This window comes from Pelecanus crispus, chromosome 11 (genome assembly GCF_030463565.1).
Source record: "Pelecanus crispus isolate bPelCri1 chromosome 11, bPelCri1.pri, whole genome shotgun sequence".
In the NCBI taxonomy this organism is placed as follows: Eukaryota; Metazoa; Chordata; class Aves; order Pelecaniformes; family Pelecanidae; genus Pelecanus; species Pelecanus crispus.
In genome coordinates, this window is record NC_134653.1 from 12,236,353 (window position 1) to 12,297,300 (window position 60,948).

Here is a 60,948-nt window from a genome sequence, read left to right on the forward strand (position 1 = left end):
GAAAAACACACCTACCAAACTGTAGACTTAAGTCCTGGCGCAAGCTCAGACTGACAGGTGTAAATAGGAAGCATTTTTAACTGCTACTCAATTACAGGGACAATGATTGCTTAGTAACATTCTTCATAATAAACTACAAAGAGAGTAAAACCATCAAGGAACAAAAACAGCAAAGGAGAAACACTGCCCCATATGATGAAGCAACACTTCCAACTGTACTGCTGTAGCTGTGTTTCAATAACGTTTGTAAGCCACTTTGATTTGGAGGCATCATACACATAGGAACAGAGTCGAACAAATGACAACATTTAGAGGACACAAAACTAAAGAAAGATCAAGTTAAATGAAATCAAAATTCAGGTCACCAGTACAAAATGGAGGCAGCAGCAAATGTCATCAATAGCCACAAAATTGTCAGGCAAACAATGAAACCGAGAAAGGACAACCTTAAACAAACTGTCAAAGAAATTTCATATTACCAAATTGTAAAGATGAAAGGGTTTTTTCCTCCAGTTCACTTGAACTCAGATAGATGAAAGAGAATGACTGGAACTCAAAAAAAAAGGGACAGAGAGTTCAGAGTCAAAGTTATTCAAGTTGCCACAGACTCAGCTGGATACCAATGTTGCTGGAACAAGAAACATACATTCCAAATGATTGGAAAATTAGATTTAGAAGCAAGAGCACTGCAAGAAGCAGGATAAGAAAGCAGTATAAGGAAGAGAGACATTTTCATGATGCTTTCTCCAAAACTAGGTTCTTTTATTATTTTGAAAAATGAAAACTTGAACAAAACATCAGTTGGATCCTTCTAGTAAAGCTGTCCAGAAATAATCAGTGTTTCTCAGTGACCAACTAGAAATATCTAAAAGAGCCCTGATATTCATGAAGTCTTCAGTACCCTAAGTAAACACCTAATTTTTATATTTTGTTGATATTCAGGCACTCTATAGTCTCCACAAGTGATGTTTGTTTTTCCAGACCAAAATCCAGCTGTAAAATAATTCTACACCTATAAATAAAAGAGAAGAAGAAATACAACTTCGCTGTGCTTTTTTGAAGCATGGGTGAACTTAACAGTGTTGTTATGTGAAAATAATTTGGCAGAGATATCATGCAATTTATAATATCCCCCATCTTCAAAATAAAGTTTAAGTCCTCCCAAATACACATATAATCAGGGGCTGATGTATTACAGCAGAGTCTGAGATGTTACACTGTCACTTCTCAACTGACACTGTGGATACTCTCAGCATTGCCGTAGAAGAGCAGCCACATAGCTACAAAACCCTATTGTCTGTGTTGTAAGTGCCTGTGATTGTTGCATTTCCCGTACTGTTTCAGCTGTAGTTCAAGACAATGGAATATTTCTACATGTCATGAGAGCAGACAGAACCTTCCAACACATTAAAGAAAAATTCATACAACCCTTTAAAGTCTTCAGATGATCAATATGTCTAAAACTTATTTTACAAAGGAAATATTTAGAGAGTAGGGAAGAAAGAAACCTAAAAGAAATCTCATATTGTGATCTCACATTGCAGGGCATGGGATATGAATTTCTTCCATTTTTGAACATCCACAGAAAAAGAACTCTTGAGACCAAGTGACAGAAGATTAAAAAGTCATCCTGAAAAAAGACTTTAGCACTGATCTCAAACTAAAGAAAAAAAATGCAGTTTCTTAACATGCTCTCTGGTTTAATATTTCACTTCTGTAATGTTCTGCTTCAATGCTGCTGAATGATGGAAAGGAAATAACAAAAAGACTCTTTGGCGTCCATGTCCTGGGTTTTTTCTGTGTATCATAAGAAGAAATGACAGAACTGATCATTAAAAGTGTTATAATTAACTCCTGCAGTCACCAGATGTGCAGCTGAAAAGAGAAGTGGGATCAATTCTGAAAATTACATCATGGGTAAAGAGAAAGAAAAACTAGTGAATAAGCAGAGGAAACCATTAAAAAAAAAATGTAGCCTCTTCTGCCAGACTTGGAGGGTGAGGGAAGGGAGGAAAAGAAGCAGCATCATGTTGTTTGAATAATCTAATTTCCTGTTATGCCCTTTTCTATGAACACATAATTGCAGGTTTAATGCAGGTTGTGATTTAACTCATTGCAAAGAATCAATTTTCTATTTCCCCCCCTCCTGATTAAAAAACTTAATAGTTGGAAATGTGTAGAATCAAAATAATTGATCCTGGTTGGTGACACTCAGAAGTTTGACAACCACCACCTTATGCAAGCAACCATGGGATGTGCTTGCTGCTCAGTGATAGATAAAATCTCCCAATAAAACCGTGAGATGAGTGGAGACATCAAGTATGTAATGGTTTGGATTTTTGTTGGTTTTGTTACTGAGCAATAAATAAAATCTCCACTACCCTCCATTAGGTGGTTATCACAGTTATTCAAGTGGCTGCTAATGCATGTACAAGTAGAGAGGATCAGCCTCTCCCTTCTCATGTGTAAAAGTGAATGAGACCTTCCTCAGCCTACCACCCCTCTCCTCTTGTTTATTTTGTCTTTTCATGTATGTTGAATTTTGGGTTATTGTTTTGGGGTTATTGTTTTGAATTCTGGACCCTTAAAAACACACTCAGCAAAAAAGCCCAGATTAATTTTTTTTTTTTTTTGCTTTCAGCCTTAAAGCAGCATATATGAACTTTCTATACCATCCTTTGGGCTGTTCTGCTATATTTTAAAGTCATAAATTATGAACAATTCCTCTGCAATAAGAGCTACCTTTCCTATAATGTGTATCCATCTGTACCAAATTGCAATCTGCGTTTGTTATGAGCCTGTTCTCAAAGCGTCAGGACCACAGAAATTCCTCTGTTTTCTTACTGTGGTTGGCAACTTTGTTGTTTTCCATATGTCAAAAATTGACTTTTTTATTGTCAGGATGCTTCTCTTTTACTGATGGTCCCATTATGAGACTATAAGCAAGAGCTGCTGTGCTCTACTGATGTATTCTTGACTGGCTGAAGATAAGCTTTCTTTGCCAGCTGGAAAAACCCTCCCAGTCACCACAGGGAACAAATATCTTAAATAAACCTCCTGTCAGGACCGCAAAACCTACTTCTCATGAGTTGCACCAGGATTCAAGGTTGAGAATTTGAAGTCTACCAAAAACATTACTGAGGAAAGAGGTAGAAACAGACAGCTTCCACCACCTGAAAGGACAGAACGATTTTAGAATAAGAGCAACTTCAGAATAAGGTACGAAGAAAAAGAAGCTGACTGACTTACAACATGTATTCTTCACAGTCAGAAGGGAATCCACATGAAAGACGCCTGGAAAGATTTTCATAACTTTTTTTTTTCCTCCTGACAGCATCATTTCAAATGCACATAAAGACATCAATAATTCAAAGGAGAATTTGTTTGAATATGACTAGAGAACAGGACTTCAGCATGAGGCCAACAGATATAAAAGTGCAATTCAAATTTGGTCATGAAAATCCCTCAGGCTCAAGGAAATGAGAGAAGAAGCATCGCTCTGTTACAAGCACATGAAATTCTACCGTAGCTGCTCAGCTCTGGCCTGTGTGCCTACTCACAATGCTTCACTAGCAGTTGTAAAGCACTACTGTGTCGAGCCTCTCTCCAATTATGCTCTCACCTAGCTGTCATTATAGCTCTCTACTTCTTCTCCCTTACCCTTAATAGCACAGACTATTGTAACCAGACCATTCCACCTGCTACTCTCACAGTTGCTCGCCAACTTAAATGGATTCTCTGCATACTCCAAGAGATAACCAGTTACATAAATTAAGAAAAATGAATTCTCCTCTGCTACCACATGGTAATGATATACATTTGTAATGACAAACCTTTAACAGCCACAGGTTTGAGATAGAGTTTTTTGTGGAGAAACAAGGGCTTTTACCATGACAATTTAGAAACAGAAACTGTGGTAAGGATACAAAGTAAAATCCAAATCCTCAGTGATTCATTTCTGTAAAAGTTTGGAATTTTGAATAAAAAAAGACATCAAAATTAAATAAAAGCATTTGAATGTTTGAAACATTAAAAAAATCTGCATGGTCTAATCATCACTATTTACTATACCATCCTCTCACATTATGCAAATACTCACTAATTCCCTTGGCAGTATATATTTGGGGATACGATATAAAAGACTGATTCATCAAAAGGCGTATCACAGATCAGAAGCAGGGTTACCCGTACTAAGACACTGTGAATTGCCTACAGCAGAAGAGGAAGTGCTTTCATCCAGAGAGCGAGCTCCAAAGCATTCTCCATATGACACCACTGCCTCCCGCAAGTCTTTCGGTTAATCATACTTGCTGCTGAAAACCAGGGAGGAGCTCCAAAGGGTAGGAACACTCCATGCAGATCTGAAAAGCCATGAAAGCATTCCACATTGACTAGAGTGGGACAAAGGATCAGGTCAGAGCAGGCCTAATTGATACACACCATATTTTGGAACTTTAAATAACAGCTAAACGGTAGAGCAGAGGGAAATACAACACAGAACCATTGAAGGATGGGGAACTAAATGGCACCCATTTTTCCAGTAATAAAGTGTCATCAGGAAGATGTTATTCTGACTAAAGGTAGATCTTTCAAAGTTACTAAGAGAGATTATAAGCAAAACAGGCTCAGTCTGGTTTGTTTTTCTTTTGTTTGGGGTTTTTGGTTTGTTTTGTTGGTTTGGGTTTTTTTTAAGGAAGGTAAAGAAAAGGCTCCAATCCAGCAGTCACATTTTCTTTAGCAAAAAACTTCATTTGCCATTTATCTTACTCTGAACTCACTGAAGAAGTGTAGAGGCTGCTGTGAACTACAGCCAACCAGATCAGAGTCAGAAAAGAGCAAAGGAAAAACTGTTAGCTGTCTAACAGATGGAGCGATTAACTACACTAGGGGAATCCACTAAAAGCAAGTGAGAATAACTAGCAGGGAGCATGGCTTTCAAGGGCATTTAACAGCAAACCTGGCTTCTTTGGCCTTTTCGGTATTTCTAAATTGGTATTTTATTGTAGTTCTTTTCTCTTGCTTGTTACCTCTTATGTTATTTCAAATTCTTGCCTTACTGTTACAAACCTGGAAAAAGTGCCTATTTCTGGGCTACAAGAAAATGGAAAATCCCCTAGGTTTCTGGGCAAGAGTTCAAAGTGATATTAAATATTTTAATAATAAGGCCTAAAAATTGAACTGGGTCCCGTGTTGCTGTCAGTCAAGACCTTGATTTGTCTGACCATCTGCTTATTTTCCTGGTCTTACTGTCATACATCTATCAAACAAAAAATATGATCTTTTGAGGCACTGTCTATCTGCAGCTCCTGCTAATTTCAGCATAGATTTATGGAGATTAAATCTTTTGGACATCAGATAAAAATGTGTCCTAAAATTGATTACTAAGCAAACACAAAGATACACAAATACAATATTTCATACACGTTCTGGTGATGGAGAGGCATGGGTTTAGGGTTATTAAAATTATAAAATTGTACTTATTATTTATAAAATAATTATAGAATTAGTATATAAACAATTGCCTAGAGTACAACTCATAACATATCTTAATGTTTCCCAGCCAAGCAGAAAAATATTCAAAGCTGTAAAGACATCCCAAATACAAACAGTTGGGTTTCTGCAAAGGAAACTGCACAGAGAGAAGGTGGCTCCCTGGAGGATTTCCTCATTTTTACAAAAAGCTAATATCTTTCTTTTAGGATAACATGAACAACACAAAAAGTTTGTTTGAAAGAAATTTTGAAATTACGTTGACATGACTGTCTGGGATCTTGATGTCTTATCCACTGTGCATAACATATCAAGGAAGTTCAATTAGCATAAAATGCCAGTCAAGCATTAACATTATGAAGGTGCTGAAGCATCTCAGTATGTAGTAAATGTGTTGCAAAACAATAAAACTAACAATGGCTGCCTGAGCAGCTAAGTTAAGACTGACAGGTTATGTGGATAATTGTTCCTTTAACAGGCTTCTATAAGGAGATAGAACTTGGCATCAGGTGAAGCAGGTGCTCCCATTATCTAGCTCAGATTGATTTAATCAGGAACAGTTTGGGACAATTAGTTGGCTAAAGCTGAAAGAATTTCAAGTGCCTCCAACTTCCCTGTAGAGGGAGGAGAAGAGCACAAACACTAAGCAGGAAAAAGGAACAAAACTGACAAAGAGGCTTAACAGAACATCATAGGAGAAAAAGACTTGGTGCTTTGAAGGAACAGTAAAGAAGGAAAAAGCAGGAAGATCAGAGAAGTGCAGACCAGACACACTGAAAAGCAGCTCATCTGGAGCAGTCTGAGCAGTGTCCATGTGAGAACTATAATTCCAACAACTGCATTATTTGAAGCCTTCTCTTCCATTATGTATGTCATCACTCCGGTTCTATTAATGTATCCCCATTCCAATGTTCAAAATACATTGAAAGCATTCTTAAAATAAGTCAGTTAATAGGCAGGTTACAAAAAAATGTTAGCTTATCCTAAAATAAGTTGTCAAGGATAAATACAGAATATAGATTCTAGAAGATGCTATAAACCATTGGGGTAATGGATTACTTTGCAACAAGTAAAATTTCCTAGGTGAACTATATAAAAAGTGTAATAACTGATACATAACACACACATATACATGCCTTAGAATACATACACTAAGAATAAATATAACCAGCAAAGAAAACAACAGGTGATGTTAAATCTTGTTTTATTTTTTGCTGATAACATCTAGATGGTGATAGTCTACGAGATGGACTTCTCTTAGCAAATGTAACAGAATGAATAGGCCCAAACAGATGAAAAAGGAAAAGGTAAACACTCTGTATGGTGCTTTTTAAGGAATGCTTTCTATCATTTACTTACAGAGCAATTTTCCACATGTGCCTGTGGTAATCTTCCCTAAATAGTTAATGATGCAACTCTATAGGTAAGTAACTTTGAGACACTTAAGAGAAAGAATTATTTGAGCCACCTTATATAAATGGAGTGGAAGAATGCTTAGTAATAGTTTTATTCAGTAAGGTCCCAGCCTAAAACAACAGGAAATGGTACCTACGTTGTAACAATAAAAAACTTGAGTACTTGACAATAGCTTATTTGATTAAACGACAGAGGACACTTTTCCTGATATATTCTCCTGCCTTTCCCTCATATTTAATAAGCCAAACAACATTAGCACATTGCAGCAATGCAAGATTTGTTGGGGGGGTAGGGGCGGGTGTTTTTTTGTTGTGGTTGGGGGTTTTTTTGTAACTTTGTGGCTTTTTTTTTCCCAAACCTGTTACAAATATAAGTATTTTATGGATTTCCAAATGATCTGCATGCTAACATTACCAGAACACTGAAGACAAAAGGAATTTTCAAACCAAACCACATTACAGTTAATCCCAAAGTACAAACACTTTCATGTATATTTCAGTTCTCAAGCAAATTCATCTTTTGGTCTAAACATTTTTTTTTTTTTTTTTAATACAGCTTCTACACTACAATGTTTCATACAAAAAGGTATTCTAATGCAGAAGGGCTGAAAACCCTGTTTATTAGTTTACCTGTTCCATCAGCTTCTGTTCTGATAATGTGCAGAGACAAAAGTGAGAGGTTCTAAATCATAGTAAGGAATGGATAAGTTTAGAAACAACCAATTACACACTCCTATGAAGAGAGGAACCTAAAACTAGTCAAGATATTCAGTAGATGGACTTCCAAAACCAAAGGGTACCTGGATACGAAACTCAGCTGAATAACATTCACTCAGCTGAAACATAGGAGACTAAAACAAAACTAACTCTGCTAACTGAACATTTGAAGACAAAGAACACTAAAGCAAATTTAGGAGACCTAGTGTAATGATAACAGGAATTGAATATAGAACCTACGCTTGAATGAGCTCAAGGGTTTGCATTATCAGTTGCTGTTCCAAGTGTCTTCCACATTATTCTTTGATGACTGAACCATCAATAATTAAAACACACAAATAACCAAAAAAATCAGATTGTTGTTCTTTCCTGTTTACACATTAAGAATCTATTGCTATTCATCAAGCACACATACCATTGCCACTGCAGAAGCCAATTTTACAGAACTCCAGTCAAACTGTGTTAACTTGCGGCAGTACTCCAGCACTGTAAGAGAGGTATAATGATGCAGAAGTTAGAACATGTCACAAAAGAGATTTAGCTTTAGCATTCATGAATGCCTCCGATTTTCTCCTTCCCCACCCCCTAACTGCTTACCATGAAAAAACATTAATAGCAACCATAATTGCAGTTTCTCTATACATATCAAGAAAATGCTCTTTCTAGCACAAATATATAATGTATTTTTATCCTATAAAACCTTACAGCTCAAGGTGCTCCTTTATGAAGTTTCATCATATTTAAAGAACTGATGATAAAGTCACAGCAAAATGTGTGTCATGGAATCACAAAAAAAAAAAAAATAGAATATTATTTGGGATATGATGTAATAAGGCACATTGCCCATGCTTAAGTGTAGCTGCAAACATCTTTACTAACAGTATTTGTAAAGTAGGCAAAACCAGAACTTCTAGAGCCATCATTAAAAAAAAAAAAAAAAAGAAGAAAAAACCCAAAACAAAAAACCTTCCCAACTTCAGAAAGGAAGAAACAATTAATTATTCTATTTTCTGAAATACTGAAAATATCAAACCAGTCTAGTAGCTGGTGATTTTAATTGTTCATGTCAGGATTTAGAACCACGCAGAAAAGTATCTGGTGTTTGTTGACTTTGAATAATTGAGATTTCTTTCTTCTGGAATCTGCGAAACAATCTCTATTCATGCACTTTGTTCCTGATCCCCATTTTTGGCTGGCTCAATTTAAACAGTGCATCTCTCACTGACAAGTTCCTTCGTGCTGTCGAGGAAGAAAGTTGCAGTTTTCCTTTTTATTTTTCAGTTCTCCTTATCCTTATTTAATGAAGCATAAATATGGATGGCACCTTCCTCCTTACATCAGTTGAAAACATACAAAAATACATTCAGCTGCAAAAGCACCTCTTTTTTAACCAATCTTTAAATAGTTCCCTTGGTTTTCATCATGATAAGCTTCCTTCACACATGTGAGCCACTCAATCTCCAAAACAATCTGTCCACGTAAACTCATCACACTGATTTCAGAAAAAGTTTAAGTACAAACATATGCAGCACTCAGAACAAGAAAATCCTTTAGTGTAGTGAAGGCATAGAGATTCATAGTTATTCTTTTACTTCATTTTCACTTCTTATTAGATGAGCGCTCAATACTATTTTTTACATGTTGTTCTTTCCTCTTTAACTATAATTAACTCTACAAAGAGTCTGTCACCTAGTCCTGAATGGGATCAGCCATACCTAACAGATAACTCTACCTAAACCCTTCCTGACAGATTTCTAGTCCTATTGCCAGAGGACATGGAAAGAGTTCATTGTCTTCTTCACAGAAATATTATGCACAGTTTTAGCAGTAGACAGGGTTTTAGCAAAGGACATTCCTGTTTACCAATTAAAGTATCACTAGATGCTGCAAACTGGCTTGTAACATCCCCCTGTTCCTATTCCATCTCCTACTTGGCATGTCATCCTCCTTCTTTGAGCTCACTCTTGCCTTTTGCCTTCTCTGTTGCTTTCTTAGCGTTGGGATTTTTTGTCCTTTTTAGGCTCATTTACCCAAGTGTTTTGGCGGTGGAGAGAAAGTGGTGTACAGCTGGAGTAACCAAGAAAAGATGTCTGCCAGCAACAGGCAAACACTGACATGCGGGTCCACACACACTACCTGGCTATAGAAGTTATTTAGTTCAGTTTGCATAACACGACAAATTTCACTAATATTGAACAGCCAAACCTATTCCTATGCTGACATCCAGAACAACTTTTTTATTTTGTACAGCCTTACTTGTTTGTGATCTCTAAAAGCACTACTTATCAGCTATTTACTGTCTGCTCTTCTTGCAGATTCCATCATAAAAGTATTAAATACTCTCAAATCTCTGTATACATTCAGATCCAGGAAAAAAATTTCCACATTAATGGTATCCTTACATACCTACAGACACAGACTGCCAGGCACCAGCTCTACCGGTGCTCCAAATCACTCAGTCCAAGTCCCCTTCAAACCAAAAACCGTATCACAACCTTAACGTGATCCTGAGCCTGAACAAATACACTGTCAGGGAGCAGCAAGAGCAGACCCGTTCCACACAGAGGTAGGGCAGAAGAGTGACCCCAGCAGCCTCACCACCAAGGGCACAGTCCCCCAGCATCCAGGCAGGGTAGGGCTGGCCAGAGCTTCACCAGAGCTCCCAGGTCAGGAAGCAGAGGGGGTGGGTGGAGGCCCCAGGTGAGGCTGATCAGGGCAATTAATTGTCAGCAGGGCTACCATTGTCAGCAGGCTCCTGACCTATACCTGCTTTTTTGGCTACAGTAGACTTGTGTCTGGCCAACTCAGAGTGTAGATGCATAACTATACACCAGTTTATGGTAAGTATCCATTTTATTAAATAGAGGAGGTATGCATCATATTACCTGAACATGTTTTGCATTTGGACTTAGGAAACATTCAGATTAATTTTAAAAATGTTTCTTTGTAGCACACTGTGATGTCTCTCTGCTCTTTAAAAGGATCATAAATATAGTTATTAACAAAGTGACTGAACTGTAGATGTTATAGGTTTTTAAGGAAAAATATGCTGGAATGTCAACTTAAATTTACTCATTGCAGGACCTTATACATCGGAGACTATGCTTTATCACTTACCATTACAGCCTAAGAAGAGTTTGGTATCTAAGCTTGTAAAACTGACATAATGATTCTTAGACAGGAAAAAAACAGATTCTACAAGCTAGAATCTGATCATCTTAGAATGATTTACCCTCAGCAGAAAACTTCTGCTTTCACAGAAGTGAGGAAGTAATCTTAAGAAACACATGCATACTTTTATTTGAGCATATATGCAAGCGTTAATATGTATATATGTACATATGTAACATTTCAGCTTGTTTACATGTGCAGATATATTGCCAAAGACCTTTATCTGTTAGTAAGCTAGGTGATGGCAATTGTGGAAATCAGTATGTGCATCTTATTTTACATGTTCTTGGAATACATCTTTCACAAGTTTATACACCATCGCAAAATTCAGCATTATGTCATGCAACGAGCACTATACTATATTCATGCAATATGGAACTAGATCCTTAGTATAAACCGTTTGGTTTTCAGTTCACACACTGATCCAGCAAAAGGCTCCTATAAAAATGGTGTTATCATATCCAATTAAAGAATTCAGCAACTTTAATTGTGTTTTTTAGATTGCAGCTGAAATACAACATCGACTATTGCATCTGTCTGAGAAAAACATCAGGAAGAACACAAGCGTGTCACCACCATTTAAAAGAGAAGGAGAAAATTAATTAAGCGCATACTTACTGTTTCTATGTGGAAGGACAGGAACATAGAGAAATTTAAAATATTTATACATATTGTATATACAAGCATACAAATAGGTATTTTAGATTCATACCTTTCAGATTCATATTTTTGTTTTGTCAACTTTTTTCCTTTGGCAGGAATAGAAAAGGGAGAAAAGGCAAACTATAAAACTTTAAACTCATTTTTATCTGTTCAATTTATACCAGAATAAAGGAACTTACTACTAAACCTTCTTTTTCATTCTTAACACAGGCTCTTTTGTACCTAGTTCTTAAAACTGTTTTATTTGGAGCACTACATGCTTTTTCTAGAGTTTACCAGAGACCAAACTTTTACGTATGGCAGAATAAAAACTGCTGCTATAATTATACTTTCTCATATCACCAACAGCTTAAATAAATGTTTGTTTAAAGAGTCCCACCATTTTCAGAAATATAGGCTGTACCACTGCTCACACAAACAGAAAAGAAGTATTTAACTGGAAAAGCAAGTTCTGTGCTTTAAAAAAAAAAAAAACCCAAAAAACACCAAAAACAACAAAACCCAACCAAATACCACACATCTACATTTAGAGTGAGGTCAATTTCATAAAAAATATGAAACTACATTCATCTCATGTGACTCTTAAGCCATAACCTATGTCTGAAGGCATATCCGTATTTCAGCAAGCTTTTGCTATACTAAGTAGAAACATGAAGCTTCCAGTTTCAAGACTTAGTAGTGAAATATTTTATATTTAATAGTGAAATAGGTAGTTCATCTCTTTTGCAAAGCTCATAAAGAGAAGTTATTAGGAGATGCTGCTAAGCCACTGGCACAAATATCATCTGCAAAAGACAATCTTTTGATAGGTTACTTCTATTTTTCAGTATTCTGGCTTTGTTGATGTCCTTTGGAGATTCATCTAGTTCATGGATATGCCTGCAGAAGAAAGGGAGCTCCTCCACAGCTGCAGGAAGAGAAGCATCTGTAGTTGACGTTGGTTCTGTATCCAGAACTTGAGTATAACCAAAGTCTGTCACTAATGAACGGAAAGGGGAGTTTCTTCAGCCTATTTATTCTTCTTTGTTCCTGGCTCAGAAGTCATTATTACTCCAAGTAAATGGCTATTATAACTGGCTTAGATTGTTCAAAGCAACTGCCCCAAATTTTTTCTGTGGAGAGATGCATAGTTATAGCTGTACAAACAGCAAAGTAATCTTGACTGTGGAAAAAATATATGTTGAAAGGCCAAATCCAAAATCTTAACAACTTGGTTTTGCTTAATTCCTTCTGTGTACTAAACCACCACCACTTTTCAGGGTGCCACCTTTCTTTAATGGACAATATTCCGACCTCCCAAATTACTGTTTAAATTACTCTCTTATTTTCCTCTCCTCATGAAAGCATTTTCATCCATATGTGCAAAGAGCTCAGGATTTCATTTTTCCTAATAAACTCATCAGTGAACAGGGCTCTGCTCTTCTTCTCTGTTCTCATTAGCAGGTTGAAAAACAATTATCCCAGCAAGGCTGTGAACTGAGAAGACAAGGACAATCTCCTTACACTAATTCTTCCGTTCCCTCCTGTTCATGAGCTAAGCCTAAACTTCCTAAGGATGGCAGTTTATGTCTGCTTGCTGGTAATGTAAACAATTAATTAATCAAACATGATGGGTTGGGAAAATGCCAAAAAAAAAAAAAAACAAACCCAAAAACAACAAAAACCCACCAACCAACCACCGAAATATTTTATTGTTCTACCCAGTACAGCAGAGGAAAACATGATGACTAACCACAGAAGAATCAGCACAGCACATCCACACACTTGCACATTCAAAGAAGGCTCGTTTTTCCTGCTTAGATAAATTGCTAAATGCCCCCTTCACAGACAGTATCTTCAAGCACTCTCTTCAACTCATACAATATCCTTCTCTTTTCAGTGATGAACTCTCCTTTGTGACTATTAACTTCAAAATACTTTATTTTAAACCCCTGCACACAGAGTGTACAGGTTTAACATCCTTTCTGGATTAAAAACTACCATGTTGTACATGTTGTAGTCTGCACTTATTTCTCCATTTTCCTTTTTGCATTTGTAGAATTTTCAGCCATGATTCACCATACACTTACAGTTGTCAAGGAACTGGAATACTCTGAAGAAGCATGGGGTTCTGTCTTTTTTTTTTTCTTTCCTTCTGCAAAATTGTTAACTATAATAACGTAGTTTTCTAAATAGTAATTCAAAATTATTTGCATGTTTTATTTTTGCCTCCTGACCTTTGCTCCAGAATGATTATTTACTTTTACTGGTGATGAATACTGCTGAAGCAATTAAAGACTATTATTTAAATCAATTGGTGTTTAATATTCATATATAGTGTATTAGACTAAATTGCTCTTTAAATTAAAATAGATTAAAAAAAAAAAAACAAAACCAAAAACCAGGTGACTGTGCTACTGATAAGAAGAGCTAGCTTCAGAAGGATCTCAAAGTCTCAGACCTGATGGGTGAAAGGTTCGTTTCAAGTGTTTCAGACATAGCTCTTTGTTCAGATAAGCATTTGCTATCAGCCATTTTTCTGAACTGTTTTAAGGAACAATATTCAAAATAATGCAGTATTGAGCACATGCACAGTGGGCGTAGCTTTGAGCTGTATGTTAGACTAGATGACTTCCTATGGTCCCTTCCCACCTGAAACATTCTGTAAGTCTATGGATTTGGTTATAAAACTCACATTGACTTCTACGGGAGTAGGGTTAAACCAATACTAAGTATATATTACCTGATTGTTAGAACTGTTAAGCATCTTCTAGCTCTCAAATGACATTAGTAAGAGCAACTGGTCACTCAGCACTTTTGAAAAGTGGACCACCTACCAATTCTCTCAAAATATGAGTTATTTTGAAGTATTTGTTATTTAAAATATTGATGTCCATATAAGTTCTTATCAAAATATACCTGGAAGTGCCTGGATTTTGTGCATGTGCTATTTTCTATTTCTGGATTGAAATAATGTTTCTTGTCAGAAATATCTTGTCAGGTGTTTCCTGTGTCATTGCCATGGCTCAAAAAAATGAGGGCAGACCTAAAAGTCAGAATAGAGTTTATCAAAATATACTGCTGAATTGTCTACAGGAGTGCCTGTGCATTTCTCTTTTTTTTTTTTTTTTTCCTCCCTCCCCCTTACTTTTCTAGACCTGTATCTCTTGTTTGGTAAAAATGTATCTGAGTAAAGTACTTCTTATCTTCCATTTTCCTCATATTCTCCCTCCTGTTCTATACCACATGATTATCATTTTTCTATATGCAGGGAGATTTTTCAACTGGATCTCTGAGGCTGAGCTTTTGCCTTGCTACAAAAAGAAAGATAAAATACAGAAAGGAAGGAGAGAAGATAAAGATCCAATTAATTCATGTTGAGTGAACAGGCAAACAGGTACTGCTGAGCAGGAATCGGCCCTCAAAAAACTCATAGAATCATAGAATGGTTTGGATTGGAAGGGACCTTAAAGATCACCTATTCCAGCCCCCCTGCCATGGGCAGGGACACCTTCCACTAGACCAGGTTGCTCAAAGCCCCATCCAACCTGGCCTTGAACACTTCCAGGGAGGGGACATCCACAGCTTCTCTGGGCAACCTGTTCCAGTGCCTCACCACCCTCAGAGTGAAGAATTTCTTCCTTAGATCTAATCTAGATTTACCCTCTTTCAGTTTAAAGCCATTACCCCCTGTCCTATCACTACCTGCCCTTGTAAAAAGTCCCTCTCCAGCTGTCTTGTAGGCCCCCTTCAGGTACTGGAAGGCTGCTGTAAGGTCTCCCCACAGCCTTCTCTTCTCCAGGCTGAACAACCCCAACTCCCTCAGCCTGTCTTCACAGCAGAGGTGCTCCAGCCCTCGGATCATCTTCGTGGTCCTCCTCTGGACTCGCTCCAACAGGTCCATGTCCTTCTTATGTTGAGGGCCCCAGAGCTGAACACAGTACTGCAGGTGGGGTCTCATATATTCTTTTGATGACAATTAATTATACTTTTCAAAATATCTAAGTTCTAGTACTCTAAACAACAGGCATTTCATTTCAAAGAAAGGAGAACATAGCAACATTCACTGTATAAGAGAATACTATAGATGAGAAATCACATCTATGAATCGTAGTAGAAAGCTAACTAACCCTACAGCAGATTCTTCCAGCCAACCAGCTATATAAGGACAGAGTTTGAAGGATTTTTGCATTTACTCAAGCTAAAACATTCATGAGCCTGCAATATTAACACAACACCACACTGATTCCCAGAGACAGAGCCCTGGTGCTCAGCCAGGACATTCCATTCCAAGCTGACACATTTCATTACAGCTTCATTGTATTTACAGATCATTTTGGGGCACATCAAGGGCTCAACTACAAAGTTGATCAAGTATCCGCTGTACAGTAATATATATTTTACATCTGTGCTTTGTGGAAGAAGACAGATTTCGTACACTACATGGCTTCTAATGTGTTCCTATAAAGTGTGAAACAGTAAATTCTAGAAAACAGAGGAATGTGTTGTAGGACAGAGCTATCTTCTAAGCCTCAGCCAGCAGAAAATGAACTCTGAGTTCACAGTGGTAAACATACAAGAAAAAATAGAAAAGAGCGATCCTAATAAGTCTTTTCATCCATTAGTCTGCAAATTCCACCATTCCTGTGGGGTCAATATAAGTGAAAAATTAGTCCTGAGACAAAAATCCTCCCATTGAAGGACAACAGAAAAATTAGGGCCTCTAGCATGCAAGTAACAATTAAAATTGTGCCATTTTATTCTTTCGCTATTCTTCCTTCTGCCTCTAGTATTTAACCCAATCCAGAAATTCTTATTACAACTAGTGTTAAGAATAGTTATCCAACCTCAGTGCCCACTGGGCAGGTTGTTATAAATCAAGTATATTGTTTCTCCAAATAAAAAAAAAAATATATTGAATAAAATAAGCAGATGCATACCTCAGGTGAAAGCTCCCTAAAAGTTCTGGAAGAAGTGACTTACAAAATCACTGACTCTCTTTGTGTCACAGCGTTTAGTCTAAAGTGATGCTACTTTTGGAGTAAAAGAGTTGGAGACATCTCTGTCTTCATACAAAGAGTGTATTACATGATGACCACAGGCATCCCTGGGGAGCCTGCAAAGAGCACAGTAGGCGTTACTCAATTACATTTTTATTGCAAGTAGAGCCTGGCTGCACAAAAAAAGTTGCTCTACAACATATCAGACTTGTCTTAAATTGACCAGGAGTACATTTCATCTTGGCTTGGATATAGAGCTATTACAGATTATCTACATTCAGAATAAGAGTTCTTTGCCTCTGCTCATTTCTATAGTATTTCAGGAATAACCGATATGTGAAAAGGTTGAAATAGGCCAGGGAAACTGAAATATAACCCCACATAAGCACATACAGTCAGATCCCAAAAGCATGGGAATTCTACACCTGAGTCTCAAAATGAAATGAACTTCCTATTTCATTTACAAGTGAATAAGCAAGCTGCTTCACTCCAGTTAAATAAACTATTATGTTCCAATACACCATCTTCAAGCGCTTTGTCGCCTTTTAATTATACAGCCTGATAACTGCCAGGATACCTGCAAAGCACCTACATTTATATTTTCCTTAGCCAGGTTATCATTTTGACATTTCCTACCCATGAACTTTGAGTTCATCATATCAAAAATGCAAATTCAGCTTCAGCTGAGCCCATGGATACTAATATGTTTGGGTGCCATAGTGCAAGGCAACCTAGTGCATCTGTTTTGGTTGTCTGTTTACTGGATACATAATTACAAGCAATAAGTACATGCATCTTTCCATCCTTCTCAGAAAACCACCTTTCACACTTTATTATCACTTATTAAAGCCTACTGCTGGCTTGATTGAAGTATGTAGGCTGCACTATACTTACCTGCAAATAAAGCACCTTCATTTGGTTCTTAAGTTACTTCAGAAGCTCTCCCTGTTATTACGTGCCTCCTTTTCATATTATGAATTTCACAGACTTTACTGCTTTTTTGTTTCACTTAAAATCTTGTTTATTGGTGGCACAAAAGTAAAGCTTGACTAGTAATGCCTGCCTTTTTCTTTTTATGCTTTCCCTCATGGGATGCAATTCAACTCACATTATTGATGTGAATTATTCATTTCTGAAAATCTTTCAAGTATGTCTGAACCAAGCAGGTTCTTACATTTTCTACCCTTGGAAGGAGGGGAAGAATCATATTACAGAGTTTTCATCCTTTCATATATATGGTTTAATGACAGAATATATATAATCATAACTTTCTCAACAGATACTGTTGAAGTTAAAATCTGTATCTAGATGGACTACTGTGCCTAGCCAAAGTCTGGTTTTCACCACAGGATCACAGAAGCATTTCTTATAATTTGTTCAAATGTAAGGCAGTTCTTACAAACTAAAGGCTGTTACACCTCAAAAGTCTCAAGAAAAACATGTAAAAAAGTAAAGTAGGTAAACCAAAATATCTATATTGTTAATTTTCTTTAATATAAATTAAAAATGCATGGATTTGGGACATGTTTTATTATTACTTACATTGTGCCTACAATATTTTAATTTCTTTGAAAAATAAGTCATTCACTTTACCTGCTTTCAGAAATGTGTAATTAGAGATGAGACAACTCTAGGAAGTTGTCTAATATCTAACTCTGTAACAGAGTTCTTATCCACAGACTGCAACCTCAGTAACTACATGATCTCTCTTGTCCATGTAATGTTCATAAAAGCAATATTTTTCTTTAGTCCTATTTTAAAAATGAGATGGGTCAGTTCACTACAACAAAAAGCATATTAGAGCTTAAGATTATGTGAAAACATAGTTGTCATCTGCTATCAGCTATTTCCTTCAGCTTTCCTCTTTTAATAAAATATTTGCCACAGGAAAGAAAGTAGGTGGACAATCAACACTGGTGGAATTAGGGATTTTTTGTTTTTTTTCCAAAATTGGCTTGTGTTAGGTAAACAAACTGCAAGACTGCTAGACAATACAGTTTTTATCCTCAGGTTCTCCAGTAGTGAACATTGTTTATATATCAGTTTATATATATCCATACGCACACAAACCCAAAATTATGAGGATTCTCAACATTGTGACTTACAACACTGTAAGTTGTGCACATCAACTTAGTCATGTGAATTTCTGTAAGTTTCAGTTAAAGGCAGGTTACTGAATTCTGATTGCTTATTTTGAAAAATAGTGCTAGTTTTGCAAGGAAATAAATTACACAAATGCACTGCCAGCCTGTCATTTCTCATCCCCTCCCTCATAATTTTTGAATGGATTGGCTAATTTTGATCAAATTTGACAAAAGGACCTGGTCTCAAAGATACGAAGTTCCAACAAGTTTCCAGGAGAACTGACAGTTGAGTAGGAGATAAAGACTGACATGAGTCTTCCCAGTGAGGAAAATATTGCTGTGTAAGCTCAGCAATTATCTATTATGCTTGACATACCTGCAAGTCGATCATTGTGTATCTATCAGCCACACAATCCACTTGCGTGTAATCTGGAAGCAATCACAGGTCTTCTGTTTCTCACCCAGCCACAAGCTAGAGAACAGAGGAGTGGTTGGCAGTATATTTTGGAGTCAGTGGAGAAGCTAGGTTTTAGCAATGAAAAGTGAATGAAGGGAGCTGTAGTTTGATTGGACATCATCTCATTTGAAACCAAGCTTCATCATACACACTGTAACCAGATGAATTTGTTAAAGTTTACAAGGCGTTTGTAATCATTAATCCACTATAATCCAAAACAATAAAAAACAAGAAAAGATCAGAAAATGTCAGGCTTACTGTGATTTAACAATTACACAGTTGGCACTTGGGTTGGTAGGGGCATATCCCAGGTTCTTAAGACTGCAGTAACCTGAATCTTTTAAGATTCTTGGTATGTTATGGAAGAAATCTTTTACCTTTCCAGGCCTTTTTCTGGATGATCCTTGACCCACAGTTAACTGAGAGAATCCAAGTGTTGCCTGCTCTTTGCTTCTGTTCAGTTCTCCTGATGCCATCCCCTGGCTCTGAAAGTTTTGAATGTTCTGTGTTTCCTTCCAGTCTCCTCAGCCAGTCTCACCAATGCCACATAAGGAGGAAAAACAAGCCCCACTCCCCCTCCCCACCCCTTACTCCTGTTTACTTTCCCTGCTTACTCTGGAAAAGGATTACATTACCTTTTTATGCAAAGGCATCACACCAGGAGCTCATGTTCTGTTATTTTTCTACTACAAGTCCTTGATCTTTTCCAGTCATTGCTTTCAAAGACAGTATTCCATTCTGTTGATGAAGTACTTTACTTACATCTGCTCAGACCTAATAAACACTCCAGAAGTGGAGGTCCATCAATGTTACTGAAAATACTTGCTTGAATTATCATTTAAGCAATCGTATCCCTCCCTCGTCCAGATGTTACAAGAGCATAAATGATAAGAAATCATTCCAAAGAAATCTGCATTGCAGTCATCATCAAAGTGAGTAAATAAAGAAAAGCTGATAGGACACCACACACTAGGCAAATCACTGTGATCTTCATAGAGAAAGGTAATGGATTTCTTTTTCTTCTTTTTTTAAAGACAGTTTTTCTTCTAGATTCAGAGGCCTTCATGTTAAATTCAGTATCTTTAGCACCCACACGACCATCTAGAATTAAATTGCAGCAGCTCCTTAGCATCTGAGTAAGAAAGCAATGATAGATCACTGTGATTCTCCTGCCCTTGTACAGTAATCAAAGAATCATTTACTAATAGACTGAATTGCTTCCAAAAGCAGAAATCACACAGCTCCATCTTGTGGAAGATACGATTCCTTGTGTAATGTCACAACTCAGTTCAAGTCCTACAGTTGACTTCTGCCTTTGTTAATTATTTAGCTTTAGATGTTTTTACCTACTGCAGATATTTACTTTAATGTGTAATTTACACAACATCATCAAGAGCAGGAACAATCTGCCTAGCGTTTTTATTTATATTCTTCTGTTTCATTTTATTTTCCCATAACATTCTCCCAAACAGCTCCTTACTTCAACAGTTCATGTTTGTACCAGGTGGTGCAGAATCAGCTACTTAATTTTCTTTCTGTCCTCTTCCTTTGTCCTGTAAAATGTTGAACACCTTACAGGAGTGTCCTTGGTGAACATGCCATAGATTAGTACTAAAAACATTTGATTTTCAGCCTAGTGGTACTTCTTAGCAGGAAGCATTTGCAATCCAGTTTAGGTGGCACAAAAGTGCAGGGCAGCAGAGTTTGTCTCATTCCATGTAAATCAATACAGAATTCTAATCTGTAATGTTTCCATAATCTAATGCCATTAAAGTAAACCAAATCATAACAACTTTTACCTCAGATGAACCAGGTAACTTTCCACAACTTTACAAAAAATGTCTTCCTGGATTCTGGAGACACGTGTGGGATTGATACTTATTCCTTTGTTGCAGTCTCGTTGTCCCACTGAGAGCTTTAGAAGCGACTGTGCATCAGAAATAAACACGTCACCATATGCACTCCACAGATGCTGATACTATTACTGCTGTGTTGCAAAGTGTAGTCTGTATCTTCCTACTTCCTCCACCCTTCTGTGGTAAGATTAGTGTTGCAGGGAGAGCGAGCTTTGAAGTCCTCAGCAAACACAAGTTTATAATTATTTTTTGCGTCTCTCCAGCAACTTCTCAGATAATTACGGCACCATTTACCATAAAAGGTAAATTCCAAATTTAAGATGATGTCAGGAATGCAAACTAAGACTTTTAGAGTGACAAAAAACACTAGGAATTGAAAAATTTCTGAACAATAAGGGCCTCTTTTTACAATGGCACTTACTAATCCTCTTGTGTCATAATATTTATCCATCAACTCTTTGATCATTAAGCAAGAATTTTATGGGAACTAAGAGAAAAGAAACCTTCAAAAAAACCCCACTATGCTCAAATAAATATTTAGTCTGTCACCACATACTCATTATTTCCTCCATCAACCACATTAGTGGCACTTATTCACCAGGTTTTGCACTTTCTTTTCATTCACCATTCACTACATACAGTGACCAAGTCACCACCATCACGTTCTCAATGAACAACAGAAAAGTAATTTTAACAAAAGATCCAAATGTTATGAAACTCTGTATTTAATATGAACAAGTCTCAAAGATAAGACCCAAAGATTAACTACAAATTTAATGCTAATAAAAATTACTAAGGAGGGGTTAATCAAATTGGAAAAGAAAAATCATAAATTGTTCAACTATACAGTATTTATACATAAACTTCTATGTCATGCTATGAAGAAAACTTTAATATTTATAATTTTGGTTATACATTTTACTTAGGGAAAGTGTATTAAAACATGTCTATCAACAGAGGTCTACAAACTGAAATCCATCAAGAAAAACTTTCCTTGGTCTTTAGTATGTAACTCATTGTAAAGACTTCACAACTTCTTTTGATGTTTGGAAAAATACTTTGTGTTTGGAGAAGGTATTTTTCATAAGCTGCAGTCTAATGTAGTATTTTTTATGAGATTATCCCAGCCCACATTCACTGAAGTTTTCTGAAAAAGCAGCGAGTAACACGACTCATGGGACTATTCACGGGTGACTCTGGGAACTTATTTCCCATTAATTTACAATTGAAATGCATGAGTGGTCACAAATGACCACAAACATTCCCTCAAGTCTTCTAATTTAATTAAAGGGATAAATGATCCTAGAGTATTTTCATCTTTTTTAATTAGTTTTAAATTAATTTTCAGTGTGAGAGCTAGAAGTCTTAAGAGAAAAAGTAAGGAATTGTGCACAGGAGCTTCTGCTGATCTTCAGATATACCAGATCTGCATGATGAATGTCAACACAATAACCAAGATCAGCTGCTTGTTAAAATACTGGTTTGCACTACAACAGTCAGAGGCTGTCTGAATTAGCACATATAGGCAAAAAAATGCAGTAGAGACAAATGTCCTAAAAATCATCCAAAATCTGTATTTTTAGCTAACATGCCAAGACTTAAGGGGGAAAAAAAAAACAGAATGCCATCTTGATCATTTCCCTACAAAGCATATTCCACGTCCCTATTGAGACAATTCATCACCACTTCACCCCCTGAATTCACATTCCATACTGAGAAACATTCCAGCATTCCTCTCTTTTGGTAGAAGTCAAAACAGCAGCTCTCTAGGTATGGCTGACAAGAAAAACACCTCCTCTCTTCCGCTAAGATTTTTTTATTGCATGACATTTCAGGAAGAGTATCAACTTGATTTCTTTTTATTAAGTCTTGAAGTGATTTTTTGTTTCTCTGAGAAGTATTAGTATTACTCTGAAATGCTGGAAACCAAAATCTACAGAAAGGATGAAGAAAAAGAACCAAAGGAAAAGACTTTCCAAGGTTTATACCCCACCGATAGCTGTCAATCCTGACAAGAAACAGCTACCTCTGAACGTAGGTGGATGCAACAGTTCATCCTCTTTATCCAATCAGTCTTTGGACTATATTCCAGAATCTGCCAACAATGCTGCCAATTAGTGCCAATCATGGCAGGTTTTTCTGTGATATGGCCACCTATTCAAGAGAAATTGGGCTGATACTATCAATCTACTTTGCATCTATATCTAAAGAGCCTTTGTATGACTTTGTAACCTTCAGTTACTACCAAGATTAGCCAGGTTGAAATATTAATCTATAGATATGAAAAACATATTCCTCCATCATAAAACAAACTACATTGTGCAATTTATAGCTGGAAGTACTCTTAGGCTTTTCAAGAAAGTGCCAAGAGACTACTGCTAGTAAGATAAAGTAATTTGTTCAACAGGGCTACAATTATTTCATTCCCCAAAAGTAGGGGATTAAAAATTATGTTAATTAGGATGAATATTAAGAAAGCATTAAAGCATTATTACAAAACAAACCAAACAACAAAAGAGTTGCTGAATATTATAACTACTACAAATAATACTTTATGGTGATACTCGGTGTTGTGTATGGTGCTTAGAAGATATATAATTACATACTTGCTGCCAGCAGTAGTCTGGTGCATTTAATCATCCTTAACCCTATGTATTTTCATTACTTCGGTGCATACGATTAAAACTCAAATGTTATCAAAACATGGCATTAGAAATAATTTAATGTTTCCTATTTTAGATTGAAAAATACATGACTAAATATTAACTATGAGGCAGGTCATTCTAGTTAAAAACAGGACAAAGTACAGTACAAACATACCTGAATCTGCTGTGTTTCCCAGTCATCCATTTATCTATTCCTTTTCCAATACATGTGTTATTTTGAATAAGGCATTGAAAGTGTAATCCTGAATTCCCTGGTAATCTAAATGGGAGATCTGACTGCAGGAGGAATCAAACATCAGACTTAGGGCAGAGAGAATTAGAAAGTAAAATGCTTAGAAGACTTTGCAGGTAACCAGTTTTGATATAAAGGCTCTTGTTTTATTATGCACGAATATGAGTATGATTCTTTGGATTCTAAAGTACTTTAATCAATGTTCAAGGGGTTTTAAGAACTTCATTATATATCTCTTTTACAGGATTATGAACATTTGCAAATGGGGTCATGTAGTAATGCTTCAAAGGCTAAAAAGTTAGATCAAGACATATTTTCCAAAACTCTTTAAAATATTTCAAAATCAGAAGCCCTGTCCAATATACATTGCCACATTCAAATTGTTCGCATTCTCTGTTAATTTTAGCAACATCTTTTTTTCATACAGATATATTACTGTTCTCTCTCCCCCACTGTTTTCCTATGATGATAACTACGTCCGCACAACTTCATCCAAATGTAAGTAGTAAGAGTCTTATTTAAATAAAATTAAAATAAAGCTACAAAAATTAAAGCTACGTATACTAAAGACTGAATTGATTAGTTTAACTTAATTTACTAAGCCACAGTGTGCAAGGATTAAAAAATCCCTTAGATTATGGTTGAGCACCTCCATGGCAGTTTTGTAACTATACCTTCTGAGTTTTCCTGTCATTAGAGGAACACAAAAATCAAAGCTGAATCAATAGGGATTTTACAAATTTGTAAAAGTATCTTACAGTTACAACTTCAGTTTTCTAAATTTGTGTATGGTGGTTCACTGAATACTTTTCACAGGTAAGTTTATTTAGTGTTTAGATATATATACTTGGAGCCTAAATGATAATCTGAGCTCTCAAATGAAGAAGTAAGTTGATACTGCATTTACTGAAGACAATGCTAGTGATACTGAGTTTTATATAAGATAAATAAATTCAGAAATTCATAATACATGAATGCAACTCCCAAATCCAGAAATAAAATGTGCACTTGGTTTAAACTGAAAGCTTCACATTGAGCTAGGAATATTTATGCAACCTATTAAATACTGAAAAAAAGGCAAAAAGTTTTTTAAAAAATAGAATTATGAAGACTGGACTGTCACTTCTATGTTCTAGAATTCATTATCTGTGTGAGAGACTGAAAGAAGTTGGATATCTTAACATTATTCCAGATAATCTTCAAAATAATCTATATTTCCGATAACCTTTGATTGTTCAGCAATATCATAAATGATTAAAAAGTAAAGACGTAAAAGGTTAATAAATCGCAATAATTTTAAAGATACAATTTTCAGTATCATCTAAGAGAAAGGCTAGGAGTAGCTGGCAATACAAAATTGCAGGAATGATCTAGATCTGGTTCTCTAAATATTGATATGAGCATTCTATTAAGAGCTCCGTATAAAGAAAATAGTTTCCAATTTTATTTTTTCAGTCCCTTAACTGCACATATTCCAGTAGAAAAACTCCCTTTCAATAATGTTCATCACTTCCCAATAAGAAAATACACAGAGATTTAGGTACGACTGAGGAGTTCCATATTCTTTCTTTAAGCTCTGTGACTGCAATGCTATAAAGGAAAAACTGCTCATTGCTGATGAGAAAAAAACAGTGGTCCAGAACCGCTTGATGGATAATAATCCCAGAAAAGAAAGATTTTTTTGTCAGGATCCATTAAAAGGCAAGAGAATAACAACTGAATGAAGGAAGCCTCATTTCCTTTTCAATTCCATAACAACTAAGGACAAATTGTTAGAACACAGTTATGTTCCGAATCTGGGAGGCTAATAAAGTATTCCCATCAGTGTCAAATAACACATGAAAAAAGAATTGCCTCAGATCTATGTGAAGTGATGGGGTGCAGTAATCAGAATTGGCTCAATATGGCAGCACAACTGAGTTTTGGACAAGCCAAAGGAAAAAACAGGAATGTTTTAAATTGTCTCTCTTAAGGGAAACAGTCCTTTATCATGTGTGTCAGCCTGTAGGCTGACAGAGCAGAGAATCTTTTGTAAGGTGGTAGATGAAGCTTAGGCTCAAATATAACTTTTTTTTTTATGTTTTGTACTGACAGAGAAAGGATTGTCAAGTTTATACACAGACAAGGTATGCAAAAAGCTTTCTAGTCAATATACATGTGTTCACAGAGGTGTGTAAACAGTGGCAGTCAGGAACATAAGAGCAGCCAACCCAGATCAGAGCAAAGGTCTGTATCTGACAGTAACCTTTTGTGGATGCCTAGGGAAGAGTGAAAGCATAGGCAGCATATAGTGAGACTTCCTGAATAGGAGCTCTTCCTTCCAGAGCTTAGGTCCTGGTATTTCAGAGCTTTGGGTGTTTTATGACACCATTACTTTTTTAAAACCCATGTAAACTTCTTACATCCACTGTCTTCAAGATGAATAGGAGGCTAGGAAGTTGAAGGAAGCAAGGCAAGAGGTTTGGAGCAGCAAAAAGGAGAGATTACAAAGGGAGAGAATAAATGGGATAGGACTGCAAAGAATGGAATTTGAGCAGCAACGCTGCTTGAAGCAAAGGATGTAAAGGGACTCGGGGCAGAGATTTTTTCCATCTGCAGCTCTCCATCCATAAGTGACAGTACTGGGGGCTCTCTAGGAAGGTAAGATCCAGCATTAAGCACACATGCTGACAGCACAGAAGGGGAGCACTGTAACCTATTGCTGCCTAAAAAAGCATTAAGGAAGGGGTACAGTGAAATCCAGAAAGAAAATTAGTTCAAACTTCACTGGAGATGAATGTACAGAGGTATGCATCTGTATGGTATGTCAGACAATCCACCAATTAATGTATCACCTCTTACCTCTCTCAGCCATGCAACCCTAGATATGTATTGTCCTTTGTCTCTCACCCCATATGTATCATATTCTGAGAGGAGCCCCTTCCAGTAGTTGTTTTCAGAAGTAAAATGGTTTTTTTTCAGGGTGGAGGGGATTGAGAATTTCTGTGAAAAAACTCCAGAGGGGAGACAGTTGTTGACAACAGCACAAAGCAAGATGGGAGGGCAGATTTGGTGCATTAGGAGTGCGTCGAAGGCATAGCAGAAGAAATAATACTCACCCATAAGGAGCTATTAATGGTACTGAAATCGTGACATTCATTTGTTAAAATGAATATGCTTGACTGTAGATTTTCTTGTCAGTCTATATATTTTGATTATATGCACTACACAGCTCAGCAGTAAATTACTGCAATTAACTTTGATTCTTTAGGATCCACAGGAGTAGCATATGCACATCTTGTGGCAGAATCTAGAATTCAACTCTAAATTCTTGTCTAAAATGTTTGTTCAAAGCGAGTGGTTACATTCAAAAGTGCCGACAAACTTCAGCAAGAATTCTACAGAGATCTAAGGCGATACTGGTTTCTTAAATTTCTCATAAGAAGAAAACTTTTAAAAAATCCAAAGAAAATTTACTATATCTGTCACAGTAAAGTTTGAAAAAGAAGTACAGCTTGAGTTCATTTCTTAACAAACACCTTAAGCATTCAGTCACCATTTTTGTATACCAAATACTGACATTTCAATGAGAATCTTAGCTTACAGATAAAATGGTTTTCGTGCTGTTCCTTTTTAGCTTTAGTAGCACATCCACTGTGAAACTAGCACCGTTCCATCTGTGAAACTATATAGTCAGACATTTTATCTCATAACAAATCTGCGTAGCTCGCTATTTTTTGGCTGTATGAGTACAAAAGAACTTGACACAAAACAAACTGCAAATAATCAGATGTAAGACGTAACTGTCTAGAAGAAAGTTATACCTCTACTTTCATTAGGAGAAACTGCAAATCAAGTGTCAATAGAGGCTTGGCAAGGGAAGAGGGGACAAAATATAAGATCTAGGGGAACTAAGAAAGATTCCACAGTAGATCTGTGCTCTAACTCTCTACTCTGCTCTGGTGAGACCTCACCTGCAGTACTGCGTCCAGCTCTGGAGCCCTCAGCACAAGGGCATGGACCTGTTGGAGCGGGTCCAGAAGAGGGCCACCAAAATGATCTGAGGGCTGGAGCACCTCTCCTATGAGGACAGGCTGATAGAGTCGGGGTTGTTCAGCCTGGAGAAGAGAAGGCTGCGAGGAGACCTTATTGCGACCTTCCAGTACTTAAAGACGGCCTACAGGAAGGATGGGGAGAACCTTTTTAGCAAGGCCTGTTGTGACAGAACAAGGAATAATGGATTTAAACTAAAGAAGAATAGATTTAGACTAGACATAAGAAAGAAATTTTTTACAATCAGAGTGGTGGAGCACTGGAAGGGGTTGCCCAGAGAGGTAGTGGAGGCCCCATCCCTAGAAACATTCCAGGTCAGGTTGGATGGGGCTCTGAGCACCCTGATCTAGTGAAAGCTGTCCCTGCTCACTGCAGGGGGGTTGGGCTACATGACCTCTAAAGGTCCCTTCCAACCCAAAGCATTCTATGATTCTATGATCTGCCAGGAAATAGCAAGTAATACAACAACTAATCCACTGAATTAAATTTGACAAAGTGTGAGAAGAGTCAAGACAGACATTTATTTCTGATAAAGAACTCGTATGATACATGCTCTTCTGTTCTTGTTTTCATAACTTCCCAGTGAACTACTGGGCACTTCCCAATGCTGAATTAATTTAACTTACAAATTAAGTGTGCTTTTCTTCTTTGTAAAAGTTACCGTGCAGAACAATTAATTGTTGCTATATCACTACAGTATAATTTAGAAAATTATACATATATAGTAGGCATAATGGAGAATTTTGTCATAACTCAGAAATCCTGTCAATAGATCATTCAAGGGCAAAAGGCAGCACAGAACTGGACCAAATCTGCTTATCAGTACTTGCTTTTTATATCACAGTAGAGTTTGAAGATCCCAAACAGCACTTAATACTCTTCCATTAGTCAGTGCACAAACACAAAATAAAGGATTTTACAGATGTCACCTGACAAGCTATGACACTACTCATTCCATTTGACTCCTCTCTGAAGAACAGCCAGCAAAATTAAGCATGTCCACACATCTCAACCACTCTTAGCTTAAACTACGATCTATCTGCATGAAGACAATGTCCTGTGAACTGAAACGGCTCTTGGCATGCATACGTGTTCCACTGAGCTACAAATGTGGGGAGATAATAACGGTATTTTCTTTTTAAAGTGCCAAATTATTCACTATGGTTTTGGCAAACACAGTAAATCCATGATTAAGATAGCCACTCCCTTCCCCCCAAAAAAACAACAAATCCTCCTTCATAAAGTTATAACTTACACCATTCATCTGGTAAATAAAAATCCTTGGAAAAATGGAAACAATGAGAAAGCAGTTCCATGCGTAATCAAATAGTTGTAATTGCTATGAAAATCATCTCTAGTAATTCAATCTTTGCCTGAAAGCATCAGAGGCAAATCATGATACAATGACAGCAAAAGAAACTGTAATACTGCCTAAGACTTTGAAGTTCAAAATTCAAGAGAAAATTAAACCACCATGTAGGAAAAGCCTTCACGTTCTCCCATCGTCCAGGTTCTTTCTGGAGCATATTTATGTGCATGAGCTCTTTGGTATTGTTTTCTGCCTGGGCTTCCCAAATAGTTGCTTAAATAGCACTGGGGGCTGGCAGAATCGCTACATTTATTGCAAAAAAAGGACACCATTTCCTTCGTTTATTCTTCAAGTAACCATCATTTTAACCACCCTCCCTTATTAGAAATTTTGGGAAACCTGAAAACGTGTGACCCTCTTCACTCTTTTTCAAGCTCCAAGAAGACTGATAATAGGGTCAAAGAGGGTAACAGGGTCAAGGATTCAGAGATCACCTGTTTTGCACATTACAATCAGTCAAAAGTCCAGTGAGAGGTGAGCAAATAACCATATTTTGTCAAGCAAAGCATAGGATGCAAATTTTATGCTAGCATTATTCTGATAATCAGAAGGCAAACAATAACTATTCTCACATAACATCATTTGGTTTAGTATTAATCCACCAACATTTTTTTCATTAATGTGACCTGGCAGGATATGAACCTTACAGATAATTGTGTCATATGATCACAGCCTTTTTTTTATAGCTATTGCCAGAGGTAAAGCTAGATTTATCATACTGCCAAACCACACCCTGGGTTTTCAGGATAAAATGTGAACAAAATATACAGCAAATTACACACACAATTAAACACACTTGCGTAGAAGCCAAAATAATGTTTAGTTCTTAAAATTATTTCAGGGAAAAAAATTGTTTATAAAACATAAAAAATTGTAACACCAACATAGCAAGGATATTGATTGCGCTTCTCTAAAATCCTTCACGGGGATATCATCGTCAGAGTTAGCAACTAATGTATTAAAAAATGGTATTGGTCAAAATGTCTAAAAGGAAATAAACATGTAGTGTTTATTCTTTATAGACTAACAGAATAAAAAACCAAAAACTTTTTACTCTGGCACAGACTGTTCACTGTGATTACTAAAAATAACTTTTTCTTCCAAATAAATTAATACATTTAAGTAAGCCTCATAAGTAAGAAAAAAAAAAAAATATCAGACTGAAGCAATCATAGGAAATGCACAGGAAAGGCAGACTGGGATTACAGCATGAAGTTCTGGGATGACAGAGGAGAATACCCAAGAAACTGGGAGTTGAAGAGGGAAAGGCAGCAATGGAGAATCTGAAAGCATGAGTCAATATATCATGAGATTTCTAGAAGCACGTATCTTTTTGCACAGATTTCTATTCAAACCCAAGTTTCAAGAAATCACCACTAGAGCTTTCTATATTGCAGCACCCAAAAACCTAAAAGAAAAAATTACAAGATGTGTGCACTCCCATCAAAGAAAAAAAATGTAGTTATTAACTGGAGCTTGCACCAGCATTAGGGTTAGATTCCTACTTTATCTGATACATTGTCCATACATCTGGATCTGAAAATTTGGGGTTTTCCTTCTCAGGGACATGCCCCAGCCCTCTCCAGGCTGCTTTAACAAAACCCTGTGCAGCTTTAGTTCTGTCTGTGCTTTATTTTACTTATGCTGCAGGTCTAAAGTGCAGTTTTATAAAGAATCATTTAATCCATACCTCTTTAATATCTAGATTTTTTTCTTTACTTACGTGGTCTTGCATGTTTGGAATTCTGTTCATTTTCCTGGCTGGAAAGTGGTTTAAGACTTTTTTCAAAGACCCTCACATATAATGAGATTGGTTTATTTGTATAATTCCTCATTGACATACAAAGATTATATCTCTAAAACAATGTACTTGTTTTCTTCGCATGAAAAGAATTAAATGATTGGGACTTCTGTAGGCCTCACACTTTCATGGATCTAAGAAAATGTTCAACAGTCAGATAAGATTTTTGAGTGTTATATTTGTAAAACATTTTATCTGACTAACCTACAAACTCCCCAGAAACATAGACTCCAGGATAAAATGGGGCATGCAAAGTTTAAAAGTGATTCAAAGAACTCTTGGAGCTCAGTAAAGACAATTTACTATTCAGGTCTAAAATAAGAAGCCAGCTTCAGTCTTTAACTATGAAATGATTATTGCTGCTTCGTAATTAGAGGTTTCCTACAGGCTCTGAAGAATGTAAGCCAACAGTTTTCTCTCTACTTTAAATTGAATTTAAAACATCATTAAAAATAGAACAGATCACACATTCATAATACTATCTCACTAAGACAGAAATCTGAGAGGTGTGATAATTTGGTACATATCTTAAGTTTTCAGATACAGTTACTGAAAGTAAGCAGTAGAAAAGATGTATTGATTTGAAATGCAAGTAAAGATGTAGATTCCAATTTTGATTTCTGTATAGTGTGATAAATCCCAGGAAATTCATTCAAGCTTATAAACACTCCAAAGATGTTCAAGATACTATTTACTAAAGAGGAGGTTAGTTTTCTTAATACGTTTCTGAGAAATGTGATGCATTCAAACGAGGATGTAAAAGCCAACAATTACTGACATAAAGAGAAGAGAAAGTATTACAATCCCTGAACTATTTCCTTTGGAATAATAGAACACTGACAGGAGGTAGCATTATTTCCCACTTTGAACTGCCCAAAATGAAAACATTCTAAGAAAATAGTGACATTGTACTGTAGAGCTTCTATACATCATATTTTCAGTCAGACACTTAGTTTTTCTTTCCTATAAGCAGGTAACCATCCTCTTACCTCACTGGAATACGTCAGCTAGGCAGACGGCCATTGTATTTACTTACAAGTCCTGTTTTACCTGGCGTAGTAGAAGCAGGGATGAGCCTTTTTCTTTGTTCAGAAATCTAAGTCTCTCTTCCTAGAAAAGAGTTATCTAAAGTAAGATGCCATTTTCCTGGCTTCCTGGAACAGTCACACTTACACAGTGCATTGTAGGAGAGTTGACATCACTAGGCAAGGCACGAATTGATGGTGCAAATTTCAGAAGATCAAGCTTGAAATTTGAGTCCCGATTTCCTCTGCTTGGTTGCTGGCCATGTCTGGATAGCACTGAATCCTAGTAATTGTGGATTTGGTCAACTCAGTTTTTAACCCTCCAATTCTTCTGACTATATCTACTGATTCAGGAAGTGCATAAACAGAACAGTGTACAACAGTGTAAAAGTGCTGCAGTTGTTGTCTTTGCTGTATGTATTCTATAACCAAACGCTTAGAGGAATGGAAGGTTCCATATATCAGGAAAGTATGCTTCATGTTAACTTTACGTCCTCTTTAAAAGTCAAGGAGAAGTTATAGAGGTATGAATCTGCCCCATAGAGAAAATCAGAATATTCCTTCAGTGAAGAAACCGCAGTTGCCTTCAGTTATTAAAGTGTTAAGTAAATTATTGCAAATGTGATCCTACATTAGCAGCAATATCCTGTTTCAATAATAGACTACAACACCCTAATTAGAAATGTCTATCATGTAAAACAATATTAATACCACATTTACAATTTTCAAATTAATATGAAAAGGTTTTTAATTGTCATGTCAGTACATTTACTTGCTAAACTACTTTTGTATTGGAGAAACAGTAAATTTGATAATATGCCTCAGGAAAAATGTCTGTATAAAACTGGTATTTCCTACTAATTGTAAGGTAACAATATTTTACGAGTGAAATTTAGGAACAATCACTATTTTGTCTCATTTGTTTTACCCACAGGACACTACTACAGCAATGTTGTTGCTCTATACAAAGTTATCTTGTTCGCTTACGCAGCTAACTCTGGTTTTGGAATACAGCTTTAAAAACAATGACTAAATCTGGTTTACCCACAAAAGCAAATATGCTTTGGAAAGAAAAGTACATCACTCCTTTCTCGACATGGACTGATGAGAATAACAGGCTGAGGTGCAAATTAACTCCTTAATTGTCTATCTGCTTTCCTGATGCCTAAAAAGCATGCTCTTCAGAATGCTGCATTGATCTTATTTTACCCATTTTCCTCTATGAGATCTTCTGCAAGCTCTTTAGCAAAGTAACAAATTGACAGAATATTTGGTTTGTGAGTGAGAGTAATTTATATTTTCGTAAAGCTCCAGTTCTAATCCCCAAATTTTATAACTATTCTGTTGGAATCAGACGATTAAATAAACAGTCATTGAACTACATGTTCCAACAACTTATGTTACATATCTGCAGTTCAGATGAACGATTTTTAAGTATTAATATTGCAAGATAACTTCTTTTCACAAAAAACCACTTCCAGTAGCGCTCAGAACATAAAGATTTTCATCAACATTTTTTCACTTAGGGTCAGGAAACACAAAATCTTCAACTAAAATTGCAAAACCAGATTTGCATTCCTACTACTATACAGCAAATCTACACTGGTCACAACAGTGTGAATGCTTATGCATATGTAATAATGTCTATCTACATCTGTATTGAAATATTCCCCATCGCATCATCAACTGCTGCTTCTTTTGTTAAAAACAAAGTAGTTAATTTGTAAAAGTGCTTCTATTAAATGAACAGCTAAACATCTCCAAGTGAATATGACCATGTCCCTTAGAAATGTATGATAGACTTGAACATAAGTAACATACTAAAACACTTCATCTATCTGTCGTTTTTATATATTGCTACAGTAAAGAAACCTCATTGTATTTCATGACTTTTACACCAAGAAACTATTAAAGTGGAATATGCTACACGGTCACCAAGTATATTATTTATCTAAGATGCACAAGTAGAGGGAAAAAAAAATTAAAATTAAGGTTGTTCAGAGTACTTAAGTATGAACTGTGCGTATCTTTAAAAGTTTTTATCCTAGCTTTGTACTTGTGGAGCAAAAATACTGTCGAAAACATTAACAGCTGCTTAAGTTTAATTCTGAGTTTACTTAAGTACATTGAACACACTTGCTGTTACTTGTCTGGCAACTATACCTAAGGGGGAACCGAAGGTGAAGGAGTTTGGAATTGCAGGCTCTCATGGTCTGTGCAGAGCCACTGTAGGCCAAGAACTTACCTTTCCCTTACTAATGTTCCCTATCCATCAGACCCTAGCCCAAATCAGTTCTTTAATTGGAGTTCATTTTTAACCCAGCAAAACATTGTCATGTTTAATTTTTACGATAGCTTCCTTGAAAAAGAATAATTAGGTTTTCCTTTAACGGGGAAATATTTTTTAACCTGTAAAGAATGTTCTGTACGTAGACTGCTGGAGAAAAATCTATTTCAGCTAATTACAAATTACAGAAAGTGCCCACCTCAGAACTAAATATTCTAAGAACATGAATAGATGTGGCTAAAAGATGGCTTATAATAAATTTCCAAATTATGGAACGTGTTTTCTCAATTTCCAATGTATCTTTATACCCACATATAAAGATCAGTATTTCTATTTTTGCCCTTTTTCTTAGAAAGGAAGTTTGTTTTTATTTAAAAAAAAACCCAAATATTGTTCCTTGGGAACCTGGATAACAAAACTATGCATTAATTCAGACAACTTTGCTTCAGTAGTCTTATCTTTTAACTGTATGTTCCAACAGGTCTTTGTCTTTACTAAAGGTGTGAAAAAGAATAAATATGTAGTCTATGATATAATGATGCAAGATAACTCTGATAACAGGACTACGGATGTTAATCTCAAGATTCATTAGCTAATGAGTTTAGAAACTAGTATGCTGATAAATCTAATCAGAGATAATGAATCAAAATCTATATAGGATTTGAGGTAAATATAGCAGATTTTATGTATTATAAAATTGGCTCTGTGGGAAATTGCAAAATGTGAGAATTTTTAGGACATTTCAAAGAAATTGGCCCTAGTCGTCTTAGTTGGCTAACACAACTGATGTTTAAAACATCCCCTAAATCAGTTAGAGATTTTTCTTTGTAGATAATGGGGTTGATCAGGCTAAAATCCAAACAACAAACCAGGACAAAGACACAATAAAAAAATCCACAGAGTAGGGAATCTCACCACATTTTCGCAGCCGAAAATATTGAGTTTTACTTAAATACAAAAATAGGATGGAAGACAAAATATGGACTGGATGATCTTAAAGGTCTTTTCCAACCTAAACGACTCTATGATTCTATGAAAGTGTTGATATTTTAGAAAGAATATGAAATAAGCTTTATATAAGTTATCTAAATACTCATTCTCTTCTCACAGAGAGTCCTCCTCAGCTCTTTACATTATCAATAACAAAAGCTTATTAATATGATGCACAAGAACTGTTACTAGTTTTCAGAAAAGACTGTTGTGATTACACGGATGGGCAGATTAATGACTTTGTCATGGTTTCTTGCATTTTTCTCTTCCCTAGTAATGATTAATAACTTGTCAAAATTACAACCTGAAAAAAAATTAGTTATCAAAAGAATATCTTAAAGAGAAGATTAATGTTAATATTGGTGATCCCAAATAATAATCCCACCTCCAGTGACTTGTTCTATTGCATGACCATACAATTAACCCGCCTTTCACATAGTGTTAATGTGACGAAGTAAATAAGTCTGTTAATGCCTTTTTAAAACAGGCAAGTAAATGTCTTTATTGGGAGGTTGATAAGGGGCTGTACTGACCATCTCATATAATCTATCAGCTTAGAAGTAGCCTATAATTTGTGTTTGTTTATAATTTTATATGAACTGAAACTCCTAAAGTTATTCAAAATGACTGTTACATACATATATATAACACAAGTTTTAATATGTTTAAAATTAAAAGCAAGCTTTCATTGTTGAATACAGAAATCTATTAGCATGTACTCCCCTGAATATCATTCTCCTAGCCCATTATTCACAACTTTAAAATTACAGACCATATCTAATTCTTAGACAAATTTCATTTATCCTGTTCCTATACAAGTTTTTTTCTGGTGTTTTTAATTTTTTTTTTTAATATTACTCTAATGTTTTGCAAATAAAAACTACACAAAAATGAATTGCAAGATTTAGGCCTAAGTTCTGCTCTTCTAAGGTAACAAATGACAGCCCTCTACTGGTTAATAAATATATAAGCACAAGAAGTACATTTCAGAACAATTTTACATTAATACTATATTTAGCCAAAGTAAAAAAAATATAAATATATATATAGTACAAAATAAAATCAGACTACAGAGATGCCTGAAATATTTTATTTGGGCCATTAGAAAATGTATTATTTCTAATTCATGTCAGAAACAGTAGGCCAATAAAATGGCTGGTTCCTAAATTATATGGACAATTCTATAGAATACCATAATTCTTCAAAGAAGTAGCCTTATCGGACTAAAGTTTTTCATACAGTATTCAAAAATAGTAATAAATATTAATGATAATCATCATGTTATTGTGTAAGACCTTGTTTTGATCAGTAAAATGACCTGCAGGCCACAAAAATGAAATGTTGTCCAAGTAAAAATATTGGTTTGCTGACAATTTTATGGTCTAAAATATGTTTTAAATGCAAACATTAAAGAGCTTAGTAGCAGGCAGCTAAAAATGAGAACCAAAGCATGGTATTTGGTACAACAGTTAGCAATATGATCCAATTTGCAAAGAAAAAATTGTTCAGGTATCAGCATAAAATTTCAGAAATATGACACACGTACAAGAAAAATCAAGAATAGTTCCCATATTTTATTGATTTTTGCCAGTTTTAAAAGACTTTTTTTCTACTTTGCCCTGAGTCTCTGTACTGCGTTTTAAAATACAAATATATATGTTATAAAATAATTTGCAAATTTCCTATATTAATTCAAAAGATTCTACAGCATAAGCCTGACCGTGTGGCAAATTCAGAAACAATGCATTGTAAAGTGCATCTTCATTAATAGCGTCAACTAGAGTAAGCGTGCTGTAAAAGAACATGTTAGCAGCTGTCCACTTTATTTTCCCTTACTTAGAAAAAAACAAAAATCAAAGAAAACCCCTGCACCTGCCAACATGCGACAATGCGAAACAACGAACTGAAAGTATTTATTTGAATGCATTAGACAGTTGACTCGATGCCCCGATAACGGCATTTTTTACCAAAAGATGATATTGGGGGAAATCATGGGAATTAATACCTAGTGTAAATAAAAGAGATTTGGAACATCTTCCACACATCCACATTATGGAAGAAGCTGGCTGTACGCTGCCCCTCTGCCCAACAACCCTGCAAAAAAAAAAAAAGCTGGCAGCCTTCCCCCTCGCTTTCTCAGAGGGAGACTTCGACCCAGTTGAAGTGGCACCCAACTCCCCTGCCGCAGGCCCCCCAAAATTGCTTACTTTAAGGGTGGCTGGAGACAAGTTCACCTGCCCTTCACCAGGCTGAATTTGTGAGGTAACTCGGAGGAGCCTCCTTCATTTTCAGCTGCTTCTGACAGCAGGTGTGAAGAGCGCCTCACCCCTGCGGGAACAAACAGCCTTTTCTGCGCTGCCTGAGGCAGGGACACTAAAAAATGAGGTACCAGGAAAACACTGAGGTCCTGACGCCTTGTGTGAGGAATGCAGGCCTAGGTTCAGCCAAGTGTGGTTCTGTTGTTTCACAAATGCAAGTAATTAGCGAGAAAACAATTTATAATAAACAAGGAAAAGACCCCCTATCTCATACTTACACTCGGCACACACACACCCCCCCGCACACGCGAGGAGGAGAGGGGGGGTCAGCTCGCCCGGGCAGGAGCACCTGAGGGGAGCCCGCCGGGCAGATGGGCCCCCGCCCCCCGCCGGAGCTCCGCCTGAGGCACCTCGCGCTCGGGGCGGGAAAACGCCCCGCCCTCGCCGCTGGAGGACCGCACCGCCTGGGTCCGGCAGGGGGCGGCGCCCACCTCAGCAGCGGCAGGGCGCGCGTGCGCCGCTCCGCTCCGCTCCGCGCCGCTCTGTTCCGCTCCGCTCCGCCGGCCGCCATGGCGGTGCTGCTGGAGCACGAGAGCCAGATCTTCCTGGACCTCTTCCACCAGGACGGGCTGGTGATCTGCGCCCGCGGGCTCGGCATCGACCGCCTGCTGCTGCGCTTCCTCCGCCTCTACTGCGAGCCTGCCAGCCTGGTGCTGGTGCTGAACACCAGCCCCGCCGAGGAGGTGAGGGGAGCCCCTGCCCCGCCCCTTCCCCCTCGCCGGCGTCTCCCCTCGGTTTCGGCGGGCGCGTCCCGCGGGGCGGCCCTGTCAGGGGCCGGGCCCGGGCCCGGGCCTGCGCCGAGGAGGTTGGTGGGCGCCGGCTCCGAGCGGAGCGATGTGGGCGGCCGGGCGGGCCGCGGGCCGTGGGTGCCGGGCTTCGCGGGCAGGGGCAGGGGCAGGGGGCTGCGCGGGGCCGCGCCTGCGTCCTCTGCCCCGGCCTTGGCGCTTGCTGGGGAGAAGCTGTCAGAGCAGACGCCCTCAGGATCAAGTCACGGTCCGAATTGCCACTCATGCAGCACGATGGAGTCCTGATAATAACAGCGAGCTAAAATAAGCTTGTATACGTGGCTTGTAAATGGCAGAAATCTGCGAGTAGCCGGTGAGCCCAAAGGGGTGAAACTTGTTGACAGATTTGCCCCTACTTGTACAAAACCCACTGCTCTGTTTTCCCTGGAACCAGGGAGGTTTCCCCCCATCAGGGAGGTGATGTTCTGGGGATGTTTTTGTAGTGACCGCAGGTGAGTAAATATCACAGCTGTAGTTTATAAGATTAAGCTTGATGTATATGACCTGCCTGCTGTAGTTGTCTTTGGTAGCAGGTGATGGACTAAAACACAATCTCTTCTCAATTCTCTATTAAGTCAGTATTAAAGTTGCCCGTGTTCTCTGAAAAAGACCTATTAAAATAGAAGACGATGTAAGCTCCTTTGAGTGTCAGTTGCTCATATTTGCTTAAGTATTGTCTAAGTACTACTGAAAATACACAGATTTTTAAATCACCTGGATGAGTTTGAAACGGAACAAAGTATACCGAAGAAGAAAAAAATCATGATAATTCTGACTTCCTTAGGTAGTATGTTATACTGTCATCTTCTAATTTGTTTTGGACAGCTCCTCAAAATGTGTAATTCCGGGGTTATTTTGCATTCCTTTCATCAGTTACCACAATGATGTCTTGTGTTTTTATTGTATTTGGTTTAGGAGTATTTTATTGATCAGCTGAGGTCAGATGGAGTTGTTCATATTCCTCGGCGTGTTACCAATGAAATTGCAAATAACACTCGATACGAATTTTACACACAAGGAGGAGTCATCTTTGCAACAAGTCGAATCCTTGTGGTAGATTTCCTTACTGACAGAATTCCTGCAAACCTCATTACTGGTAAGAGTTTAATGAAATAAAGGTAAGAATGTTCTGTTTGAAAATACATAAAGCTTAATTCTGTATGAAGAGTTCTACTAACCAGTATTGAGGATGAAGAATTATTCCTTTTTTTCCACGAAGACTGAGGTAAAATGAGCAAATACGTAGTTTGTTCTCTATTTTTTTAATGGTTTTCTGTGTTCCAAAGTTGTTTGCCTTAATCATACAATTTGAGAACGTCCACATTATTTTTAGATACTGGATCGTGCATTTGTGTGGCTTTCTGATATCAGTAAGTGCTGGAAAACAAATCAGCAGTTAAACAAACTATGCCATTGACATAAGAAACATAAAATTCAGACTGGCTTTCAAAGAAGAATAATTGATTGCATTTGGTGAAATAGTGTCCTACGGTCTATAGGTCACTGGCTTATGCTTAAATGGCCTATGATTAAAACTGATTTTAGTTATCATGTTTTACCAACCATGCACACTACTTATTTTTTGCATTAACAAATTACTCCTGATGACTTTTCCCATCAAAAAATAGCAATACCTTACTAATCTTTGTCTTGACACACCTTGGACACTATCTAAATAGCAGCGTTGTGAAGTAATGCTGTTACGATCATTGTAAAGATTTTGGGAATAGCTTGACCTTTTTTCTTGTTAGACAGAAGTTATACATGAAAGATCTTACAGTTACCTCTTTCCTCTCATGTTCTGTTCCCCTTCTCACCCCACCACCTTTGTTTTTATGTTCTTGTCTAAGCTGGAAACCTTGTTACAGCCTGGAGAGCTAGTAAAATAGATATCTAAGAGCCAGGAATATAAGAATATTTTACTGTTATCTAAATGTTAACATCTTAATGGCTAAACATAACTGAATATTGAATGCTTTGAAGAATATAAGTTTCTGCTTCAGAAGCTGTATCCCCTTCCTTTTAGTCATTGCAAGACAAATTCTAATCTGTAAAACATTTTGAACAGTTTTATGCTAGAGCCAAAGGACGCCAGATCTGTCAACTCTTATATTTCTAGGTTAAAAAAAAAAAGTTAATGCCTTTTTTGGGCAACCTACTTTAATTTCTCTTCTTCCTCTTGACTCCTTCCTCTCTACCTTTCTGCCCTACCAAAGAAGAAGAAGAAGAAAAAAAAAAAGAAAGAAAACACACCTTTGGACTTTGTCAGTATGAAAAGATGAAATATGCTAAAGATTTAAAAAAAACGTGCTGTCCTATAATGACACAGAGTTGTTACCGTTTTTGCATTGCCACTAGAGGTCAGTGTGACAGCAGCTTTGGTAGACTTGCCGCTTCATTTAAAACATAGGTAACACGTGGTTCTCTTGGAAACGTGTATTATCTGCGTGTGAAATTGTATGACAAAAACTTGTAATAGTGTTTCTTGAGGAGTTAACATAGCAAAAATATCAGTGAAGTGTTTCTAGGTGTTATAAATGTTTCTAAAATCAGTGTAGATTCACATGTGAATTAACATCTGATTAACTCATAAATTCAACTAAATTAAGATAAAAAATTATCAGTGCAGTAAAGAAAAATTATTCCTGGTGATTTTGGCCAAATAGAAATTATGTACTTAATAGCTTAGTAAAACTGATACAAGTTGTGTAGTAAACAGCGGCAAGTTGTTTCTACCAAGGCTTACACAGCAGTATGAAGTCAATTCATAAGCAGAGAAATATTGACCAAAAGGAGGAAGTTATTATAATAAACACATACAAATTCTCTGTCTCCTGTAATGTCCTTTCAGAGTCACATCTTGACATACTGGAAGATGTTCAGAAATGAGTACAGTCGTTATTATGTCTGAGAAATTTGCTTCATAGGAGAGATGTAATAATATCTAGATAGAAAAATACCTTTTAGTGGATTGTTGCATGACTTGATGATGAATGGCTAGCAGTTATATGGCAGTCTTTTTCTTACAGATGCTTTTTCATTTACAAAGCAAAGGCATATTAAAATCAATGGCTGGGTGCTGAGTTGAAACTTGTTATAGAAATTAAATGTGTTGTAAGTTTGTTATGCAGGGTGCAAGGTAAAACCTGTGATGTTTGATGTCGTTTGCTTCCATTTTAAAAAGGCATTTATTATTCCACTGGAAGCTGTGAACAGATAAAAGTACCACATAGACTTCACTTCACTAGGGGGAGAGTGAAAAAAATGTAACGTGCTATTTAACAAAACTAAGCTTGAGAAAAAAGTAAGCCTTGGTTTTAACAGGTCTTGGCTGAGTGAAATGTAAATCCCAGAAGTATTCACCTCAAACGCTTAATGTAGTTGAACTATTGTTTCACTTCTCTGTACTAAAATGTGCATGATACTTTTTTCCTCCCCCCCCCCCCCCCCCCCCCCCCCCCCCCAATACACCCATAGCCATGAAGAAAATTGGTGGTGTACTGATACAGTTGGTGGTACTTTCTGTCCTCAAGTATGAATATGAATACCTGAAGGGGGGGGAAGCAAAGTAAAAGTTTTCAGAAGTTCTTTGATTATGTAAACATTTGAACGGTTACCAATGAAACACACTTGACAAGTCTGTAATTCCAGAACATGTATAATAAAATAATTCAAATATCACAATCTTCAACATACCGAACTTGCTTTGTTGTAATAGTGCATTATGTCTTGTATTCACTTTTACTACTTTTAAATGGCTCAAGTTCAAGTTTGCCTTGGGAGTAAAGGATTTGCTAAGCTATTAAGTCCTGCCACTCAAGCACAAGTTTTGTTTGGTTTGGGGTTTTTTTTTTTTGCTAAAGATACATCATTAACCCATTTTTGTTATTTGGGGATTCCATGGTACTGAAACTGAGGAATCACTTGGTTTGAACCCCGGAAGGTTTGTTCAACCATCAATTTAAAAGATAGAAATTCCTGTTGTACTTTATTTAAGAAAAAAAATGTTAACAGAATAAGACAGTTTTGAAGAAAAATCTATACAAAATTGGACCTTTCTTTACTTTTTTGTAACTTGAAAACCTTTTATTTTGCCAGGCATTTTGGTATACAAAGCGCACAGAATCATTGAGTCCTGTCAGGAAGCATTTATCTTGCGACTTTATCGCCAGAAGAACAAGCAAGGCTTCATTAAAGCTTTTACAGATAATGCGGTTGCATTTAACACTGGCTTTTGCCATGTGGAAAGAGTGATGAGAAATCTTTTTGTCAGGAAACTTTATCTGTGGCCAAGGTAAGACACCTCTTTACTTCACTGGAGAATTAAACTAAAAAAAAAAAAAAAGATGAAGGCTGTTACAATGGGTTCCTGAGAAAATGAGGTGTGTGCAGTCACACTGCTAATCTGTGTTCCCTCTTGTATTCCCAAACAAATGTCAATCGATTTTTGACAGAAGTGGTCTTAAAGATGCTAAATTTCCATAAGTATTTTTTAAAATAGACCCAAATTAAATCTATAAGGGGCTGAACCATATGGTTGTCCTTTTAGCCAATAGAAATCACAGCAGAAAGTGACCTTCTTAATAGCGTAAGAAAAACTTCATTTACTAAACAGCCATGAAGTAACAGGAATACAGGCTCTCAGTTCTGCCATTCATGGAGGTATTTGCTTCCAACTGTGATGAAACTCCATGGATCTTTTTTTACATGTCAGGTTTTTTTAAATCTTTTTACACAGTATGTTGTGCATGAAGAATATTTCTTGATGACTGATAGGAACCAAATTGCCAAGTTTGTGACATGCATTATGTCTTTCAGGAGCAGAGCCACAAGTGGAACTAGGGCACTTTAGCTGATTACCCATTCAATGCTCTTTGCCCTGGGCAGGAGGTCTTCCCATTTGTTCCTTTAGTCCAGTCTAGACTGTGTTTCACTTCATATTAATGTATTGTTACTCTGCATTGTAAGCTCTTTAACAGTCTGTCTTTCAGTATCACAAAGAAGTAGGAATGGACATAACTAGGATAGGAAATGTAGGGATAGAAGATCTCTAAATTTTCTTCCTTGGCTTCTGAACCATGAAAAGGACCTGGAGGTGCAGCATGCAGTAAGGGAAATGCCCACTGACTTTCAGAGGTCAGGAGACATAGTGTTCTCTGAGCCTTGTTCTGTTAGTAAAAATCAGCTAGCATCTATATACCTGTACAGCCAGATTGGCTATAAGGGCAGTGTCGTGGTTTAGCCCCAGCCAGCAACTAAGCACCATGCAGCCGCTCACTCACTCCCCCTGCCCCGATGGGATGGGGGAGAGAATCGGAGGAGTAAGAGTGAGGAAAAACTCCTGGGTTGAGATAAGAACAGTTTAATAATTGGAATAAAATACAGTAGCAGTAGTAATAACAACAATATAATAATAACAATAATAATAATATACAAGGCAAGTGATGCCCAATGCAATTGCTCACCACCTGCCGACCGATACCCAGACAGTTCCCGAGCAGTGATCGCGGCTCCCCAGCCAACCCCCCCAGTTATATACTGAGCATGACATCATATGGTATGGAATATCACTTTGGTCAGTTTGGATCAACTATTCTGGCTGTGCCCCCTCCCAGCTTCTTGTGCACCTGGCAGAGCATGGGAAGCTGAAAAGTCCTTGACTAGTTAGCAACGACTAAAACATCAGTGTGTTATCAGCATTATTCTCATCCTAAATCCAAACCACAGCACTATGCCAGCTACTAGGAAGAAAATGAACTCTATCCCAGCCGAAACCAGGACAGGCAGTGTTCTAACAAGGACCTGCTGCTTATAATCAGAGGCTAAGAATGTCACAGAATCTGCTAGTGGATCCATGTGATTCCAAAGGATTTATGAACCCCTTCCAGTTTCTCCCTTACAAGATTTTTTGGGTTTACTCCAATGTTTGTTATGTGTAATAATAATGTAGAACCTAGTGCAGAAATTTTCTGTGGATCATTCACCAGCACTGTAGGCTCACATGACTAGAATGACTACAGTCATAATTGTGGAATAGAGGTTTTTCTGAGGCTGTTCTTAAGATTGCAGTCTTCACATCTGTAGAAACTGATTTTTTGCAATTAACTTGCTTGTTTACGTTTAAAACAATTGTAGTTTATACAAACTTTTGAATAATTGTAGGTCAAGCAAACCATCCATGTAAATCTTAATAAGCTGTTTTCCTCTTAGATTTCATATAGCAGTGAACTCATTTTTAGAGAAGCATAAACCTGAAGTGGTGGAAATACATGTGTCAATGACCCCTGCTATGCTTGCTATCCAGACTTCAATCCTGGACATTTTGAACGCATGTCTGAGAGAACTCAAACGTTATAATCCAGCTCTTGAAGTAGAAGATCTATCTTTAGAAAATGCTATTGATAAACCTTTTGACAAGGTAACCATTTTTATTGGTTTGCTGTGCCTAACTAAAGGGATGTAGATCTTCAAGCTGTCTGCCATGCAAACAAAAGTATTATTTGTAAAATAAATAACCAGCAGCAACTGAGTATTCTGCCATGACATGTTTATTACTGGTACAAGGAGAGAAACTGTGTTAATCTGTAATGGTGATGTTGTAGTTGCCAGTAGGGTTTTTGGTACATTGGTATTATTGTTCTTTCACTTCCAAAGTCCCTATAGTAAAAACATCCTGATTCATGGTTGGTTGTTGTTTATTGTTATTATTAATTTATTATTATTATGAAGATAGCTGCAAATTCAGCTCAAAATACTTTAGAGGTAAGTATGCAGTTATTCCCCACCACCACCTTTTTTTCCTCTTGAATTTCCTCCTTGTATTTTTTATTTTCTGTATTAGGAGAAGCACTGTATATAACACATAACACGCACATGCAGGCATCTGTTGTAACTTTTAATCATTAATTGTGTGTGCATTGCTATTTTTGGCAGATCTGCAATGTTTGACGTACATATGCTTTCTGTAGGGTAAAATCGTAAACTTCAACCATCATAGTGAAATACGGTTATTTGTTACCTGGGTTTTAATCTTGATGTGAGGCCTTTTGTATGTTAAATATTTGGAGGTGTTTTTTTCTTACGCTCTGTAGGTTGCATATCTGCGTGGTACTCGTCTTATTTTGAAAATTAAATGGCATTATGTTTTTTTTTTTTTACTTTACCTAAGTAAAGGATGCTAGATACTAAAGGCACAGGCCAGTACCAGTAAAATAAGGGTTTTTTTTTTTTTATTTTACCCTTACTTGATTATTATATGGAAAGGAAAATATATACTGAAAGCATCAAATGATATACATCTGCTAATTGCTGAAATGTTTTACATAAAGGCATCTCTATTATGTTAACTCTACAAAAAATGATTACTTATCAAAACAAATATCTCACCATCACATCTTCAATTGGGTATGTTTAATAACTTTGGGAAACTAGTGGCATCCCCTGTAATGGAAAAAATGTGCATTCTTATCTTGATTAGTATACTATATATTTGACATCCTGAACTTTCCAATTTATATTTCTAGACGATACGTCACTATTTAGATCCTCTCTGGCATCAGCTTGGAGCCAAGACAAAGTCTTTGGTCCAGGATTTGAAGATACTACGTACTTTGCTACTATATCTAACTCAGTATGATTGTGTCACTTTCCTTAATCTTCTGGAGTCACTGAAAGCAAGTGAAAAAGCTTTTGGTGAGAATTCAGGTAAACACTGAATAACCATAGAAGTTAACACATGAAACAGTGAAATGCTGATATTTTTAATTAACATTCCCAAATGTACGAAGGTATCTAATTAGGTTTTATATAACCAGCCATAAGGACGTAGGTTTTTATTGACAGATAATGCTTTCATCTTCCCACTTAACTGCTGTTACTTAACAGTGTGAGATTGGCATCACATTTCTGTCTTTTATTAAGCTAGTAATTACATAGCAAGCAGGTAGCATAGGTATTCCAGATGAGAAGTTTGGGGCTTTTACTGGAAAGGGTTGAAATGCATACATATTGCAAATGTCAAACTACTACTGCTTTCTTTTCCTCTTCAGGTTGGCTGTTTCTTGACTCCAGTACTTCAATGTTTGTAAATGCTCGAGCTAGAGTTTATCGCATTGCAGATGAGAAACTGAATCAGAAAGGCAAAGTCCCTGAAAAAAGTGATGTGAAGAAGGAAAATGGTACCGATCATTCCTAATTTTAAGTTTGAGAGTGTCACACGATTTCAAATGCTCTGCATATTATTATTTGTGCTATGGTTCCCTACGTGATCAAGCTCAAGATCCCAATCTGTTAGCTGGGATAAGTTGAGACATAATCTTAGTTCAAAAAGCATATAATAAACAACATAAAACAGAGTCACAAAGAATTAAGGGGTTCTTTTAAGCTTGCTCAGCTGATCATTGGGAGAGCTTTTATGGAATTGTTCTTGAATTACAGTGGTGTTTAGCTTGATCATTTTGATTTTATGTGAAGGGGTAGGAGGCTGCTGTTGCTTTTATTCAAAAAATATATGCAGAAGTTTCAGAATTGAAGAATGAGTGAATATTTTAACTTTTTGCTTCACTGAAGCATTTAGCCCCATTTTTAAATGTTTCTGTACGAGTGTTCTCTAACCCATCAGCATAACAAGTTGCATATGTAGGCTGTTGAATATCATATTTGCCAACAACCATCATGCTATTGACATCTAACCACTAATTTAAAGCTCTGGAGCATATTTTGGCTGTAAGAGCTGCTGTGTTCAATCTTATTTTGTTTCAGACCTGAAAAGGGAATTGGTTCTAGAAAGTAACCCAAAATGGGAAGCTTTGAGAGAAGTACTGAAAGAGATTGAAAATGAGAATAAGAACAGTGAAGACCTTGGTGGTCCAGGTGAGAGAATATTAAATGATGTAAGTTTTCACAGTACAGCTAGTTTTTACTTCTACTTGACTTTTGAGAGAAGGAGCCTAACTCTTTACTGTAGTTTTATTAAAGAGCTAGTTTTAAATTTAATAATTTGTGGAGTTAAGACAAGGAGTTTATGTACATATGTACATAAATTATGTAAAATGCAATAGTTTTACATAAACTCCTATATAGTTCTTGCTCTAAAAGAGAAACAGTGTTACTATGCAATACTGTTTAGGAAAGAACCTGTATTATTTTAAAAAAAAAAAAAATTAGCTTACATTTCAATATTGTAGTGATACCTTGGTCTCAAAACCAATAAAACTAATAACATGGAAATTTATAATAATCAAGGTACCGTTCACTCATTTCTCAAGTTCAGATTAAAAAAAAAAATAGGGGTTCTGTCTTACACCCTTTCCATCTTACACATTCTTCTCATGCACCTGCAAATTTGCTTTTCCAGGAGATGCACCTAAATGGGGTGGAGAGTAGAAGGCAAGTGTGTTGCTAACTAACTGCTTTGCTGCCTTTCCTATTTTAGGGCTTTTCATCCCCTTAAATTTCACCAAGTTTTACTTTAGGAAATAGTAAGGGTAAAAAAGTGCTCTTTTCTCCCACCCACAGTGTTCTGACTCTGGATAAGAACTGGATCTCTCACCTAGTGTTGTAGGAGTTTATCTGAGTCAGCTTGTGGAGAATTGTTATTCAGGGCCCACAAATGTCAATAATACTGTGTGAAACGTGGGGTTTTTTAGACTCTTTAACACAGCTGACAAAGGCTGAAAATTGGAATGGTCTAAATTACATTCTCTCTTACTCCACATTTTAAAAAAAAAAAAAAAAAAGTAGTTGTCCAAGTATGTTTCAATACATGCTGTATCTGCCTCTTTTCAGATGGTCAAAAGGAAAACCTCACTAATTGAGATGGTGTAAGAATAAGGAATGCTGAACTTTCATTAACCTTCTCTAATCTTGCTTGATTCAAAACATCACACAGTTTAGACTCCCTGAAAGTCCAGAGCAACTGTGACAACCAAATGTAAAGGCAGGCGTGCTTCTAGGATCACTAAAACCAATTTGCTCAAGAGACGTCTTGTAGCTGGATAAGAATTAGTACAGTATAACAGATTATAAACATGATATTGTTTCTTGACTGCAGGGCAAGTGCTTATTTGTGCCAGTGATGACCGAGCTTGTGCACAGCTCAGGGAGTATATTATTGCTGGAGCAGAAGCTTTTTTAACAAGACTATATAACAAAACCTTCGGAAAGGATGAGAAAGCTGGAGAAGTGTGGATTAAGGACACAAAAGCCATCAAGTCCAAAGGAAATGCCAGACCAGACACAGGGCCTCAAGCCAAAAAAGCCAAACTCACGGCTTCTTCAAAACAAAATAAACACAAGAAGCAGCAAGACCGGACTATAATCCAAATGATGGGGAAAACTGAGGAGGAAAAGAAAGAGGAGTTAGAGGTGGAAGATAACAAAGAATTAAGCAGTAGCCAAGAAAGCAGCATTGAAGAGACCTTTCCCGAAGATTTCCATGTGAACTTATCCTCAGACTGTTACTACGGTATTTTCAAGAACCCGCTCACAATTATTCATCCGTTGCAGGGTTGCAGTGATCCCTATGCGCTCACACGGGTACTGCAGGAAGTAGAACCAAGATACGTTGTATTATATGATGCAGAACTGACTTTCGTTCGGCAGCTGGAAATCTACAAGGCAAGCAGGCCTGGGAAGCCTTTGAGGCAAGTTGACTTGGTCAGTCTAATTTTAGTCTTAAAAGAAAAAATAAAAGTGCGCTTTCAGCAGTCAAGGCAGAACATGCATCTAGTGATTTTCTTTAGCTGCCTTTTAATTCCTGTTTAGCCCTCTTCTTAATTTTAAACAAAAACATAATGTCTCATTTAATCAAAAGATAATTTTTACTTCCCAGCAGGTATTCAGTCCCCTTACAGAAACATACCTGTTACCAAAAAAAAAAAAAAAGTTCATTCCATCTTCTACAACACCTCTGCTTAGGTAATTTTAGTGGCAATAGATCCATTTTGAGGTGCTGTAGGCTCATTTTAAACTCTCTCTATAGTTATGATTTTTACACAATAAGCTTCATTTTGGGTTTAATTAATTTTCACATTTCCTGATGTCTGGTCATGCTGAAGACCAGTAATTCAGAAACTGTAACAGAAAAACAAGTAAAGGAAAATGCAATAAAGAAAATGAGAAGTATTTGCAGTTATACTCGGTTCTGGTGGTAGCTGACGGAAAGATTTCTGCATTGTGTGTGTATATATATATTTGATACACTTGTAAATTGCAAAACTCACTTTTATGAATAGATGTTACAGACTAATTAAAAATACAGAAAACTTAAAATTTAATGTAGTATGAGGTGTTGCATTATCTTTCATTTATATGGCTGCCTGATACAGCGTTTCTTGAATGCAGTAAACTGTACCTCTGAAAATAACTTACGACAGTTTCTTAAGACTTAGAATAAACACACTTCACTTACTACAGTTGAAGCACAATTTATTGGCATATAAAGTTATTACCTTTTGAATTATAATGCTTTATACTTTAATCACCTCATGAAAATTATTTGCATGAATTTAACAGAGCAGTTGTCATTTTCCAATCAAAGAATTGTATATGTGCACTGCAACTGAAAATGGAAATCAGTTTGGCAGTATTTAGTGTGTCTGTACCTGACAACCAGGTAAGGACTCTGTAGTGCAGATGTAAATGACAGAACTCACAAAGTATATTGCATGAGGATAATTACTGGGTTATTTGTACAATTTATTTTTAACTGCCTAATCAGCATGTGTTGTATCTACCTCCAGCATCATGTTCCCACGCTTCAGAGCAGGAAAATCAGATGCAGTCATGCAAGTAGGGGTTAGGAGGTGCACCATATGAAAAAAAGTAATAGGAATAAAATCTTGTCAGTCTGTCAAAATGTACCTCAATTAAAATACATTGGACAAAAATGACTGTGCTGAAAAGCTATAGGCAATTAAATCCTTATGGTAATTATTAATTCCTATATGTTCCATATAAATCCCTATTTGCGAAATAAAACTTTGTCAGTGTGTTCATCTCTGCGAGATAAATGACACCTTGTTCTTCGTAGAACTTAGGATTTCCTTGTACAAATATATCATTTTAAAACCTTAGATGGTGGGTTTTTTTCCTAACCCAGGATGATTGCAGATTTTTTAGTTTGTTATATATATTCTGTTGGGAAGATTTTAAAAACAGTAAGAAAGTAACTTCTCCGTTACACTTGCTTTGTGTCTTTACCGAATGGCTGACTGAAATCTGAGTCCACTCTGTTTGAATCCCAGAATTCCAGTAAGCATATCTGCCACTGGGAAAAGAGGGAACACTGAATATAAGAATTTGTGTTGCTGATTTTGGAATATCTTTCCAGAAGATACCCTTACAGAAAGGGAGAGTGTTTTTTTCACTTGCCTTTTTCAAGGCAAAGACTAATTTGTCAGGCACATGCTGCTACTAATCTTAAATATTGGTTGTGGGTGTTTTTAACTTGATAGAAGTTTTGTGATCTCTTTCTTTTCTCTTCTTTTTCCCCCCTCCAAACCTACAGGGTTTATTTCCTCATATATGGGGGCTCAACAGAAGAACAGCGCTATCTCACAGCTCTGAGAAAAGAGAAGGAGGCCTTCGAAAAACTCATTCGGTAACAAAATTAGTTTACTACCTTTATTATTAATGTTTCGTGTGATTCCCTTATATGCTTATGTTTTAAATACAGTGAAGTTCTTAACTGTGTGAAAGCTTTACATAAACTTTTCATTCAATTGCTTTTCAGATGTTAAGAGAATTTTCTCACTGAGAATCAACAAGTCAAAACCTTCCTTTTCAAAGCACTTGATATTTTATTTATTAATTTTAAGGGTTTTAATATTAAATTTCAAAGCACTGCTTGTATTTTCCCTAACTGTCTATGTATTTCACTTCTGTAAATGTGTTTTTGTCTGCAGGTAACGTTTCTTGTAAGGTATTTCTAAGGCTTTTATGACTTAAGTCGTTTTGGGTAACAAAACAATTGTTTTCTTAGACTGTATAAGACTGTATTTTTACTGACAGTGTCTTCTCACCAGGTTATATTGCTATTACTAGTCATTATTTCCTTTGTTTCATATGCCCTGAGAAGTTCTAAAAATAAAATCAGGTGCTAAAAAGCGCTTAACAGGTGAAAATAAAAATACAGCATCTAGCCCAACAACCTGGAAAACCTAGTCAATTGCATATCTGATCAGGTTTGCAATTAGTATTAAACTATATGTAATTTTACATCTGACTGAAGGGTATTACAGCATTTTGATCTATTTTTTCTCGTATAATTGCAGTTTTTAGTGTTTGTTTCTTTGTGGTTCCTTAGAGAGAAGGCCAGCATGGTTATTCCTGAAGAAAGAGAAGGAAGAGATGAAACAAACTTAGACCTAATAAGAGATGCTAAACCTGCCTCTGTTTCTACTGACACACGCAAAGCAGGTGAGGAGTTCCTGAAGGTGGGCTCGCGGCTCTAAGCTTTGAAAAAGACCTGCAACTATTGTGTTTAAATCCTGGCCAAAGCGTCTGGGTCATAGACACATTGACTCTGCAGTCCTGATGGTAAAGAAACATTATCTGCCCTACTCCATCTACCTCTGTCTGTGCAATGACAATGAATTATGTTTTTCTTGGAAAAGAAAATACCGATTAATGAAGTATTTTGCCATTAAGACAGATACCTTTTGGATTGTTTCTGGGCAGCTTGTCAGTTATGAGACTGTCTAGTATTGCTTGTAGTGAGGTGGATAGAAATTAAAACATTAAAACTGAAGTCCACAGAGAGTCAAAGGCAGCGTTGTCCTTGAGCTAGTAAATGTTGGGGACTTCTTTTGATCTTGGTAAAACAGATTGCCTGGGTAAACAACTGCAGATTGTGGTTTTTGTCTACGTGCTTTACAATAAAGCATCTTTTTTTCTCTTGTTGCAGTTCTAACCACATTTTTGTTCCTTTCTTTTGACATGTGTACTCTGTCTTCATCTTTACAGCTCTGCCCCTGTTTTTGTTTGCTGTCATTTTTGTAATCCTGCTCTCCTTTACCATATGCTGTCTAATCTTTGCTATTATGTCTTTTGTGGCCTTGATACTGCAGTCTCTTCATGTGTCCTACAGATCTGTAAGAGGCTAAAATATAACTCCTACAATAAAATGCCATAGTTCTGTGGGAAACAGATGGAAATAAAAAGGATCAGCTTCGTTATCTTGTTTTGGGGGCAACTTTTTAAAGATTGTCCTGATGCATTTAAATAATTTTCATCTACAGTTTAATGTATTTTATTGTCACATAGACAAAGCTTATAGCAGGTAGCATGATAGTTCTATTAAACTGCAGAGCACACTCCATGAACTACAGTATGTAATTTGGCAACTGATTTTTGTCTGCAACAGTGAAAAAGTAAATAAAGTCTAGATTTACTATACCTGCTGAATTTGTGAAGATCTGTGAGATGTGGAGTCCCGCCATTACAGAAGCATTGGCAGCACACGGGAAAACTGTACAACCAGAGTCAGAGGTCATAAGTTAACTGTATTTATTTTGCTCTTTAGGTGGGCAGGAACAGAAGAGTGTTCAGCAAACCATAATAGTGGATATGCGGGAATTTCGTAGTGAGCTTCCGTCACTGATTCATCGTCGTGGCATTGACATTGAGCCTGTTACTTTGGAAGTTGGAGATTATATTTTAACTCCTGATATCTGTGTAGAGCGGAAAAGTATCAGTGATCTGATTGGTTCCTTAAATAATGGAAGACTGTATACACAATGCATTTCTATGTCCCGTTACTATAAGCGACCGATTCTCCTGATTGAGTTTGATCCTAACAAACCTTTCTCCTTGATTCCACGAGGCTCTCTACATCAGGAAATTTCCAGTAATGATGTTACTTCTAAACTAACCCTTCTTACGCTCCATTTCCCAAAGTTACGTATCCTGTGGTGTCCCTCTCCCCATGCTACTGCTGAACTGTTTGAAGAGTTAAAACAAAACCATCCCCAACCTGATGCAGAAACAGCAATGGCTGTCACAGCAGATTCTGAAATTCTTCCTGAGTCAGACAAGTATAACCCCGGTCCTCAGGACTTTCTGTTAAAAATGCCGGGTGTTAATGCAAAAAACTGCCGTGCCTTAATGAACCACGTTAAAAGCATTGCAGAGCTAGTGACGCTGTCAAAGGATGAACTCTCCAAAATTTTGGGTAATGCTGCCAATGCCACACAACTCTTTGACTTTATTCACCTGACGTATGGAGAGGCAGTATCTAAAGGAAAAAGCAAAAGATGATTAATGAGATTGCCAAAGTACTGTACAAGAAAAGGTTATCTATGCCCTATGTTGAAAAAAGTACATGAAATGTTTTAATAAATGCCCTCTAAGGTAACCAGCTGTTGCTAATGCTGTTCCATCAGTTCTAACATTTGAGTTAATTATTACTGAAGGCAAGTTTCAAGAGGAATAAAAAAAGGTTTTAATAGAGAAATGCAAATGATTTGTATTCTTCCTACAGCACTTTAACCAATTGTATAATATCACTGAATGAACTAAATTAAGTTCTTCACCACCAAGTCCATAAGAATTAAATGCTAAGACTAATTGAAGGTGTTTTCTTTTGAAAGTTATGATGTCTTGTTAAAGCTAAAAATGCACTGTCTTTTGACTAATGTGTGTGTGACTTGCTGCATGATATATCACTTTGCTTTTGCCATTTTTGTTAACATCTTGCTCTCTGGAAACTGCCAATTTTCCATTGACAGTCATGGAGCTATTTGAAACACATTGTGGTCTTTTGTCAGGAGTTCATTTAGGAGAACATACTTGGACTCGATTGTGAATTTTAGAACATCATCCATAAGCCTTTGTCACAGTAAACTATAATGTTCTACATTATACGTGCTTACTTTACTAGAACTTATACTTTCTTTATGGACATTCCAAAGTCAGTACAGCTCTGTCTTGCTAGATTTTGCGAAGTGCATTCCTTTGGTCTAGACTGGATAGACATTCTGTGGTGGCACAATACAACTTAATTCTCAGCGTGCCTTACTTTATACTTTTAAGATGCCTTTTTTAATTGGTTTTGATAGCTCTTTCACCTCATTCACTTGAAAGTGAAAAACCTAGGTATACCATTGGGACTATTCTTTTATACCAGAGCTTATTTCCTTTCATAAAATGCAATAGTTTTCTAAGTAAGGTTTTCCAAAAGTGTTGACAGTTCTTCCAATATTGTCTTCCTTCTGTATCCTATTGCACTTGCATTTTAATGTCTTAAATAGACCATCTGTCAATAAATTCAGTAAAGCTAATACCACCTGGAAGATAAAACTTTTAGCATTGTGTAGCATAAAACCAGGAAAAGTTACTCTTCTTTTGATATTTTGTGAATGTGTATATTATTAAAAACATATATTCTGCACTGAACTTTGATATGACAACTATGTAACAAACTGCCATTGCGAAAAGGCGTTTCCTGTGTCATTACATGCTAATGTATTTTCATTAGCTATTTACAAAATCTTTATTTATAATGACTTGCATATATGTATTTATATGATTCTAATGCTAACAACAGATCAATATATTCTCCATCATTAAAGGAGAAAGTATTAATTTTCAGTATTCAGGTTCAGTAAAAACTGTACTGTGCACTTTCATGCTTAATGCTGTGCATTTTAAGTGTGAATTACGAATTTGTTAACTTATAATCTAGGACTGAGCTGTGACAGATTTCCAAAGTGAACATTTTTCTGCAGATGCAACTGTCAGTATTAAATACATCCATAACAAGATTAAAGTTTGTTAATTATCTTGTTTCTCATTTGGGTGTATTGATATCAATACACCCAATTTTTAACGTGTGATTTATAACCCAGATCTTAGGGTTTCTATTGCCCTATATTCTAATTTATTTCATTTAATATAAAAAGAAGTCTTTCCATGAGACTTTTGCTTATTCAAAGCAATAAGCTCAGAAATGTTTGGGGTTGAGAAGGCCTGTAAAGTGGTGCTAGGAGAACCAAAAATGAGAGTAAGAACATAACTGTCCTGAATGCATGGCCTATAGAGCCTGATTCAGAAAAGGGGAGCTGAACAACCTTTGAAAACATGAATTGTTCGTGCACTTGCATCATTAAGATGTTACATGAATTATGGGGGGTTTGGGTTTGGGGGTGGGTTTGGGTTTTTTTTCCCTAGATGTACTGTATCTCTGCTTTTTTGGTGGGTTTTGGGCTTTTTTGTTTGTTTAGATTTGTATAAGGTGAAAATGAAGGGTATATGAAAAGGTTATAAAGTTACAGCTTTCTGTTGTACTCTAGATCTCACATAATGCAATTAAATAATATTTGCTAAATATTTAGATTGTCTTTTGTTTATATGTGTGGAATTTTTGTAAGTTGTTTTTGGTTGGGTTTGTTGTTCAATGCAGGATTTGGCTTTTTCTTTAAAAGACCCATAAGTAACGTACATTTTTATTGCTTTTTTGTGATTTGGCATTTTACTGTGTTAGGTTAGGATGCAAGTTCATGGTGTGTTCTTCTGGGGCAGTAGGTACAAACTGTGAACAAAGGTGGAAGAGGTCTTGTCTCCTGAAACCACTTAACCCTGAAATAACCAAGCCAAGGAGTCTGCCTGTTTGCAAACGTGACAAAATATTTGGGTCAATTACGAAAATCCTTAGGATGCATTCCCTGGCCTTATGGTGTTCTTTAGCTTGCTTTCATCAACAGTAATGAAATTTTGTATATCTTCTTGCCACTGTTTGCTGTTTTAAGGTCTGTGCTTTTATATTAAAAACAAACAAACAAAAAACTGCCTTCAGTTTGGGAGTGTCGTAGATTCTCTTAAACCCAACCCAAGACTACACGTTTCAAGGTCAACGATTATGTGAAACCAGTGGGGTTTATATGCTGTTGGGAAGTCAGCAGGTTGCTTGTTTCTGCAGTTTGTCATAGGCTTTGATTGTGCAAGGTTTCTTCTAGAATAACAATAAAACCAAAATCTCTTAGGAACAAATGCAGCTTATATTAGCAAATACATTTTGCACAGGATACATTGTATAGTACATTTTAAGTTACGTGGATACTATTCCCGCTAGTGGTGACGCAGTTTCTAGCTACAGCTGCGAAGGAGACGTTTTGCTTGCCATGTTGTCTGTGAGCAGTTCCCTAACCAAAACAAACTTTACCTTCAAAATCACTTTTTCTGCAGGAACATGTGTAGTAGGGCTTTTCTAGTACCAGCTGCATTGATCACTTTCAAATTTATGCTTGCAAAACTTAAATGTAAACCAGTTCACCAGAAATCCACACCACTTATAAAATATGCACCTATACTGTAAAAGAATAGTGAAATGTGAGGAGTTTTTGTAGTTGTGAGGCTTACTCAATTGCAGAGTGATAGTACAACCACAAATAACTTAATTTTTAAAAAGAAAAATACTTGTCTCTAAAGCTTTCCTTAGTCATCCAAAATTCCAAATCTATGACTGTAGAACAGAATCCAAAAGCAAACATCTGCCAAAAAACAGTTATTAAATTAATACATTATTATTATTATATGCCAAACAGTATAAAGAAATGTAACTGAGGGTTGTTAAAGAAACTTCTCATGTGTGGGCTTACCAATTGACAATTTTTATTTCAGGCTCCATTAGCTGGGTGCTAGCAGGGTTTACAATCCTTTTATAAGGGCTGTTTTAGGTTACAGTTCTCCTTAGCTCTTACTCAAAGACAGTCTAAATTAAATTAATATTCAATTGATCTGTCTTCTACAATGTGTGGTTTTAAGAAATGCAAGTAGGGTCATAAACCAAAAAGTTCAGAAACTATTGCTCCAGGATTTTGTCATACTTTCTAATTATAACTTATTTCACATGTTCACTCTTTCTTGAATGTAATAGCAATAGTTCTGGATAATTTGCAATATCAACTCAAACTAAGCATAAACCCTTTTATGTTTTTCATATGAAGTCCTTAATACCTACCTAACTGAGCTACCTTCTTGCATTGAAAATACACTCGCTGGCAACATACACACTGATTTTTCTTAATTTGCAATTGCATACACTTTTCTCCCAAAGTTTTCAATTTTTTTCTATAGTCATCCTTTCCAAAACTTCCTCTCTTGAATGTTTCTAATATGCTGTTCCACAGTTGGCTAGCAACCAATCAAGAATAAGATGTAACTGATACATAGATTTGTCAGTTTTAGTATTATTTCCAGTTTATTCTAAGTTCAGCTTCAAACCATGAGAAATAATACCTCTCATCTACAAGATAGAGATCTATTTATGTATGTTAGCTGCACCAAGTTAGTGGGGAAAAAAGCTAAGTGTTTTTATATATATAAAAGAAGGCTCAGAAAAAGTGATACTAAATAAGAGGGAACTAAGAGGCTCCGATAGAAAATGAACTCTTTAGCACTCTTATCTTCCCTTGGGTTTTATTCTTGAAATCAGCCAGTAGGTTCTGGGGGGGGAAAAAACTTGCTCCATTGTAAAAGGCCAGAGAGAGAGAGAGAGAACATACATGACTGACTGTTTTAATAAGGTTGTAGAAGGAAATACTCAAATGTTTTAAAGCTTCAGTGCCATTTTTTGAGTACAAAATGTTAAGAGTTCATCTCCCAGACTTTTCAATACAAATAGGCTGGCCATTTTTTTTCACTTGAGTTTTGATCTGGTTTTTTACAAGCTTCTGTGCAATAAATTAAAAGGAAGAAAAATTCTCAGCTGCAGAGTCTTGAAAACAGGGAAGAAATGTTCAGTAGCTTGGCTAGCCAATACTTAGCTAAGAGATGAACTCTTTGGTCTTACTGAACTTAGTAAGGGTAACCAGGGCTACTACACTGCAATGGTGATTTGTTGTCTAAACAGAAGATGTTTTTACAATATATCAAAATGGGTCTGTATACGTACTAATTTTAGTGTGCTTTTTTTTTTTTTAAAGTATGGCAAAATCATCTTAATGCACAACTGCTATAAAGCAGTCTTCCTAGGAATATTAAATTGGGGTTAAATAGATACTGTTTTCTTAGCTTGCATTTTACCATAGTTCTGCTTGTAAGAGCTTCCCTCTCAAAAAACCCATAGATTTCATTCTAGGGTCCTCTGTCACTCAGCATTACTTCTTTTTTCCTTCAACTTTATCATCTACTATCAAAGAGCCAGAGACCGTAGTTACTAAACAACTGGCTTTGTTTCAACTGGAATTATTATCCAGCAATGCAATCTTGTTCTTGAGCTCCCAGCTTCTTCCTCAACTCTCGGAATGGCACTTAGACGATTCCTATTTTTATTCTTTCTTTTTGTTTATGAAAACACAGTGGTCAGGTGGCAAAAAAAAGTTTTGCAACTGACCTGCCTTTTCTAATGGCTACCTTTCTCACAAGAAATAGTCTTTTTATGGAGACTCAAAGTAAAACCACCCATAACTCTCTTTCTGTTTATGAGATGGTAAGGTTTACCATGAGCTAGGTCCAAAGAAGGCTAAACACAGTTTCAGAAACTATTAAGCTAGCAACCACAGCTGGGACTACTGATAAAAGGATTTTAGGCAGGGGCCTTACGGGAGGATTTTCAAGAATACCAGAGAGTAAATTTGTAATTTTTGAGGGTAGAATTTTCAAAATCACTACTAAATCTATCGCATATGTACTATAAACTTATAAAAGTTTTATTTTTAAATCAGCATACCCCACTGCTCCAGCTTCGCTTTGATAACTACAGTTCAACTGAATTAAAATTCCATCAACCCTATCTCAGAAAGCTCATAAGTATTCGCTGGAATATTACATAACTGGATTGGCAAGAAGAGAAACACATTTCCATCTGTAGATTCGGTGAAATAGCTCTGGTTTATCTCTCTTTAGTGATTATTACTTACTGTTCACAGAAACATACTAATGTTCAAATCTCAAATACATACAAAACGATCTCCCAAGTGATTCAAAGCCCAAGAAGTTTGCCCAGCAAAATTGGCACATAATGCCTAAACTTGATGTTGCTGCATTTCAGCCCCCCTACAAATAGGCAGCACAGTTCTAATTTGAGTTATTTGCATAGAGCTACTCAGTTCCCATTAGTGTTTGCAGTGGGGCATGCACATGATCATCCATCTTCTGAACATCCTCTTGGGTGAATGGAAAGTCACAGGGTCCGGGGGCACCAGGAAGGTGCAGCCTGCAGTGGAGGTCTGCATGTCATACACCCACAGCATCATTTAACGCTGACTTCAGTAACATCTTACAGTTTGTTTGTAACTTTTTTCTCATTATGCTGTGTTTGCTTTATTCTCAGATTCTCCATTCAACTTTTATCTTTCTTCTATTTTTCCTCCGGAATTTTTAATTTATTTCTTATATCCTAACGATGTCTGTCTGTATTCTTGTGCATTTGCTTGCCTTCCAGAATGCTGCTTAAATATTGCTGCAATTTGTGATGTCTATTGAGCACAACTAACACTTGAGTTCTTTGCAAGACTGGCTGAACGGGAGCTTTGTCCAGTACTTAATATCCAGAGGTTTATATAAAAAAACGTATTGTACTTCATTTTCATTTTGGTCTCAGACTTGAGGCGTGTCACACTTGGAAAATGACATGTAGAGAAAACACAGAGCAGCAGGTTGGCAGTTGTTGCAACATGTAATTCTCATTTTTGTCTTGGATTTTTTTTTTTTTAAACAGATAAAACCAGGCCAAATACAGATACAATAAAATTATAATAATTTGATTTTATAAATAATTCCCAGCCCTGGAAAACTTCCAAAGTATTTTTTATGTGTAACAAAATTCTTGGAATCTTATGCATAGATAGCAGAAGTTGCAAACTTTCTTGTGGCATTGATACCTCATGGCCCTTTTAACACATAGCAGTAACACAACTGGCAAGTTTTCAGAGCCTGCAAAAACTCATATTCCATGCGTAATCATTTATATCAGGACTTGGGAGATCTGCAAGCAAAAATATTAACACCATGTCTCCTACTTTCATCCAAATTTTCTTTAATGAAATCCCCCTATCTAGTTCTTCCCATTGTCAAGATACGCTTTATTCCTGCTTCATCTTTAAAATCTGTGAATGTTAGTGTTGGAAAGAACTACGGTCTTTAAAAATCAACATATATTTGTGTTAAACTGTTACATGATTCTAACTGCTAAAGTCTATGTAATCCACTTGCTTCACTTGTTATAGATGCATTCTGAAGTGTACCAATCCACTTTTTCCATAACTTACAGAATGTCATACTATATTTGTAGCACTTGCTTGCAGTCTGAAAGCATTGTTATGACCACTAGTTGGAGACAAGAGACACTCCTAACAACAGAGATGGCCACTATGTAAATGTTCAGACCACCTTCAGCTATACCACAACAGCAAAAATCTAGAGATCCTTCAAGAAAAGAGTCCTGCCCATATCGAATATGAAAAAATACCTAGAAACTTTTGAGGCATGACCCATGCAAATCTTGGTGCGTGAGGTACTATCTATACAGATAGTCCTAAAGGTAATGAAGATGTCTCAACCAAGCCTTAAACTGCAGCAATAAATCTGCTGTATTATAGTCTGTATAACTATTACCATAAATTTGGGTTTTCTTAAATATTAGTATTATACTGCACATCACTAGCTGACAGA

The 60,948-nt window shown here is 36.6% G+C and overlaps 1 protein-coding gene across 1 annotated transcript; it reads left to right on the plus strand.

Moving 5' to 3' along the window:
• Positions 1-38,058: 38,058 nt before the first annotated feature.
• On the plus strand, positions 38,059-53,617 carry ERCC4 (ERCC excision repair 4, endonuclease catalytic subunit). Its single transcript, XM_075718670.1, has 11 exons — positions 38,059-38,235; positions 39,253-39,433; positions 42,436-42,631; positions 44,548-44,755; positions 45,861-46,041; positions 46,386-46,514; positions 47,098-47,208; positions 48,389-48,980; positions 50,846-50,938; positions 51,644-51,756; positions 52,862-53,617. Exons 1-11 carry the CDS (start codon positions 38,062-38,064, stop codon positions 53,593-53,595), a joined length of 2,712 nt encoding a protein of 903 aa, XP_075574785.1. The 5' UTR covers positions 38,059-38,061; the 3' UTR covers positions 53,596-53,617.
• The last annotated feature ends 7,331 nt before the right edge of the window (positions 53,618-60,948 follow it).

What these genes read in the sequence shown, in the direction of transcription:
- ERCC4 (XM_075718670.1), top strand. Translation starts at nt 38,062, where the DNA reads ATGGCGGTGCTGCTGGAGCACGAGAGCCAGATCTTCCTGGACCTCTTC. An exon ending in AAACTTTATCTGTGGCCAAG is followed by an intron (nt 42,632 to 44,547) that starts GTAAGACACCTC and finishes TTTTCCTCTTAG; the next exon opens with ATTTCATATAGCAGTGAACT. An exon ending in TGAAGACCTTGGTGGTCCAG is followed by an intron (nt 47,209 to 48,388) that starts GTGAGAGAATAT and finishes TCTTGACTGCAG; the next exon opens with GGCAAGTGCTTATTTGTGCC.